Source organism: Helianthus annuus, chromosome 16 (genome assembly GCF_002127325.2).
Source record: "Helianthus annuus cultivar XRQ/B chromosome 16, HanXRQr2.0-SUNRISE, whole genome shotgun sequence".
Classification (NCBI taxonomy): Eukaryota; Viridiplantae; Streptophyta; class Magnoliopsida; order Asterales; family Asteraceae; genus Helianthus; species Helianthus annuus.
The window spans coordinates 175,476,690-175,548,778 of NC_035448.2; the positions used below are offsets into that span (position 1 = coordinate 175,476,690).

Sequence of the window (72,089 nt, forward strand, 5' to 3'; positions counted from 1 at the left end):
ACAAACAAGGATCCTATTTCAAGAATAATTGATCTAAGCAATACTCCAAGCATGACAACCAGAATGTGCATGCTGTGGAACAAGCGGAAGATGATGAGGTTTTTCCTCCTATTTCTGAATATTGTTTTTCTGCTGATAATAGTGAACTAATCCTTGCTATGCAGAATTTAGGTGACAAGGCTAGGTGGCCAAGGAAGAATGACAAACCGCCTGCTACCAAAGACAAATCGAAATGGTGTGGTTACTGTTAGGGCTGGATTTTTACAATACATGATCCTCACATATGATCCTAACCAGTGATCCTTGTTTCTTTGACAGATAATGATCCTCAGCAGAGTTCCAGGATCAGGATCACGGACCATCATAGGATCCTCATGCTAACAGTTGCTTTCGTTGAATTTAATGTTGTTTTGCAGGACATCTAGCAGGATCCGCTCTTAAGCATCACAATTAAGGGACACGTCTTTACAACTATGGCATGTGCTTAATCGGAGATGGACGTTGTGAAGGATATGGAAACATGGCATGATTTAAGGGCGATAATTTAGGCTAGATTTACTTTTATTTCTAAAGGGGTAATGAGCTGATTATTAGTCTTTTTACCTAAAATAGGTCACCTACACTTGTATATATAACACTCTTCCTCATTCGGAAGAACAGACAAGACAACTCTCACACGCTTAGACACTCGAAACCATAGTGATCCTTGTACTCAGCTCATTATCATCCAAAGTTGTAACTATTTTTCTTATATTGAAGTTTGGTGATCGGTAGTTGCCATCACCCGAGGTTTTTTATGCCGGAGATCATACATTGATCAAGGGCTTTTTCCTCGTATAAATCATTGTGTCTTTGCATATTTCACATTGAAGTGATCCTATACTTTTTCTACAAACCAAGCATCATTCCCCATTTACATAAAGTTTGGTTGCATTATCCTTGTGTGATTTTTGACCAAAACAGTTTGGCGCCCACCGTGGGGCAATTGGTGCTTCATTCATAAGAAAACCTTTTGTTCGAAATCATTTCAAAGAATTACATGGCTTCATCATTGAAAAACATGTCCACGGCAATGTCTGCAGTCACCTCGTCTCAGAACACTATGCCTCCTCCACCGGCAGGATCCCAGAAGAATGCTGAGAAGAGACAAACTCCTACTAATTCTAAAACTCCATCTCCTTCTGCTATGAATTCTTATATTCCCAGTACTAGTGACGTATTTACTTTGATTTTGCAGATGAAGGATCGTATGCAGCGGCAAGATGAAACTAATGAAAGGATCCTCAGGGAAATTGGAGATCTCAAAAGACAAAAGAAAACGGCAGAGGATCATTCCCCACTGATGCCCAAATCCTTGAGCTTTGATACTCCAATGATCACTTCTCAGCCATCGGGAATTCCAGACGTGCAAATTATGGGAGAATCAAGAGGATTGCACCACAGATCGACAGCAATGACTCAGGCATTAGGCTCACACTTTCAGCCGGCAGGATCCTACCCCCAGCATATGGGATCCTTCATGAATTCGGGAGCCTATAAGGGAGCACAGCAGTTTCAAGGATCCTACTTTGTTCCAGGATCATCCTAGGGTCAAGGATCCTCCTTTGTTCCAGGATCATCCCAGGTTCAAGGATCCTCCTTCGTTCCAGGATCATCCCAGATACCAGGATCCTTCCAGATACCAGGATCCTTCCAGATGCCAGGATCCCTAAAAAGTTTGCAAACAGGAAGTCTAGAAGTCCATCAAGGGGACTTCATTCCAATGCAGACCATTGCTTCCACTGGTCCCTCCGTTATCCCAGAATCCCAGCAATATGGATTCACTAACTTGAACTCAATGGGAGGTAACACTTTAAATAATTATCTTACCACTAACCACGGATTCATGCAGGATACAGGCGTCAATCATGCTATGGCCAGGGAATTGCAGAAGCTAAAAGATATGATCTCAAGTGTTCCAGGGGTAGTCAAGCCTATCCCAGAGATTGCAGATGGAAGCCACAAGGTATCTCGTTTTGCACCACCAATTTGTGATGCAGAGGTACCCAAAAGGTTCCATATCCCTACTATGAAGCTGTATGATGGTACAACGGATCCAGAGGAGCACATAGCACAATACAGGGAGAGGATGGAGATCAATCCTATCCCAGAAAAGTTGAAGGAAGCATGCCTATGTAAAGGATTTGGATCCACTCTTACTGGATCAGCTCTTAAGTGGCTGCTAAGTCTTCCCCCTTACTCTATTACTTTATTTGCTAATTTAGTTAATTTATTCAATAACCAATTCTCTTGTAGTAGAAAATTTGAAAGATTAACCAGTGATTTATATAGGGTAACTCAGGGTCATAATGAATCGTTAAGGGATTATATAACTAAATTTAGTAAAGAATCCTTGGACATTCCCAACTTGGATATGGCTACGGCTGTTGAAGCCTTCAAAATGGGACTGCTTAAGGATTCACTATTCTATGATGATCTTGTTATGACACCATGCAGGAATCTAGATGAAGTAAGAACTCGGGCACTCAGGTTCATCCGGCTAGAGGATGACAAGAGGATCCAGGAGAGACAAGTAGGATCCTCAAAACAGGAGAAGCAAGGATCCTCCTTCAAGAACAACAAATTCAAATCCTACCATAGAAATGAGAACCAGAATGTGCATGCTGTTGACCAAGAAGAGGATGATGAAGATTATCCTCCAATCTCAGAATATTGTTTTTCCGTTGATAATCATGAACTAATCCTTGCAATGCAGAATCTAGGTGAAAAAGCTAGGTGGCCCAGGAAGAATGATAAACCATCCGGGACTAAAGACAAGTCAAAATGGTGTGCTTACCATGAGGATTTCGGGCATCTGACTGAAGAATGCATAGCTTTAAGAAAAGAGATTGGATATTTGTTAAGCAAGGGGCACCTAAAAGAATTGTTGGGAAGAAAAAAGCAAAGGACTCAGGATCCTGAAAGGATCCCTGAAAAGGCTCCAGCACCTCCGGCAAATGCACAAGTGATCAACTTTATTTCCGGAGGATCAGACATCTGTGGTACATCCTTCTCGGCGGCCAAAAGGCATGCAAAGGAGTCAAAAATGGATAATGGAGAACGACCTATTAGAACATCAAGTGTCTCAGAGGGGAAGATAATAACGTTTGATGAGGATGATCGCATTAACATTCAGGATCCTCATCATGATAGTTTAGTTATTACTCTCTTTATCTCTAACCATTTTGTCCACAGGATCCTTATCGATGGAGGAAGCTCAGTGAACATTATCCAGCTTGATGTTCTGAAGAAAATGGGTATCCGAGAATCAGACATCACACCAAGATCCTCCGTGCTTGTAGGATTCAGTGGAGAAACGAAGAAAACTCTGGGGGACATCAAACTCCCAATCTACGTGGAAGGATTACATAATTATCAGAAATTTTGTGTTATTGACTGTTTGTCTTGTTGCAATGTTATCCTTGGCAGACCTTGGATACATGATATGAAAGCAGTCCCATCCACCTACCATCAATGTGTGAAGCTCCCTAGCCCATGGGGAATAATCAAGATCGACAGTGATCAGCAGGAGGCTAAGGATTGTTATACCTCATCCATGAAGCCAACCTCGAAGCCAAGGGAGCAATAGCAATTACAGTATCCTCCGAGGAATGTCTTGGAGGCAACGGAACAAGATGTGGACGAAATCCTCTTGGATCCTAGTGATCCTGAATCAAAAATCTATATCGGATCAGGGATCCTTGCCAAGATGAAAGAAGACTTAATATCCTTCCTCAAAAGAAGAAAATCTACCTTTGCTTGGAAACATGAAGATATGACATGTATATCTAAGGATATTATTACTCACAAACTTGGCATTGACAGGTCTATCAAACCAATCCATCAAAAAAGGAGGAAGTTTGCACCAGAAAGGAATGCCATTATCCAAGAAGAAGTAGAAAGACTACTTCGAGCAGGTATGATCAGAGAGGTAATGTATCCAAAATGGTTAGCCAATGTGGTCGTTGTCCAAAAGAAAAACGGAAAGTGGAGGGTATGTGTCGATTTCACTGATCTGAATAAGGCATGTCCCAAGGATCCTTTCCCATTACCCCACATTGACTCCATGGTGGATGCAACAGCGGGGCATGAACTGTTGACCTTTATGGATGCATCATCTGGATTCCAACAAATTCAGATGGAACCATCTGACCAAGAGGATACAGCCTTTATGACCCCAACCGGTTTATATTGTTATATTGCCATGCCTTTTGGACTAAGAAATGCAGGTACAACATATCAAAGGCTGGTGAATATGATGTTCAAAGATCAAATTGGGAAAACTATGGAGGTGTACATAGACGATATGGTAGTCAAGTCAAAGAAAGCTGAGGATCACCTAAGGGATTTGGGAGAAGCATTTGATATCCTTGATAATTATAACATGAAGCTCAATCCTTCAAAATGCCACTTTGGTGTTAAGGCAGGAAAATTCCTAGGATATATGGTGACTCAGAGGGGCATTGAAGCAAGTCCGGAGCAAATTAAAGCACTGGTGAACATCAAGTCCCCTGCCAACGCTAAGGATGTGCAAAGGCTAACAGGCAGGATAGCAGTTCTGAACAGGTTCATATCAAAATCCTCAGAAAAATGTAAAGAATTTTACGATATCCTAAGGAAGAACAAGAAGTTTGAATGGACTGAGAAACACGAGAATGCTTTACAAGCCCTTAAAGAATATATGTCCTCAGCACCAGCATTAACAAAGCCTGAAAAAGGAGATGTGTTATCCTTATATTTGGCGGTATCCTCAACCGCTGTAAGTGCTGTCCTTGTTAAGGATCATGAAGGTACACAATATCCTATCTACTATGTAAGTAAGAGTTTACTTGATGCCGAATCCAGGTACTCACACCTCGAAAAACTTATCCTTGCATTAATCATGGCATCAACGAAGTTAAGGCATTATTTTGAAACCCATACTATTGTTGTTAGAACTAACTTTCCAATTAAGAATGTCCTCAGGAAACCAGAGATGTCAGGAAGAATAGCTAAGTGGGCAGTAAAGCTTAGTGCCCATGATATAAGATATGAGCCAAGAACAGCCATTAAATCCCAAGCATTAGCTGACTTTGTGGCTGATTTCAGTAGTGATCTACAAAAAGAAGCAGAATTGGAAGTCCAGCAGCTGGATGAAACCAAGGATCCTTGGATACTACACACCGATGGATCCTCAAATGTCAAGGGCACAGGGCTCGGGATACTACTAAAATCGCCACAGGGGGACATAATACCCCACTCCATAGCCTGTGAGTTCCAAGCAACTAACAATGAGGCTGAATATGAAGCCTTAATTGCTGGCTTACAAATTGCTAAGGATATGGGGGTAAAGTATCTTAAAGTATATGTAGACTCATTATTGATCACCAATCACTTTAATGGATCCTATGTTGTTAAAGGTGAAAAACTAACCAAATATTTAGAGATAGTCAAGGAATTGGCACTCTCTTTTGTCTCTTTCAGCTTAACACAGGTACCAAGGGAGGATAACACGGAACCTGATGCATTGGCCAACTTAGGATCATTCTTAAAAATTCCAGAAGACATAAGTATCCCTATCATCCATATCCTGGCTCCTGCTATTGAAAATCAAGTGGCCATGGAAATAGAAGAGGATACTGCAGTAATCCCTAGTGAAGAAGCTCAATCTTATGCAGGATCATGGGTCTCACCAATCATGAGATACTTGCAACACGGGGAGATTCCGATGGGAGAAAATCCTAGAGCTTTCAGGATTAAGGTATCTCAATTTACAATCTTAAATAATGTACTATATAAACGATCCCTCGCAGGACCATATTTAAGATGTATTGAGGATCCTGAAATTGAAGAAGTGTTGAGAGACTTCCACGAAGGAGATTGTGGAAACCACACTGGGGCAGGGCATTGTTCTCAAGGATCCTTAGAACAGGATACTACTGGCCAACCATGAAAAGGGATGCTGTAGAATATGCTAGGAAATGTGATCCTTGTCAAAGACACAGCAATATCCTTCATCAACCAGTTGAATTGCTACACCCCATACCATCCTCTTGGCCATTCATGAGATGGGGAATGGATATAGTTGGCAAGCTCCCTAAAGCACCTGGTGGAAAAGTATTCATGCTTGCCATGACTGACTACTTCTCTAAGTGGATAGAAGCTGAAGCTTTTGCTCAAGTCAGAGAAAAAGAAGTTATATCCTTTATCAAAAGAAACATTATAACTAGATTTGGCATCCCCTCTGAAATTGTATGTGATAATGGTTCCCAATTCATTGGAAGCAGAACCTCTAACTTTTGTGACAGTTGGGGAATTAAGATGATAACTTCAACACCAGTTCATCCGCAAGCCAATGGCCAAGCAGAATCATCCAACAAGATCATTATCAACAATCTGAAGAAGAAGCTAGGATCCAAGAAGGGAAAGTGGGCAGAGGAGTTACCTTATGTGCTATGGGCTGATAGAACAACTCCCAAGAATGCCACTGATCAAACACCTTTTTCTTTAGTATTTGGGGCAGAAGCAGTGATCCCAACAGAGATGGTGATCCCAACTGCTAGAACAAGTGCTCGTGATCCTGAAGAGAATGTTACAATCCTGGCTCAGGATTTGGATGCTATTGAGGAAATCAGGGATCTGGCTAGGATAAGGATGGCAAGCTACCAACAAAGAATGGCTAGTGCCTACAACAAAAATGTTAGATAAGGAAGTTCCAAGTCGGAGATATGGTGTTGAGAAAAACATTCCAAAACACTATTAATCCTGCTGACAGGAAGTTAGCACCAAAGTGGGAAGGCCCTTACTTAATTGAAGCTGAAGCAGGAAAGGGGGCATACAGATTGCTAACTATGGAAGGAAACTTATTACCAAGAGCCTGGAATGCTGTTCACTTAAAGAGATACTTTATGTGAACATGATCCTTCAAGCATGTGATCCTTACATTGAAGTATCCTCAATGGATCCCGGTGATGTCAGTGATCCTTACTCTGGTAATGTCCTTATCTTAAAACATTTACATTTCCTTACTTTTTACCAAAGGATAAGGATCCTGTATCCTTCATCCTCTTCTCACGAACCATTTGAGTTATGATAGTTCAGGTATCTACAGCATATCGTCAAAGATCTTCAAAAGCAACGCAGATCCTTGGGCTTGTCCCTAGTTATCCTTGGGATTATCCCCAGTTTCCGCCAGCAGCGCACGATGATCCTGGTATAGTTCACGTCTTTGGGACCAGTACCCACTTCCGGGGCTGACAACCTCATCGTACTGGCTATATCTAGGATCCTACGTATAATGGTAGACGTACCATACATCCGTTCCTAAGGTTTCTAACGTTTTCACGTTAGCTAAGGTTTTGACATTTTCATGTCACTAAGTTTGGATAGTCGCCAGTAAGGGCCATACTCCAGTTTACATACGATCCTTTGGGCTTGTCCCCAGTTATCCTTTGGGCTTGTCCCCAGTGATCCTCCGGGATCATCCCCAGTTATCCTTTGGGCTTGTCCCCAGTGATCCTCCGGGATCATCCTCAGTTATCCTTTGGGCATGTCCCCAGTTACTAATTTATCTTTTACATTGGCTTAGTCCCAAGTTATGTTTCACTTTTCAGGTTTTTGAAGTTAAAACACATAAGGATCCTTAATCCTTATTATCCATTAAAATCTTATCTACGATTTTCTTGATTGAAGGTTAGGATCCTAACTTGGATCCTCAGGTATGATCCTTGACTATTTTGATTATACTAACCAACCCTTACACTTTGACAACTGAACCTATGATCCTTGAACTAAAGTACTTTGAAAAATATCAGTGTCAGGATATATGATCTAGGATCATATCCTAAATTTGTTAAACATGGTTTGCCTAACTATTGTTACAAATATATTTCTAAAACAATTGGAAAGTAAAAGGATAAATAAAGGATAACAACACGAGATAAGTGATGTGTGTAAAATGCAACATATAAAACACATCAATTAAGGCATAAAACTAACCCTTTTTAAGTACTAATGTTGGAAAAAGAGTGTTTTTGTCTTCCTTTTGTATTTTCAGGATGAAATGAGCTCAAAATCACAAAAGAAGCAAAAAGACCCCTAATTCTATCATAATTACAAGAAAAGGAACAAAAGCAAACTGCCCGGACCCTCAACGGCACCTCCCAAGACAAAGAGAAGAGAACAGATGTCTGAACACGCCCCGTGTCCAGTGAACACGGGGGCGTGCCCAGGAAGCAGCAGAAAAGACAAACCAGTAGAAGCTTCCATTGCTCACCACGGGGCCGTGCCCAGCGGACACGGGGGCGTGTTGAAAGTACAGCAGGCGCATTAATTGTAATTCGCAATTACAATTAATGAAGAGAGAGAATGTCAGACGGGCACGGGGCCGTGTTCAGCGAACACGGGGCCGTGTCCAGCGTTCTGTTCAGCCTATAAATAGAGGAGCTTGGCTTCATTCTCTCTCATCCCTTGGCACACCACCTCTCTCACACTTCATCCACCACCCACCACCACCATAACACCATCATCCACCACCATCATCCATTGTCCATTATAGAGTGTGTGAGTCGTCTCGGGATCCAAGATTGATCGTAAGAGTTCTTGACAATCAAGGCCATGTTTGCCTAAGTCTCTTACATCACTTGGTGAAGACAAGTGTTTAGTATAATACTTTTTATTTTTAATCTTTTGCACTTTTTATTTGGTTTTGTATTAATGACTTTAATAACTAGTTACTTATGTTGAAGGTGATCTTTCCTTATCGTTTGTCCGTGGTGTCTTGGCATTATTTTACTGTCTATATAAAATAAAAGATTTTCACCATTCATATCTCCACGGTCTATATGGAGGTATGTTGGCTACCTGGTCGGGGGTTAAGGGAACGGTTTGGTAAAGGTCTTGCCCTTGTTCAGCGTTTAGAGGTCCTGCTTGGGACCTGGGTCAAATTTAGTAGGATCTCCTTCAATGCCCATAGGTATTGGATGGCGGGGATCCAAACTCTTTGACCCCCTCATAAGCTAACTACTATTAATACTATAACCCGGCTATTTAGGACTGTATCCCTGCTGACTCAGACTACTTAGCCGAGGGTAACGTCACCGCCAAAAGCGGGGCCTACCATAATTTGCATTAATAACTTAATTCATTATCTTTCAATAATCCAACCCTTTAGGATTGTATCCTTGCTGACTCAAACTACTGGGTTGAGGGTAACGTCACCTCCGAAAAAGGGGCCTACTACAATAACTAAGATAATCTCTTAAACAAGTGCAAAAGTGCGAAAATAATCAAAGGTTATACTAATACACGTGTCGGATCCAAGTGATTCATCTTGTCTATCTGTTTTTATTTTATTTTATTTTTCAGCATTTAGTTAGTTTTTATTTTTCTTAGTTTAAAACATCTTTCTAACTTTTTGATTTGATTAGACGTTGAGGATAAACCGGTATTAAAAGCTCTTGTGTCCTTGGACGACCTCGGTATCTTACCAACACTATACTACGTCCACGATGGGTGCACTTGCCCATATGTGTGTTTAGTGTTAGTAAATATCGTGTTTTATAAATTTAAAACTTGGCTAAAAGTGTAAAAAGGGCTTAAATATATATCTAAAATTATATTACACTACACGCACATCAAGTTTTTGGCGCCGTTGCCGGGGACACAAGGATTTTAAGAAAGCTTAAAATCGACGGCCTAATCAGTTTTTCAAAACGCGCGCATTTTTCTGCATTTTAGTTTAGTTTTTGCATTTACAGTAGCTTGAACACGGGGCCGTGCTCGCTGAACACGCCCCCGTGCTGCATATTTTAGAGTAGATACCCAGATACAGAGTCTGACCACGGGGCCGTGTTCACTCAACACGCCCCCGTGCTCAAAGTGACCAGTTAATTTAATTAAAACGCCCAGATACAGTCCCTGAACACGGGGCCGTGTTCACCCAACACGGGGCCGTGTCCAGCTTCTGTTTCCGTCTTATTTTTGTTTTCTGGTCCCGAGACTCAGTTGTAGTCTGTTGAGTGATTCCTATGGATCAATACTCAAGAGATTACAACTACACCTATGATGAGGATGATTATAGGGGTAATTATTGCACTAATTGTCGTAATGCACACTCGGTTCAATATAATACTTCATATCAACCATCCAATTCATACAACCATTATGAGGAGCCCAGGTACGAGCCATCGACTTCATACACATCCTATGAAGACCAAAGGTATGAACCTCCTCCCTCATACTCGTATTTTGATGAACCAAGGTATGAGCCTTCATACTCATACTTTGAAGATTCAACATATGAGCCACCACCTTCATACACTTATTATGAGGAACCATGGCGTGAACAACCCACCTCATATGAGTACTATGAAGAACAAAGTTTCGACCCTTATCCATCATATACTTACAATGAAGAACAATGGTATGAACCATCTACTTCATATGAGTACTATGAGGAACCAAGGATCGAACAACCGGATTCAAGCTTAGAGGATCCAAATTCTTTCAATCTCACCGAAGTAACCAATAGGATATTAGAACACATTAAAACTATCGAACGTTGCATAAAAGAATCTCGCGCAAGGGAAGAGGAATCCCGCACGAGAGAAGAGTTAAAAAGTAATAATAACGTAGAGATAGTTGAAAATGTAAAAATGGAAGAACAAGAAAGTGAAAAACAGACACATGAGTTAAACAACGAAAATGGTGAGTCCGATAATGTTAAAATTCAAGAAGAGTCTAATTTAGAGGAAATTATTCTCTTGTCACCTACTTTCGAAAACAATTGTTTAATAACCCCTCATGCTAAGTTTTTAAAAGAGTTAAACACTAGTGCTAAAATTGAAGAAATGGAAAGTGTTAAGTTAACTAATGATCAAACCTCGCTAATAAAAGAAGATCCTTTTGAAATTAACATCACACCGGTTCCATGTTTCTTTCAAAATTCGTTTATTAGTAATGTCACTATTGATAAAGATCTTTGTGTTAACATAATGCCCAACTACATTTTTGAAAAGTTAAGTATTAGTGATTTTACTCCACTTCAAATACCCATTTTTCTATCCGACCGAAAAGTAATGAAATCAATCGGTGTAGTCGAAGATATTTTGGTTCGAACAAATCAAATGGTAATCCCAACCGACTTCGTCATCTTAGATGATGCCCCCCTAGTCTTGGGAAAACCTTTTGTACAAACTCACAAAGCTTTGAAAAACCGGAAATTCAACAATCTAACTCTTCAATTAGGGGCATTCAAAAGGAGCATAGATCTTGAGCGCTCAATGAAATATCCTTTTGGCAACAATGACCCCCTAATTGAAGATGAAGCTGAACCACCTGATACAAACCACGAGGAAGACCACTTTGTCGACGAAGAGGTAGCCATAGAACAAACTTTTAAAGTTCTTGATCTAGATGAACCACAAAATAAGGTGTCTCCTAAAGACCCACCCATCGAGCTCAAAGAACTCCCTAAAGGTTTGGAATATGCTTTTCTAGGCAAAGATGGTAGTTTACCTGTAATTATTTCGTCTAAATTAACTAGCGTAGAAAAAGAAAAATTAGTTAACCTACTTAAAAAACACAAAAATGCGATCGCTTGGAAGCTTGTAGATATTAAGGGAATAAGTCCTTCCATGTGCACGCACAAAATTTTAATGAATGATGACTACAAAACAGTAATTCAACCACAACGAAGAGTGAACCCCAATGTTCAAGAAGTGGTTAAAAATGAAGTCATCAAACTACTCGACGCCGGACTAATCTACCCTATCTCCGATAGCCCGTGGGTAAGTCCCGTCCAAGTAGTCCCAAAGAAAGGAGGTATGACGGTAATAACTAACGAGAAAAATGAATTAATACCCACAAGAACCGTCACAGGATGGAGAGTCTGTATAGACTATAGGAGATTAAATGAAGCAACAAGGAAAGACCACTTTCCTTTGCCCTTCATTGATCAAATGTTAGAAAGATTATCCGGTCATAAATTTTATTGTTTCTTAGATGGTTTTTCAGGTTACTTTCAAATACCGATAGCACCAGAAGACCAAGAGAAAACAACTTTCACATGCCCCTACGGAACTTTTGCATATCGACGCATGCCATTCGGTCTATGTAATGCGCCTGCAACATTCCAACGTTGTATGGTCGCCATTTTCCATGATATGATTGAAAAAACCATGGAAGTCTTCATGGATGACTTTTCCATCTTTGGAGACTCATATGATCAATGCCTCGATAATCTTGAACGAATGCTATCCCGATGTGAGGAAACTAACCTCGCCCTTAATTGGGAAAAATGCCATTTCATGGTAACAGAGGGAATAGTACTCGGACATAAAATCTCAAGCGAAGGAATGGAAGTTGATCGAGCAAAAATCGAGACCATATCTCGATTACCTCCTCCATCCTCCGTGCGAGCAATCAGAAGTTTCCTAGGGCATGCCGGATTCTATAGAAGGTTTATCAAAGACTTTTCGAAAATTTCAAGACCTCTAACAAAATTGCTTGAAAAAGATGCACCCTTCATCTTTGACAAGGAATGCAATCAAGCATTTCTGACCCTCAAGGAAATGCTAGTCAATGCACCTATCATGATAGCGCCAGATTGGAAATTTCCTTTCGAAATCATGTGCGATGCAAGCGACTTTGCTGTTGGAGCAGTCTTGGGACAAAGAAAAGAAAAACATTTCCACCCAATCTATTATGCTAGTAAAACTCTAAATGATGCACAAGAAAATTATACAACTACAGAGAAAGAGTTACTAGCGGTGGTCTTTGCTTTTGATAAATTTCGTTCTTATCTTGTTCTTTCTAAAACAATAGTTTATACAGACCATGCAGCCATCAGGTACCTCTTCAAGAAGCAAGACGCAAAACCCCGTTTGATAAGGTGGATTCTACTCCTCCAGGAATTCGACATCGAAATCAAGGACAAAAGAGGAGCAGAAAACACTGCTGCAGATCACCTCTCACGCTTAGAAGACCCAGCTTTGGAGACAACCAGGGACGAGCAAATCAACGAAAAATTTCCCACGGAGTCCCTGGAAATGATGGAAAGCAGACAAGAACCATGGTATGCCGACTACGCTAATTTCTTAGCCAGCGGTATAGTCACCAAAGGATGGCCACATCATCAAAGAAAAAAATTCTTTGCTGATGTAAAGCATTACTTTTGGGAAGACCCCTATCTTTTCAAAATGTGTGCTGATCAACTCATCCGAAGGTGTGTCCATGGTAATGAAGCACAAAGAATACTCCGTCATTGTCATGAAGGTCCATACGGAGGACATCATGGTGCCTCAAGTACCGCAAGAAAGGTATTTGATTCTGGATTTTACTGGCCAACCATTTACAAGGATGCACAAAACCTTGTAAAGACATGTGATGCCTGCCAAAGATCGGGTAATATTTCTTCCAAAAACGAAATGCCTCAAAATGGCATTCTCGTTTGTGAAATCTTTGATGTGTGGGGACTCGATTTCATGGGACCTTTCCCGCCTTCAAAAGGAAACAAATATATACTTGTGGCGGTCGATTACTTGTCTAAATGGGCAGAGGCCGAAGCTCTTCCAACAAATGATGGAAGAGTAGTAGTAAAATTCCTAAAAAAATTGTTCTCACGTTTCGGCACACCAAGGGCATTAATAAGTGATAGAGGTACCCATTTTTGTAATCATCAACTCGACAAAATCTTAACAAGATATGGGGTCTATCACCGGGTCTCAACAGCATATCATCCTCAAACAAACGGGCAAGCCGAAGTGACTAATCGAGGTTTAAAACGAATACTTGAGAAAACCGTAGGGATAAATAAAAAAGAATGGGCTGACAAACTAGATGACGCTTTATGGGCTTTTCGAACCGCTTATAAAACCACTATAGGCACAACCCCATATAAACTCGTCTATGGAAAGAGTTGTCACTTGCCAGTAGAAATTGCTCACAAAGCCTACTGGGCAATTAAAAACGTAAACTTAGATTTGGAAGTTGCCGGTAAGAATCGATTTTGTCAAATAAACGAATTAGAAGAACTTAGGAATTATGCATATTCTAACTCCGAAATTTATAAAGAAAGAATGAAAAATTTGCATGATAAATATATTAAATCTAATGAATTTCGGGTTGGAGACCAAGTTCTATTGTTCAATTCGCGACTTCGGTTGTTTCCTGGTAAGTTAAAATCTAGGTGGTCGGGACCTTTTTCAGTCACCCATGTTTTTCCACACGGTGCAGTAGAAATTAAAACTCGAAATGGGACACCATTTAAAGTCAATGGCCAACGGCTGAAACTCTACAGAGGATCCATTGAGGATGAGGAAGAGGAAATCGCACTTCAAACGGTCAACGAATAAACTCATACCAGACATGTCACAGGTAAGTATACATTCGGAACTGGTAAAAAAATCATCTAACCATTATTCGGAGATAAGGGGCATGCACACAAGCACATAAAAAAAAAAAAAAAAAAAAATTTTCAAAAAATTTTCAAAAAATTTCACCCGGCACGGGGCCGTGTTCGCTGAACACGGGGCCGTGTCGAGGCGACTGTCGGGATAAAACCCATTTGTTCTATCAGTTACACCATTCCACACGCCCCGTTTCGCCGAAAACTCTCTGGTTAGAGGCGATTTTCTGCCAATTTCGAACGTTACCACCAAGCCTAACAACGTCAAGGTATGATTCTATCCTTCTTAGTAGTTAGATTAGTTACTTGCATGTAGTTAAAACATCAAAAATTGGGGGAAATCTAGGGTTCTTCATGTTCATCCGGATCGAACTCAAAAATTTTTGATGAAAATTGTTAGTAGTAGTTTAGAGTAGAGTAATAGGAAGTAAATAGCCATGTATTGTTGATAGATTTGTCCGATTTCCAACTAAAAACACAAACCCTTGTTCTTGAACCGAAAAACACAAAATCGAAGGGGTAAATGGTTTGATTTTGGAAAAATGACACTTAGGGTTTCATTTTCGGGGGAAACCGCTGCTATTAGGCTAAAAATTTTCAGGTTTTCGAAACCGGGACGAAAAGATGAAAATTAGGTGTTACAGACGACTGAACACGGGGCCGTGTTCGCTGAACACGGGGCCGTGTCCAGCCCACTGTCTGCAGTTTTCAACCCGAATTTCCATGTTTCGCACTAACTTTTGTTGTATTCTTTTCAGATGTCCAAATTCACACGGTTCAATGCCAGCGAACTTGATGCAAGGGCTCGCTATGAGGTCCTACAAACAAGGCCCGAAGAATATCCAAGGCGGGCATGCACCGATCTGCTGACAATGGTAAACCAACTGGACCGCTTCAACAATATAGTGACGGGTCCGCTGCACGTTGCATTGACTACCCGACTTCGGTCGGTCCACCAATGCACATTGGAGTTCTATAGTACGTTTATCTTCAACTCGAGACGCGACCCGTTTGATCACGATGCGGTCGAGTTTCGATGTGGGGGTACGACCTATAGAACCTCCATGGCGCAGTTCGGATCAATCATTGGGCTGTACAAAGATGAAGAAGCAGGGAACGAAGAGAATACCGGGGGGTTGCGAGATTTGGACGCAAGTGAACGTCAAGCAGCATGGGCACAAATCGGTGAAGGGATCTATAACTCCAGCAGCACAAAGAGTACCAAACTGAGGGACCCGCTATACCGTTACATTCACAGGCTCCTCACGTACTCGTTGAACCAACGCCATGACAGTAGTGGCGTTGTTGGGGTTAGAGATTTGGTTGTCCTCCACTGCATCCATAACCGGAAGCCTCTCGATGTTTCTTACCTCCTACTGCGGAACATGCACTTAAACCGCCTTGCCACTGCTCCTACACCAATCTTCTTCGGGGGATGGGTGTACCGTCTTTTCAAGCACTTCGCGAACATCCCGAAGTCCTTCGAAAGGAGCCCATGGTCGGGACGGGTTGATTACCATATCTGCCGGGCCATGAACTTGCTCTATGAAGCGGAGGACGGGACGGTGAGCTTTCAAAGGACGCAAGGCTACGCATGGAACCCGCAAGAGGCTCTAGTTCTTCACGCACCACCTCCACATTTCCAATACCCTCCCCAAGGCGATCCGGGTCAATCCTCCTCTCAAGGAGGCGGTTTTCCTAATTTCCAAAGTTTGCATGATCTTTTGCAGGAAAACCTCATGTGCACTCGGAACACCTACAACCTTGCCAACAACACACATCTCCGGGTGGGAGCTATCGAACGCAGCGTCAACGACATACAAGATGACATCGGTAGCATCCGGGAGTACATGGCGAGGCAGGGAGGCGGAGGTGAAGACAGTGATGAAGATATGGAGTAGGAGGCCGGGAGGAGCAAAGGGCTAGCTGGTTATGAGCCCACAGGTTTGATCACCCTTTCCTATCGAACAATTCATGGCCTGCGTGCCATTTGTCAAGACAATTTACTTTCCTTAACTCTTTTCTTTTTATTTTTACTTTGTTTTTACTTTGTGTTGGATAATGTTTAACTATGGTAAGATTAGGATGTTTGGTGCTTGGTTGGATGGTATTGAATGCTTGAACAGGTGCAATGCAAGGGTTAGAATGCTAAACATTAGCATTCGCAGCCCTAGGAGGAAGAAACCGGGAGAAAACCATATTTTTCTGGCTAACAGACTGTCCACACGGGGACGTGTTCAGCCGACACGCCCCCGTGTCCATCTCCCAGATCTGCTGTTTGGCTACTGACCTGCAGATTTTTGTCCAACACGTGGCCGTGTTCACCCAACACGCCCCCGTGTTCACCCTCTGTAAGTTCTTCGTTACTGGCAGTTCTCCACGGGGCCGTGTTCAATGAACACGGGGCCGTGTCCAGAGTGCCAGTAACACAAATCTTTGTTTTGAAACACACTTCTACATATTTTAATCAACCAAAAACTCTATTTTTGGACACATTGAGGACAATGTGTAATTTAAGTGTGGGGGGGATGCTAAAACCTTGGAATTTTGCAAAATCCTAAAACAAGCCTTACACAAAACTCTATTGGAACCGCTAAACACCCCAAATTTTTTCAAAAACTTTTTCATTTTTTTTATTTATTTACTTGTCTTAGTTTAAGTTGGGAATAACAAGTTATAAAAGGGTTATATTTTTACAAACTTACAACCGATAGCGTCGTAATAAAAAGAACTAACATAAGAAAATTATGAAACGGTATAACAAGTCTAGCTAAAATTCGATTATATATGCTTGTTCACATTAAAAACCCATTCCCACAAAAAGTGAGTTTTGAGCCTTTATTGAGCATAAAAATACACATATTTTAGATTAAATGCTCATTTTTCGTTTCTTGTGTGAATAGCCGCTCGGTTTTTACAAATCTAGAACTTGCCACGACGATACATTCCCGGTCCTTACCAACTTAAACCCAAGTAAGTAAATGATGGAGGCATTAGGACTAACTATTTTTCTTTCAAAACCATTATTTTTCATTTTTTTTTACCTACCCAAAATCCCCCTAGAAAACCCCTTTGAGCCTAAACCTTTCATTTCATTACCCCCAAAACAATTTTTTTTTACCCACCAAAAACCTTTTTCATTTTTTCACCTTTATTTTAGTAACATACTCGGTTTTTCATAAACATACCCTTTACGTGACGAAAAAAAAAAAAAAAAAAAAAAATGTTGAAGTCAAAAACAAACATAAGCTACAAAAAGCTTGTTTGGAGAAATACTTCAAAAATAAATATCACCAAAAATAAGGTATTTTACGAAAACCGACACTTGTTACGATTTTCGCCCTTTTTACTAACCACTAACCAACCACCCACCTTTAAACCCAAGCCTTCACCCCAAAAGACCTCTTGATATTTACAAAGGTAAAAGTTAAAAAGGAGGAGGATTGATCGCTTGGCAAGCATATGGAAAATGTAAATCCGTGCCGCTCTCGAGCGATTCACTTAAATAAACACCTTCGGCCGAGTGATTGAGTGATCTCCCGTGAGGTATGTGAACTTGTATATAAATGGAATTTTAATAAGGCATGCTATGCCAAATTAAGTAGTTTATCTTATGAAAAGTTCAAAATAAACCATGACGAATAAGATTGTAAATAAAATAAAAATAGAACCTATACAAACCTTGGATTCCCGACACTCTAGGACAAGTTAAAAAACTTCTCTTCTACCTATTCCATTTGGGAGTGTAAGCCACATTAAAAGAGTTTTGCTTGAGGACAAGCAAAAGTTCAAGTGTGGGGGTATTTGATGTGTGTAAAATGCAACATATAAAACACATCAATTAAGGCATAAAACTAACCCTTTTTAAGTACTAATGTTGGAAAAAGAGTGTTTTTGTCTTCCTTTTGTATTTTCAGGATGAAATGAGCTCAAAATCACAAAAGAAGCAAAAAGACCCCTAATTCTATCATAATTACAAGAAAAGGAACAAAAGCAAACTGCCCGGACCCTCAACGGCACCTCCCAAGACAAAGAGAAGAGAACAGATGTCTGAACACGCCCCGTGTCCAGTGAACACGGGGGCGTGCCCAGGAAGCAGCAGAAAAGACAAACCAGTAGAAGCTTCCATTGCTCACCACGGGGCCGTGCCCAGCGGACACGGGGGCGTGTTGAAAGTACAGCAGGCGCATTAATTGTAATTCGCAATTACAATTAATGAAGAGAGAGAATGTCAGACGGGCACGGGGCCGTGTTCAGCGAACACGGGGCCGTGTCCAGCGTTCTGTTCAGCCTATAAATAGAGGAGCTTGGCTTCATTCTCTCTCATCCCTTGGCACACCACCTCTCTCACACTTCATCCACCACCCACCACCACCATAACACCATCATCCACCACCATCATCCATTGTCCATTATAGAGTGTGTGAGTCGTCTCGGGATCCAAGATTGATCGTAAGAGTTCTTGACAATCAAGGCCATGTTTGCCTAAGTCTCTTACATCACTTGGTGAAGACAAGTGTTTAGTATAATACTTTTTATTTTTAATCTTTTGCACTTTTTATTTGGTTTTGTATTAATGACTTTAATAACTAGTTACTTATGTTGAAGGTGATCTTTCCTTATCGTTTGTCCGTGGTGTCTTGGCATTATTTTACTGTCTATATAAAATAAAAGATTTTCACCATTCATATCTCCACGGTCTATATGGAGGTATGTTGGCTACCTGGTCGGGGGTTAAGGGAACGGTTTGGTAAAGGTCTTGCCCTTGTTCAGCGTTTAGAGGTCCTGCTTGGGACCTGGGTCAAATTTAGTAGGATCTCCTTCAATGCCCATAGGTATTGGATGGCGGGGATCCAAACTCTTTGACCCCCTCATAAGCTAACTACTATTAATACTATAACCCGGCTATTTAGGACTGTATCCCTGCTGACTCAGACTACTTAGCCGAGGGTAACGTCACCGCCAAAAGCGGGGCCTACCATAATTTGCATTAATAACTTAATTCATTATCTTTCAATAATCCAACCCTTTAGGATTGTATCCTTGCTGACTCAAACTACTGGGTTGAGGGTAACGTCACCTCCGAAAAAGGGGCCTACTACAATAACTAAGATAATCTCTTAAACAAGTGCAAAAGTGCGAAAATAATCAAAGGTTATACTAATACACGTGTCGGATCCAAGTGATTCATCTTGTCTATCTGTTTTTATTTTATTTTATTTTTCAGCATTTAGTTAGTTTTTATTTTTCTTAGTTTAAAACATCTTTCTAACTTTTTGATTTGATTAGACGTTGAGGATAAACCGGTATTAAAAGCTCTTGTGTCCTTGGACGACCTCGGTATCTTACCAACACTATACTACGTCCACGATGGGTGCACTTGCCCATATGTGTGTTTAGTGTTAGTAAATATCGTGTTTTATAAATTTAAAACTTGGCTAAAAGTGTAAAAAGGGCTTAAATATATATCTAAAATTATATTACACTACACGCACATCAATAAGCCAGAAAGATTAAGGTTATATTATTAACAAAAGGATCTTTAACCCTTTCAAAAAGTTGTCAAAATTGCCAACCCACATTTCTACCAGCAAAACGTGGCCCGTCCACATGGGTTGGCAAAGGGTGTCCATTGTCTACGCGGTCTTAGCATGTGCAGGAAATTAAAAGCGGCAGGATCACAAAGGCTTCATCCCCCAAACAGAGGATCCCTCCACCTTTTGTAATCCTACCTATTGTCCAAAGGATCCATGATCCTTAACCCTAAAAACTATTGTTCAAAGATTACAAACCATAATTGTTTCAAACCACAAACAAACCACTATCAAACTCAAAAAAAAAATTGGGCTCCGGCCTAGTCTCGAAATATCCATCATCGCCCAATCCAGCACCAGCTTCTCCACCCTGATCCTTGTCAGCATCACCGCCCTCCAGCATTGGGATCTCCTCTGCTTCGTCCTCATCCTCCAGCTCTGCCAATCTTGTCTTCCAACCCTCCACGTCCCATGAGCTTTTGTCAAAGGCAGGATCCTGAGCCTCCGCAGCCATTTGTAGTTGTATCTTGTACATAGCAGTTGCGGCAGAGACCTTGGCATCCTGGATGATCTCCTGTTTCTCGCCATCCATGTCAATCAGCCTTTGAGCAGCCTCATCCTTTGTAGCCCGGAGTTCCTTCTCAAGATCGGCTATCTTGAGATCCTTTAACACGCCCATTTGTTGGAGGTCGGCGATCTGGCTCTCCTGATCCTCGACATGGCCAAGGTAGGTCTCAATCTCAGCAAGTTTCTGCAAAAGAGAAAAAAAGGTGATCCTCAAAGAAGCAGGATATACAAGCAGGATATTCGAGAAGGATAACCAACAGGGGCAATGATCCTTACCTCATTGACATAGTCGAGGAACTGTTGGCGGATCAGGGGAAATCCTTGGAGATCCTCAGAGGTCTTCCTCTTCTTCCCCTTACCTCTAACAGGTGCTTTAGGAGCCGAAGCAGAGGGACTGGCAACAGAAGCCTTCTTTCTTGAAGACTTGACATTGGCAAGTTCATCAATCCCGAACTTGGAGGCAGACTTGGCAGACTTAGCAGGTTTCCCAGCGCCTACACAATCAAAACAAGATAAGTTCCCTTACTAATTAAACAGTCCCACATATAACTTACTTTCTAATAAGGATACTTACTTGACATAGTGGCAGATGCGGAGGATACTTCTTGTGAATCTTGGACGGTGACTTGAAAACTTCTGATTTCAGGATCAAGCTTCTTGAATGCTAGAACCCTCTCTCTGGCAGCAGGGGTTAACTTGAGATGAGCAACGGATATAGCTACACAAGAAACGAAAAAAGACGTTAGTGATCCTCATCATATGAGACAAGTCTGATAGTGATCCTTCCAGGATCCTCTATCCTACCATGAGTGGCCCACTCCTTGGGCAGATCCTTCCCATCAGGGATGGTATCCCTTCTAACAAAGAAAAAGCGACGCTTCCAGTTTGTATCATTTTTGGTAACCTTTAAAACAGGGTGATCCTCCCCGGCCTTCCGTTTCAGCAAATATCGATGAGAACCAAACGTGGTAAGATCATAAAGCGCGGCCAGCTCTGCCATCCCTAAATCAATCCCCTCCTGCTCGATGATCCTCTCGAAGGTATACAAGACCCTCCAGATCATCGGCATAGCTTGGATATAAGATATTCCGGTCAAAGAAAAGAAAGATTGGGTGAAGGCCGGAAAAGGATACGAATATCCTATGGTAAACGGAGTTGCAGGAAAGATCACCCAGGCGTCTGAAACAAAGTCGCTCAAAGCAGTGGATGTGAAGGATTTGAAAACAGCATCCGCCGGAAAGCAATGACGAATCCTATCTACATGAGCATCGGTAAAGCAACATCTCTCCGTAGGAGAGTCCTTAATGATCCCTTCGCTTTTCAGGGGACTGCTCTTCTCGTGATCCTTATGGGGAGAGTTTCGAAGCAACATACTTGTAGCGGAGCAGAAACAGAGCAAAAGCAGAAAAAACAGAGCAGGAAAAGGAAGAAAGAAAGGAAGAGAATACCTGATCAATCTTCGGTGGAGGTTATAAAGGGAGTATATCCTGAATTTAAATGCAAATCGATCCTTACCCTATCTCCTATTTATAATCATGATTTGCAGGGATGTCACTTCAATGACGTAATGATCGCAACGGCTAGTCCGATTATAACGGCTAGTTACCCGAGTTGTCCGTTGAAGATAAGATCAGAACAAAATATAACTCATTTATTTACAAAATCACTCCTTATATTTTGGGGGCAATTGTTAGGGCTGGATTTTTACAATACATGATCCTCACATATGATCCTAACCAGTGATCCTTGTTTCTTTGACAGATAATGATCCTCAGCAGAGTTCCAGGATCAGGATCACGGACCATCATAGGATCCTCATGCTAACAGTTGCTTTCGTTGAATTTAATGTTGTTTTGCAGGACATCTAGCAGGATCCGCTCTTAAGCATCACAATTAAGGGACACGTCTTTACAACTATGGCATGTGCTTAATCGGAGATGGACGTTGTGAAGGATATGGAAACATGGCATGATTTAAGGGCGATAATTTAGGCTAGATTTACTTTTATTTCTAAAGGGGTAATGAGCTGATTATTAGTCTTTTTACCTAAAATAGGTCACCTACACTTGTATATATAACACTCTTCCTCATTCGGAAGAACAGACAAGATAACTCTCACACGCTTAGACACTCGAAACCATAGTGATCCTTGTACTCAGCTCATTATCATCCAAAGTTGTAACTATTTTTCTTATATTGAAGTTTGGTGATCGGTAGTTGCCATCACCCGAGGTTTTTTATGCCGGAGATCATACATTGATCAAGGGCTTTTTCCTCGTATAAATCATTGTGTCTTTGCATATTTCACATTGAAGTGATCCTATACTTTTTCTACAAACCAAGCATCATTCCCCATTTACATAAAGTTTGGTTGCATTATCCTTGTGTGATTTTTGACCAAAACAGTTACCAAGAGGATTTTGGTCATCTCACAGATGAGTGGATAACATTAAGGAAGGAGATAGGTTATCTTTTGAGCAAAGAATACTTGAAGGAATTGCTTGGAAGGAAAGAGTCAAGGATCCAGGATTCTGAGAAAGTTCCTGGAAAAGCTCCTCCTCCACCAGCTGATGCTCAAATCATCCATTTCATCTCCGGAGGTTCTCAGTAACTAAGAGACATGCAAAGGAAACAAAGATAGAGAATGGGGACAGACATGTTCGAACTTCCATTCTTACCTAGGAAAAAGTCATATCCTTTGATGGGGATGACCGTGTGGACATACAGGATCCTCATCATGACAGTTTGGTTATTGCATTATTTATATCTAACCATTTTGTTCGCAGGATTCTCATTGATGGGAGAAGCTCAGTGAACATAATCCACTTGGATGTCCTCAAAAGAATGAACATCTTTGAATCTGATATTGTCCCAAGATCATCTGTCCTTGTGGGATTCAGTGGAGAGACAAAGAATACATTGGGGGACATCAAACTTCCTATTTATATAGAGGGAGTGAATTTTGTTCAAAAATTCTATGTTATTGATTGCTTATCTTGCTGTATTGTTATCTTTGTCAGGCCATGGATACACGATATGAAGGCAGTCCCCCTCAACATATCATCAATTTGTCATGCTCCCAACTCTATGGGATGTGGTGAAGATAGAAAGTGATCAGCAGGAGGCAAAGAACTGTTACACTTCTTCAATGAAGCCAGCCTCCAAGGAGCAAGACGTCATGGAGGCAAGAGAGCAAGACGTCAAGGATATTCTGTTGAACCCAGAGGATCCTGAATCCAAAATTTTTATAGGATTCGGGATCCTAGACAATATTGAGTAGGATTCAGTATCTTTCTTGAAAAGAAGAAAATCTACCTTTGCTTGGAAACATGAAGACATGATAGGTATATCTAAGGATGTTATTACTCACAAACTTGGTATTGACAGGTCCTTCAAGCCAGTACACCAAAAAAGGAGAAAATTTGCACTTGAAAGGAATGCCAATATCCAAGAAGAAGTAGACAAATTGCTCAAGGAAGATAAGACATATTGAGGAAGAATAAGAAGTTTGAGTGGACTGATAAGCATGAAGCTGCACTCAAGGCTCTTAAGGATTATCTATCCTCAGCACCAACCCTAATGAAACCAGAAAATGGAGAATCATTATCCTTATACTTAGCTATTTCAGCTAAAGCAGTAAGTGCGATCCTAGTTAAGGATCATGAAGGCTCTCAACATCTGGTATACTATGTAAGAAAAATTCTACTTGATGCTGAGGCCATGTATTCTCATTTAGAGAAATTAATTCTTGATTTAATTATGGCTTCCCGCTAAACATAGACATTATTTCGAAACTCACACCATTATTGTGAAAACTAACCTTCCTATCAAGAATGTTCTTAGGAAACTTCAAATGTCAGGTAGAATGGCAAAGTGGGCAATCAATCTTATTGCATATGACATTAAGTATGAACCCAGGACTGCCATCAAGTCCCAAGCTTTAGCTGACTTTGTGGCTGATTTCAGTAGTGATCTACAAAGGGAAGTTGAATTAGAAGTTCAACAACTTGAGAAGACCAAGGATCCTTAGACACTCTTCACGGGTGGAGCTTCAAATGTTAAAGGAACTAGCCAAAGCACACTACTAAAATCGCCACAGGGGGACATTATACCCCAATCCATTGCATGTGAATTCCAAACCACTAATAATGAGGCAGAGTATGAGGCCTTGATAGAAGGTTTGCAATTAGCTAAGAATATGAGGATCAGGTATCTTCAAGTATATGTAGATTCTCTACTAATTACTAATCATTATAACGGTTGTTACACTGTCAAAGGTGAAAAGCTAATCAAGTACTTAGAAATAGTAAGGAAACTGGCAGATTCTTTTGCTTTTTTCAGTCTATCACAGGTTCCCAGGGAAGAAAATGCAGAAGCCGATTCCTTAGCTAACCTTGGATCATCACTGAAGATTCCAGAGGATGTGAAAATACTCATCATCCATGTTTTAACTCCTGCAATTGAGGATCACGTAGCCATGAAGATAGTGGAAGATTCTGCAATTGTACCCAATGATGGTGCACAGTCAAATTCAGGATCCTGGATCCTTCCAATCCTGAGATATATACAACATGGGGAGATTCCTACAGGAGAAAATCCTTGAGCTTTCAAAGTTAAGGTATCTCGATTTACAATACTAAATAACACGTTATATAAACGATCTCTTGCAGGTCCATATCTAAGGTGCATCGAGGATCCAGAAATTCAAGAAGTCTTAAAGGTTTTCACGAAGGAGACTGTGAAAATCACACTGGGGCAGAGCACTATTTTCAAGGATCCTCATAACATGATATTTTTGGCCCACAATGAAGAAGTATGTTATGGAATACACAAAGAAATGTGATGCTTGTCAAAGACACATAATCAAGCTTCCCAAGGCACCAGGAGGGAAAATATTTATGGTAGCTATGACAAACTACTTCTCTAAGTGGATAGAAGCAGAAGCAGAAGCTTTTGCTCAAGTCAGAGAAAAGGAAGTTATATCCTTCATTAAGCGAAACATTATTACTAGATTTGGAGTTCCTTCTGAAATTATTTGCTATAATGGATCCCAATTTATTAGGAGTAGAATTACTAACTTTTGTGATAGATGGCCAGTTATCAACAAAGAATGGCTGGAGCATACAACAAGAATGTCAGGATCAGAAGATTTCAAGTTGGTGATCTTGTGCTAAGAAAAGCATTCTGGAACACTACGAATTCAGCTGATGGCAAATTAGCACCAAAATGGAAGGTCCCTACTTAATTGAAGTTGAAGCAGGAAAAGGGGCATATCGTTTGCTAACAATGGATGGTGATCTCCTACCAAGAGCTTGGAATGTTGTTCATATCAAAAAAATACTTTAAGTAAGAAGGATCAGGGATCCTCAGCGATACCAGTATTCTGATTAAGGATCCGGGATTCTCAAAGGATATATGATTCTATCTTTGGTAACACATTACTTTCATTTTCATTCATTTTATACTTATTACTTATCATAAATCAAAGATGTTAAACATTTAACATCTATTTTCATAAAGTTTAAGCTTTTGCAGAGTTGTTATCATTTTACAGAAGATCAAAGTGGTTGGCCAACTCTCCAAAGTTTTTTGGGCTTGTCCCCAGCTAAGGTATCTATTACCTTCTACGAATCAGGTTCATACACCTTCGCCAGTTGCGCACAATTATCCTGGTGCAGTTAAAGGCAATGGGACCAGTACCCGCTTTAGGGGCTGACAATTTCATTATACTAGTTGTATTTAGGATCCTAAGTATAATGGTATAAATACCATACATCCATTCCTAAGGTTTCTAACGTTGTCACGTTAGCTAAGATTTCGGCATTTTCATGTCGCTCACGTTTGGATAGTCGCCAGTTTGGGCCATACTCCAGTTTACACAAGTTTATTTGGGCTTGTCCCTAGTTTATTTGGGCTTATCCCTAGTTTGTTGGGCTTGTCCCCAGTTTATTTGGGCTCGTCCCCAGTTATTATGGGTTCATTCCCAATTATTTGGCTTGGTCCCAAGTTTGTTTTTCTTACAGGATCTTGGAGCTTTAAAGTTATACAAGTTCTGACAAAAAGGATCCTGGATCCTCGAAACTTTACTTTTCACAGTTTGTTTATTCAGTATTAATTTACAAGGATATAAAATCCTAACTTAGATTATCTGGTATGTTATATTCTAACTTTTTCTAAGCTGTAAGTCCTCTCTTATCCTTTTTGGTTAAGGATCATTGATCCACATTTGTCCGAACACTTCAAGTTTTCTGTTAAAAGTTTAACATTATCATCAGATTTCCAATAATTTTCCAGTTGTTTGGCGATGATATCTTTGAAAATAGAAAGCATACACAAAAAATAAAGAGGGAAGAAACAACAACAGATGTAGCTAAAAAAAAGTTTAATGTTATTACCCATTCATTATGAATCAAAATCATCTGGCCTGGATTTCACCAGCAAAACCGTGGACCATCCACCCAGGCCGGACGAGGCTATCTAATAGTTAAAGTGTCTATGCAGAAATTAAAGTGCATGAAGGTTAATAGGGAACGGTGTAGAAGGATTCATCCTCCACAAACAGAAGGATCTTATGATCTTTAAAGGCACTTGAGGAGTTATCTCTAACTCTATATTTTGCAATGATGATTATAGCAGATCTTATCAGTGACGACAGGCAGTGTAACAACTAGTTACCAGCAGCAATGGCTAGTCCGCTTCAAACGGAAATATGACAGCTGTGAATCCTTATCACAACTGCCATATTGGGGGCAATTGTTAGGGCATGAATTTTATGCTAAGGATTATATATCCTGAGACTGGGCGTGGTCACGGATCCTTAACGGATGATGCAGGGAGTCTGAGGATCCAGGATCCTTACTATTGTTTATGTTTTTAACATTTGTCACGTTTTTAACGTTTATATGCAGATAATGGACGTAGTGGACTAAATCGCAGCTAAAATCTCGGGAATATTCGTTCAAGATGCCCCACATGTGCTATTTCCACTAACGGTTATGAGAGTGGACATGATCTTCCTAGAAAATAGGACTTTTTGTTAGCTTATTTATTTGAGGAGGTATTGAGCTGATGGAACACATCTGTTTTTCGAAACACCACCTCTGCTACTCGTTCTCAAACACACACACACACTAGAATTCATTGTAACATGCTCAATATCTTCCAAAGTTGTAGTCTTTTTATGCAATATAGTTGGTGATTGGTAGTTTCCATCACCCGAGGTTTTTTATGCCGGAGATCATTCATTGATCAAGGGCTTTTTCCTCGTATAATCTCGGTGTTCATCGTTGACTTTATTTTCTATTCGTTCATACATTTATCCAATTAACCAAGCATCTAACCTCACAAAAATCAGATTTGGTTACATTATCCTTGTGTGATTTTTGACCAAAACAGTAGTGGATATAAGCTGTTTCGTCGGCTAGACATTTCCGGAGATGTGATACGTGGAATGTGCTATGAATTCCACTCAGTTCCTCGGGTAGTTCGAGACGGTATGCGACCTTACCAATCCGTTCAACGATTCTAAGTGGCCCAATAAACCTTGGGCTTAATTTCCCCCGTTTTCTGAACCGAATAATCCCCTTCCACGGAGATACCTTTAGCATGACTTTATCACCAACTTGAAACTCAATCGGCCTCCTTCTTTTGTCTGCGTACGATTTTTGTCAATCCTAGGCCGCTTTCAAATGGGCTCGGACCAAATCAATTTTCTCATTTGTGATTCGGACTACATCCTTATGTGCAAGCTCGTGTGGACCAACATCATCCCAACACACCGGGGTTCGGCATCTTCTAGCGTAAAGCATCTCGTACGAAGCCATACCGATGCTTGCATCGTAACTATTATTATATGAAAACTCGACTAGTGGTAGATAGACATCCCAACTTCCCACGAAGTCGATAATACATGCCCGCCACATATCTTCCAACATCTGTATTGTCCTTTCGCTTTGTCCATCCGTTTGTGGATGATACGTTGTGCTAATGAACAATTTAGTCCCCATTCACTCTTGGAATTCGTGCCAAAAGTTCGAAGTAAACCGAGTATCCCTATCGGACACGATGGATATCGGTACTCCGTGGCGTGCCACTATTTCATTGGTATACACCTCTAACATCTTTTCGGACGTATAAGTCTCACAAATCGGAATGAAGTGAGCACTTTTTGTCAATCTATCCACAACTACCCATATAACATCGTATCCGCGGTTGGTTTTGGGCAGTTTGGTCAACATGTCCATTGTGATTTGTTCCCATTTCCAAACTGGGATGTCCAACGGTTGTAACTTACCGTATGGTTTTTGGTGCTCTGCTTTGACTTGTAAACAGGTCAAGCATTTCTCTACATATTTTACAACATCTCTTTTCATTCCGGGCCACCAATAGTTTTTCTTTAAATCGCTATACATCTTGGTTGCCCCCGGATGGATAGAATAACGGGATTTATGAGCTTCATCAAGCAGGAGCGTCTTGACTCCACACGAATTTGGGACCCATATCCTTCCGAAACAAGTCTTTAACCCGTTGTTACCATCCACCAATTCTTTCAACTGGCCCACCATTCTTTCTTTCTTCAAATTTTCCTCTTTCATTGCTTCAACTTGAGATTTTTGGATTTGTTCAAGTAGACCCGATGTCACCATTAATTGCATCGATCGTACTCAGATTGGAGTATAGTCCACTTTTCGGCTCAACGCATCCGCACCACATTAGCTTTCCTGGGATGGTAATGTATATCACAATCGAAATCTATGACTGTTTCTAACCACCGCCTTTGTCTCATGTTTAATTCCTTCTGGTCGAAGAAATATTTCAAACTTTTATGGTCGGTAAAGATAGTGCATTTTACCCCATATAAATAATGCCTCCATATCTTTAAGGAAAATACCACCGCCGCCAACTCGAGGTCGTGTGTAGGGTAATTCTTTTCATGAGTCTTTAGTTGTCTCGAGGCACAGGCTATAACCTTGCCCCATTGAATCAGAACGCACCCAAGTCCAGAATGTGACGCGTCCGAGTAAACCACCATATTATCAACTCCATCCGGTAATGTCAATACCGGAGCGTGGGTCAATTTTTCTTTAAGCGTTTGGAAAGCTTTTTCTTGATCTTCGCCCCAAATAAACTTTTCGTCTTTACGAGTTAGTTTGGTCAACGGTGTGGTAATCTTGGAGAAATATTGTATGAATCTCCTATAATATCCCGCAAGTCCCAAAAAGCTTCTGATTTCTGAAGGATTCTTCGGAGGACTCCATCTCGCCACTGCTTCTATTTTTGACGGGTCTACCAACACTCCGTCCGCACTAATAATGTGCCTGAGAAATTGTACTTCTCGTAACCAGAAAGCGCATTTCGAGAGTTTTGCATACAATTTCTCTCTTCTGAGCGTCTCCAACACTTCACGTAAATGGCTTGCGTGTTCTGCTTCATTCTTTGAATATATCAAGATGTCGTCGATGAATACTATCGCTGACTTTTCCAACATCGGCTTGCAAACCCGGTTCATGAGGTCCATGAAAGCCGCGGGCGCATTGGTCAATCCAAAAGACATCACGAGAAATTCATAATGTCCGTACCGTGTACGAAAGGCCATCTTTGGTATATCCTCTTCCTTGACTTTCAACTGATGATACCCCGATCTAAGGTCAATCTTGGAGAACCAACTTGCACCTTGCAGTTGGTCAAATAGGTCATCAATTCTTAGGAGCGGGTATCGATTTTTCAACATGAGTTTATTTAACTCCCGGTAATCGATACACATTCGCATGCTTCCATCCTTCTTCTTCACAAATAGCACCGGTGCGCCCCACAGAGACACACTCGGCCTAATAAACCCCTTGTCGAGCAGGTCTTGAATCTGAGACATCAATTGTTGTAGCTCCGATGGTGCGAGCCGATACGGCGCCTTGGCCACAGGTTTCGCGCCCGGAATCAATTCGATTCCGAACTCTACCTCCCATCCAGGCGGTATTCCCAGTAAATCTTCTGGAAATACATCAGCATACTTACGTACCACCGGTACGTCTTCAATCTTTGGCGATCCCTTGTCTGGTTCGTTTGCGTATATCATGAATGCTCTACATCCACGTTTCATGAGTTTGTGAGCTTTTATCATTGAGCACATTATGGGGTTACCCCCTTTTTCGCATAGATGGTAACGTGTTTTCCACTTGGAGACCTTAGTTTTATCTCTTTGCGGAAACACACGACCATCGCGTGATGTTGGGATAACCAATCCATCCCGACCACTATTTGAAATTCTCATATCGACATCGGGATCAGGTCTGTTGAGTATTCTTCACCATCGAAACTCATCTTACAAATCTTGACATATGTCACAAACAATAAAACTTTTGTTGTCCCCTATTTCTACTTCTAGAGGCATAGGTAATTTTGTCAATACAAATGAAGGATGTCGAATAATTCCATGTGAAATAAAGGATTTATTCACACCCGTATCAAATAACACATGTGCGGGAATCGAATTTATGGCGAATATACCTGAGACCACATCGGGTTCCATCTTTTCCTCGGCCGCGGTTAACTGGAATGATCTGGCCTTTACTTTTGGAGTTTCTACTTACGAATCCTTTCCATCCTTCTTTCCAACTAACTCTGGGCACTCTGATTTCTTGTGACCCGGCTGGTAGCACTTATAACAGACCGACACATTTCCCGGGCATAACGCAGCCGTATGCCCTGTCTTCCCGCATATGGGGCACGACTTATCTTTAAACCGACACTCACCCTTGTGCCCTTTACCACAGACCTTACAACTCGGCGACCCGCATTTCCCATCATGTTTCTTAGACGACTCTGTTGTACGTGCCTTCTTCGTAAGGCTTGGATTAACAACTTGTGCCCTTCGTTCACCTCTCTCAATTTGCTTGTTTAGCTCTATCTCTCTTTCTCGAGCAGTGTTAATGATTTCAGTGAGAGTCTCGTATTTTGAGGGAGTCATAAACTCCTGATACTCTGCACTTAGCATATTATAGTAATAATATACTTTCTGTTCTTTAGACTTCACCAACTCGACACAAAATCTCAGTTTGTCGAGAAAGATCCCCGTGATCTTATCAATAGATTCGCCTTTCTGCCTTAGCTGAATAAATTCCTCCTTGATTCGGTTGATAACTGCCTTGGGACTGTGGTGTTTAAGAAACGGTACCTTAAACTCGTCCCATGTCATTGCCCTTGCCGCTTCGCTTCCGATCTCCTTTTTCTTGTTATCCCACCAATCCTTTGCTTGACCTCTCAGTTAACCCGTACCATAAGCTATGAAGTCGTTTGTGTCGCAGTGGGTTCTCTCAAACACCCCTTCAATATCGCTTAACGATCGTTGGCATATTATCGGATCCACCTCTCCATTATAAAGTGATGGTTTACATGCCATGAATTCCTTGTATGAGCAGCCCTTGCGCTCTCCAGATTTTTCCTTTGCTGTGTTGGTACTATCTTCCAACTTCTTGATCCTCTCTTCGACTACCGCAAGTACCGTGTTTTGGATCTTATATATAAGACCGGATAGGCTATTTTCGATTGCCTTTCCTACCTCCTCGGCAAGAAAGAAACATAACACAAGAGATTACAGAGAAATAAAATTGGGATTAATGGTTTCGAGCTTTTGACATTGGTCGTTAAAGGTGTTTTAGGTGAGGTACAAACAAGAATCTCCTAAATAATATAATGTGAATTAATAAATAGTGCCTCCATGAAAATAATTTAGTTGTTATTACATATTCCATCTATTTTAGAATGTAGCTTCAAGTTAGAAAGGATATAAACTTGCATTCAATGAACTGGTAAAAACAACAATTTTCATATATGTCACCTGCATGAATTTACGTTTTTTATTCCATTAGCAATGCATCCAATAGGTGTGTTTTCATTAAACAGGTTTGGAAGAATGTGAGCAGCATTTGTTGCAGAGCATCAGCCTTTCTTTGACCTTTCATAGAGTAATTGGCAATTCTTGTAATTGTGTCTATGTAATTGAGACTAAGAGGTGATATTTTCCTTCTATTAAAAGTTACAAATTAAGGAGAACGTCCGTTTCAAAAGGCATACACTGGGCTGTTTGAGCCGATATGGATGTGGTTTCATTTTTATGATTCATAAAGATAATTTATATCTCACATATTGCATGCTGAACTTTACAAGTTGTTTTTTAGAACTCTATTGGATTGTTTGTATCTAATATGGCATGCCTACTAACATACTGTAACACTCGTCTTATTTATTTACTATTTTCTTATAAAATACACACTTTTAAAATCAAAATGCATAATTAACAAAAACTTAGTTAATAAACTAAGATGTACATCATTATAATGTTTAAACATAAACAACTAGCTAGTTTAGAATATTCAACTTTTAGTAGTGTTTACAAAATGACATTGTCTAAACATGATTAGATTAGTGCGGAAGCTTCAAACTTGTGTTCGGTTCTTGATTTCTTACTTGATCGACATCCGAAATGAGATTAGCATTACCTAAGGTCAAAACCACATCAATTATTAGTTTTGACAATGTTATAATAAACATAGACAAGTTCCAATATCATACGCATAACAAAAAAATAAAAATCTTGATTTATGGTCTATCGCGCCACGCATCAAGTAACCCCGCCGCGTGGCGCGGGGGAGCACGTTTTCCAGCAGTTCCAGTTCCTGGACCTGCATATTTGCCCAGCTCCGAAATTTGTAAAAATTCTAACTTTAAACTAGCATAACTTTTTACTCGTTTGTCCGTTTTAGTCGATTCTTTTTCCTATGAGTCCATAATAAAATTTCGGATCCAACCATCTAATTTTCACATAACGAAACCCACTTTATGAACGAATGGTTCACAAAATCCTTGTTTCGATTATTCGACCCATTAACTATGTGTGCATATTGTTCATCAATATATTCTTTGGCATTCTAGACTTATTCACCCATTCCCCGGGCTTGAAATTATTGGCGTATCCGTACCATGATATGGCTTTACGCTTGCATTAGAATTTCATGCTTGTTTTCTAAAAATTCAAGCATGCGACTTGTGCAACTCTTGCAACTAGTTTCTACCGTTTGACCCGATATCACGGATTCATAAACTTAGCTTAGTATAATCATTCATTGGTATATCACTATTTAGCATTAGCACGATATGAGACTTTCAAGTCTCTACACACAAGACCGTTTTAAGGACTTAGTTTTGACCCGTTTGGTTGTCGAGTGAAAATCCTCACTTTACGGACAAGCCAAACTATTTCTAACCGATAATTTGACCCGTTTAAGTGTCGAGTGAGCTTCGCCACTTCAATGACACACCAAACGCATACACTACACTATGACATTATTAACAAGCTAAATTCAAACGTTTATGCATAATGTAACGGAACCAAAGTCGCGTACCTCTAAAGCACTCCTTTCAAGCGCGTTTCCCCTCCGGCTTGTCCACTCGACGATCCGGATTCTTTGCCTAAAGAGTTCAATTCACAATCAATTTATAACCCTTTTCATAAACTTTAACGCATAATTTGCTATAAAAATCAAACATGCGTTTTCATCCGGTTTTTAACATTTTATTCCTCACTTAGGCATTTTAACGATCACCTAACGGGTTTAATTTTTACATAACTAGAATCAGGTTCACAACTTGTTATTTTCGCCAATTATAATCACGTATTTCAATTCCATCATGTCAAGCATGTATACAATCACCAAAATCATCATATAGAAATCAAACAATACTACTTTTGATAATCATAATTCTTGTGTTCATCATATTTGTAAAACCCATTTAACCTATGAATGGGTTATCATAATTTTCATAATTTAAAAAATGATTCTTGCAAATGATCAACTAGGATTCATTCTTAAACTTGTTTTCATCACAAGTTTCATCTAAACATCACATAATCAAGCTAAATTTCGATTTTTACAATTTACCTAGAATTTGAGATGAATCAAAACACCAAAATTTTGCATACCTTATGATCCCTTCAACTTGGTGATCACTAATTTGTGCTTGAAAATCGATTTGGAACTGATTTGAACCTCCAATTTGATCAATTTGGCACAAGCTAGAGTTTGGTGGGAGAGTCCTTGTTCGCCCCTGTGTTTATGATCGACCAGACACACACTAAGTGTGTGTTTGGTGTAGATTATTTTGTTTTAATAATTCAAGTTTCCAATTTAACAACTTAAGTCCCTCAACTATTGTTTAATTTATGTTTTAGGTGTTTTAATCCAATTATATGTTACCATAAGACTCGTAACTAACTGGGTTATTTATTCCTAGTTAGTTTGTTCTTGTTTATTTTAATACTTTATAATTCTATTATAAAGTTTTATATTTTTGGGGTGTTACACATACAATATCTCACACTTTAGATCCTATTTATACACATGTGGTTAATAACTATTTTCTAATTATTATATGATTTTGATGGTATTTCTTTTTATATCAGTCCATCACATCTTTGTTTTCTAGGAGACGTCCTTGGACATTGCAGTTCCACTTTGTTTTATTCTCACTTGCAGTCCCACATTTCAACTATTCTTCCTCCACTGGTCTTGAGTTAAAAAAACTTAACCGAGTTAAGTTTTTAACCGAATTACAAAATGATGTTTAAGGGCTTTGGATCAGAACGTGGATACGCGTCTATTGTTGTAAAACTTAACTCGAAACGGTGCTCCTTGTTTTTGTTACTTGGAAGTTTAAACATCCGAATTGAAGCATTGTTTTCGTCGTATGGAGCACCGTTGTGAGGTAAGTTTTATATTAATCAACTCCTATCCTCATTCTTGTCTAACTTAAAACGCCAGTTTGTAATTCGTAAAAAAACTAAACTCCGTTAAATTTTTTTTGTAATGGTTCATTAAGTTGTTTCATATGAGAAATACTATCTGAACTTAGGTATTCCCCCCCCCCCCACACAAACATTGAAAGCAAGCGTTCATTAATTACTTGAATAGTTCATTTTAGGTGCCTGTATTGCTTGCCGAGAATGTTACAAATGGTTTCTCTCTATCTTAGATTTAAAATGTTCAACTCGTGTAGTAACACACGAGTTGAACAATGTAAATTATATAATTCAAAATTTTAAAAGTAACCAAAATATAAATGAAACTCTATGTTAAGGAGAAATTTAAATTATGTTTATAATTCGCAAACATATATTTAATTCCTTATAATTGAAAATGTAAATTATATAATTCAAAATTTTAAAAGTAACCGAAATATAAATGAAAGTGTTACATTTTGCGTGGTAAAGCATATCTTCACACACTACCCCAAAAGTATACTTTTTAAATTGACTTTTAAAGATAGACACAAAAACTGCATAAACTTGAACATTGTGTTGGGAACGATAAAAACACGTATTAACCTATTATACAGAATAAGTTTCTTTATTAATTTTCTTTAAAAAATCTAATACATCATAACACCAACTAATGATATATAAAATATATTACAAACAATAACTTTGTTGAATGTCTTGTAAAAATAAACACTAAAATTTTAACATGACACTAACCACATAGACTAAAATACCTATACAAGCAATAAATATATACGTGTAAGCAAATGCTTCTCATCTATTTATATTTTCCTCTTTCATAGATGTTGATTCCGTTATATAATATTAATTAATAGCGATGACCTTCCAGATGCGTTAATTATATAATGACAATAATGGAAAATAATGATATAAGGTTATATAGGGATGACATTAGGTAATTAAAAATTTATTTATGTCAGAAAATATACATTTTAATAAATTAATAATTATTGATCAAACATAAAATTGATATTTATATTTTTTAATAAATATAAGAATGTAATAGTTTGTAGTTAAGAAATATCAAATATCAAAATCTATATCAACAAGTCGACAATATTACTTAGTTCACAAATTTAAATTTATTTGAGTTTGTATAAAATATCTAACAATGGTAGATATATAATAATAATAATTAGATATTATAATTATAAATGTAATATTTTTAGTTCTAAAAAATATTAAGGAAAGCTATATTCAAGATTATCTTAATATTTTAAAATATACATGTGCTACCATATATAAAAATTTCAATCTCATTTAAATGGTTTGAATGAAAATCAAGATATGTATGGGATGTAACAAAAAGCTGTCACGTGTCCAATTTTAAAAATACTAATAGTTATACAAGAAAAAAGGGGTGCCTTGTTCCCACACCTCCTATATCTTATTTTCACATATACGGCCCGTATAGAATGTTTTTGAATAGGAAAATGCGCAGAGAATGTTTTTTTTTTTAATTTTACTATATATGGCCCGTATATAGTTATACGAGTCGCATACAAGTGTATACGATTTATAAAAACTATACGGCTCAATGGATTTATTTCTGAGGTTTTTGATGTTTACCAAATGTATACGGGCCGTATAACTGTATACGGGCCGTATAGATGGATGTTTTTCAATTATCACAATTTTTCCCGTAAAAACACCATCATTCTAGGGTTTCTAAACTCTTCATCACCTTTAAACAACGTTGATCGGAACACGCCGCTTAAATCGGAGCACAAGTAGAGTAACGCTACCGATCAGTCCGTTGATCAAGTAACTAGCAGAAGAACCCGACACAAACAAGTTCTCCACAGTTTGTTATTCATATCTCTATTCGGTCATCTTTCCAAACTACAACACACGATAACTTTAAACTTTATAGTGTGTGATTTGACCAGGAAATGATTGGAGGTGATTGCTACTTTTAATAAGCTGTCATAGTTGTCAAATTCGATTTCAACAAATCTTTTCCTTTTCCTTCAATTTCTAGAACATTCTCCATAACATGAAGAGGTGTTGGGTTCTTCTACTAGTGCTATTTTAATGAAGTATTGAAGACTGAATGTGCAAACCCAACCGTTTTTTACTACGGAAACGGTGGCTATGCGAAATACAAACCGCAACCGTTTTTTACTACGGAAACGGTGGCTATGCGAAATACAAACCGCAATCTTTTTTAACTATGGGAAACACAAGTTTTCTTTTTGAGCTTGATGGATGTCCGTTATCTCAGTTGGGGCGGGCATTGTTTAAATCTGAATATAATTAGATGTTACGTGTAACTTCATTAAACCAAAAACAAAGCCTATTTCGAAACACATGTGTTCGTATCAGCGTTGTTTATCACCTTGTGTGAGCATTGGAAACCCGACAAACAGTCTTGACAACTGTGACAGCTTATCTATCTGTGTGTGTCACATCCATCCTGTTATAGCAATCGATATAATTAATTTTACAAATTTTTTTCAAATTAGCGTTGTTAACTACCAAAAGAATGCATACACAAATAGTTCTAGTGGACGAAGCAAAGAGACCGTTGTGTATATGGAACACGTTTTTTCTAATTAGCGTTGTTAACTACCTAGAAATTGATATGGTGAGTTGGTAATCAAAATCAAGATGTCAGACACGTGCCTTTCGAGATCCAAGAGGAAATAATCAAACGGCTTCCAGTAAAATCGCTGATTCGATTCCGATCAGACTCCAAATCATGGAAAGCTGCTGTTGTTATTGTACCTATCTCGATTGTTCAGTACTTTCGTGATAATAAAACAAGAAATAATCAAACGGCTTCCAGTAAAATCACTGATTCGATTCCGATCAGTCTCCAAATCATGGAAAGTTGTTGTTGTTATTGTGCCTATCTCGGTTGTTCAGTACTTTCGTGATAATAAAAACAAGCAGACATTGATTTTGCCAAGATTGAAGGAAAGAATCTGGCCATAAGCGTTGTGGATTCTCAGCGTTATTCGAATGTAAGTGGATCGGGTTCTGCTAGTTATTCGGAATGTTTCGAATCATCACAGAAGACGTGTCGAGTTCAACTCTCCTATATCAACATACTCTTCTCCAGACGCTTAGTTGTTACGAATGACAACTTGAGGGGTCTAGTTAACTTTCAGATTCAGATTCAGGAAGCAGATGATTTAAGCGCAGGAATCAATGCAAAACCCTCACCCTCAAAATCAACCAGAAACCAAAGGAAAAGGGGCAGATAATGGCTGATGGTTCTTCATTGAGGAAACCAAACGTAGACGGAAATGATAGGCCTGGTAACCGTAAGAGAAAAAACCCTAGTGCATATTCAATCTTCATTGCTTCATTAAAATTACAACACACGATAAAATGCTTGGAACTCACCTGATAACAAATAATCAGTTCAAACTTTCAACAATCGACATCTGGAAATGATTGGAGGTGATTGCTACTTTTAATAAGCTGTCATAGTTGTCAAATTCGATTTCAACAAGTCTTTTCCTTTGTGTGTTGACGAAGCTGACAAACACATTGGTATTTTCTCAAAATGTGCAAACTTGAAGAATCTCACATTAAAGGAGTTTGCAACCACAGGATCAGATGGTTTGAGTATCTTTCATCCTCGTTTGGCTAATCTCACACAATGATGAACAGATGATGTCAGATAATACTTCATTTGTCGAGAAACCATAATGTCAAGAAACTAACATCTTTTAATACTTCATTGCGTATGTGCTTGTGCTGTAGAAACCGATGATGAATTTGTGTATCTAAATCAGGTTCTTTGCCTTAGATCGGTCATTCCTTGTAATACATGAACGTTGTATTCTTGTTTTTCAGAAGAGTTTGTATTGAACCAATATTTCAAACATTCTAAACCCTACCTGGAAACAAACCAACAAAATCCTGATAGTCTTCTAGCAGAACCCGACACGTCTTCTATCATGTGATGGACACAGGTGCAAGAGAATGGCGAGTTATTTTCAGTTATTTCTGTTGATCCACAAATTCTATTGTTTAAATTAGAATCAGGTTCTCAAAACAACGATCGTTCTAATAGATTAAAGAGAATAAACCAATTTTTACCATTTTTTACCCATAGTATACGGGCCGTATAACAATATACGACCCGTATACATCGTTCGTATACATAGTATACGATCGGTAAAAATATTTTTTACCAATCGTATACGGCCGTATAAACCGTATACGACCCGTATACATATGGTAAAAAATGGTAAAAACCTCTATAATCTTTATATAGTGTGTGATTTGACCGGTTGTATTAAGTTATCTCTGTTGAATTTGATTTCAACAAATCTTTTCCTTTTCCTTCAATTTCTAGAACATTCTCCGTAACATGAAGAGAAATCAATTGTATTTTTTAGTTGCTTCTCTTGTTAAGTTTCTGAACCAACCGAAATCCACAAATTCCAACAGTTACTTCATTTTTACTGTCCGGTTTCCAAACTCTTTCACTCAAAGTTAATATTCACTACGGTGGATGCAAGCATAAAGTTAGAAAAATACTCAAGAAGATTGAAGAGTACACAACTGAAGGTTCAGTGCACGAAAAGTTTCTTACGAACGATATGTATCAGGAAGCTCAGTATCAACAACTTGTGAGTGGGAATATGGCTATGAAGAATAGTATGGATAAACAATCACCGGTACGGATTTTGGTGTTTTGGTAGGTTGAAAGAGGTGAATGGTCCTTGTTTTTCCATGTATCAACAATCATCGGACGATATGTATCAACAACTTGTGAGTGGGATCGTTGTAATCATCACAGAAGACGTGTCGGGTTCTTCTGCTAGTAGTATGAGTCTGAGTCAATTGTGGTTCGTGAACGTATTGTTGAAATCGTCCATCACTTAAGACCTTGAAAGATTTGTTGAAATCGAAGAAAAGAGTAACTAGCAGAAGACGTGTCGGGTTCTTCCAACAAATTGTGTATGTGCTTGTGCTGTAGAAACCGGCGATGAACTTGTGCTGTAGAACGTTGTATTCTTGTCTTTCAGTTATTTAGTTCGTATTGAACCAAGAATCGTTCTAATCATCACAGAAGACGAGTCGGGTTCTTCTGCTAGTGATTCGGAATGTTTCGAATCATCACAGAAGACGTGTCGGGTTCTTCTGCTAGTAGTATCAGTCTGAGTCTATTGTGGTTCGTGAATGTTTCGAATCATCACAGAAGACGTGTCGAGTTCTGCTAGTAGTATGAGTCTGAGTCCATGCGACGGACACAATTCTTGCAAGTTAAATCCACAATCAACGTATACAGATGCAAGAGAATGGCGAGTTCTTTTCAGTTATTCTGTTGATCCACAAATTCCATTGTTTAAATCAGAATCAGGTTCTCAAGACAAGGATCGTTCTAATAGAATAAAGAGAATAAACCAATTTTATCATTTTTTACCCATAATATACGGGCCGTATAACAATATACGGCCCGTATACAATCATCGTATACATAGTATACGATCGGTAGAAATATTTTTTTACCAATCGTATACGGCTGTATAAATAGTATACGACCCGTATACGCATGGTAAAAAATGGTAAAAACCTCTTTAATCTATTAGAACGATCCAATAAACGAATAACAAAGCCTATTTTCAAAACACAGGTTCATACAGTGCTGTAATAGGTTGTGGTTTAGCCAAAATGACATCTAGCATTACTAACGGTTCAAGTAAGTATCTAAAATTTTGAAAATTCAGGTTTACCTTGTTAGTTTCTCAAACACTAATAAACATTTGCTTCCTGAATCTGAATCAGAATGTTAACTCTTTCACTCATAAACATCTGCTTCCTAAATCTGAATCAAAATGTTAACTCTTTCCTTTTCATGAGGTAAAACCGGTTTCAACATCGAGGGTTGTATCAGAATCAGGCGTTGGAAGGATTGTAGTAGTAGGACATTGGTACCACTGTGAAAGTTGCATCAGGAAGCTCAACTTTAACAGACCGGTTATTCGACCGAGTAATCAATTGTATTTTTTTAGTTGATTCTCTTGTTAAGTTTTTCTGACCCAACCAAAATCCACAAATTCAAGTCAAGGATCGTTCTAATAGATTAATGAGAATAAACCCTCGTTTCTTCATCTTCATCTTCGTCTTCAAGAACAATGATGAACAGATGATTTTTTTTCACAGAACGTGGTTGATTGCGGTGGTTTGGGTCTAGGTTGTTAGAGAGAGAAAAAGAGGTGAGATAGTCTGATACAATAAGGATGTTGGGAATTAAACGCATGTACGTGACAAAACAAGGATCGTTCTAATAGATTAAAAAGAATAAAGCAAGGATGTTGTGAATTCGCATAAACATATATTCGTTTCATAACCTCCTCCTATAAATCAACCACAACTGACAAAGAGCCTGTATTAGAAACCATCCTATGTCTTTTACCAACCGAAGAGGCAGCAAGGACAGATAATACTTCATTTGTCGAGAAACCATACTGTCAATAAACTACCATCTTTTACTCATAAACCCTTGAATCCCAACGCTTCTCTAAAAGAGCCTGTATTAGAAACCATCCTATGTCTTTTACCAACCGAAGAGGCAGCAAGGACAGATAATACTTTATTTGTAACCGTAAGGATAATGCAAATTTGTACGTAAAGATCTCTACACAAACTGTGTATGTGCTTGTGCTGTAGAAACCGGTGATGAATTTGTGTATCTAAATTAGGTTTTCTGCCTTAGATCGGTCATTCCTTGTGATACATGAACGTTGTATTCTTGTCTTTCAGAAGAGTTGGTATTGAACCAAGAATACTTCAAACATTCTAAACCCTACTTGGAAACAAACCAACAAAATCCTTATACTCTTCTAGCAGAACCCGACACGTCTTCTATGATGATTCGAAACATTCACGAACCACAATGGACTCAGACCCATACTACTCACCCTCCCCTGAGGAAAAGTTTTCCCGACGACTCAAGACAAAGCAGTTGGTTTGGGTTCATATCAGCGTTGTTTATCACCCTGTGTAAGCATTGGAAGCCCGACCACTAGCAGAATCATTGCACTACATCCCCGTTGAAAATAAGTGATTAAAACGCTTCTCCTTACAACTCTCATCAAATGCCTCACCCTTCCTTTTTATTACAGTCATACGACACGTTTTTTTGTTTTTCAACCTTTGTTACTTGTTAAAGTTTTATTTTTTTCTACTTTTAGAAATATTTGACCACCTAACGACTGTAAAATGTCTCGTGTGATTGACACCTTAAATCCATTAAATACTTTGGGTAAAATCTAATTTTCTTTTCATACGGGTCGTATACAGTTATACGGCCCGTATACGTTATTCGTATCCATTGTATACGACCAGGCAAATTCTTTACACATGGTGTATACGGGTCGTATACAGTTATACGGCCCGTATGGAATGAAAAAAACTGACAAAGTCTGAAGGCACAGACTTTGTTAGTTTTATTTTATTATATACGGGCCGTATAACTGTATACGGCCCCCGTATACACCATGTGTAAATAAGTTTTTGCCATGTATTAATATTAGGACCCTAAAAAAATTAAAACTTGTCTTTATTAATTTAGAGATATGTTGCTTCTTGACAAACTAAAGCTTATTTACAACATAATGTTTATTTAAAGGGAAATTAGTCTCTAATAATCTATAGGAGACGTCATTGACAGTTCTACTATTTTTTTTATTTCAACTTGCAGTCTCACCTTTTAACAATTTTTTCTCCACCAGTTCTAAGTTAAAAAAACTTAACTGAGTTAAGTTTTTAACCGAATTACAAAATGATGTTTTAGGGCTTTGGATCAGAACAAGGATACACATCTATTGATGTAAAATTTACTTCCAAACGGTACTCCTGATGTTTTTAATTGGAAGTTTAAACATCTGAAATGAAGCACCGTCTTCGTGGTTTGAAGCACCCGTTTCTAGGTAAGTTTTACATCAATCAACTCGTATTCTTGTTCTAATCAAAAGCCCTAATATGTTAGTTTATAATTTGGAAAAAAAAAACTGATCTCCGTTAAGTTTTTTTAGCTGATGACCGATGGAGGAAAAATAGTTGAAAGGTGGGACTGACAATAAGACTGTTAATGACAATGACATTTATTAGGGATTATTAGAGACCAATATCTTTTATTTAAATTACATTAAATTGTCAGCATTTAAAGAAATTTTGTGGGCGTTGACCATTGACGAATGGCTGCATCATGGGGCAACTTTTGACTTTGATATACAGTTGAGAAAAAATCATTGTCTAATATAATTTTAAAGTAATGAGACCATTACCTATATCTTAAAGAAAAAGTTTGGTGGAGGATCTTTGTCTTTTAACTCCTCAATTTTTATAAAAGTATACACTTAGCCTCTATACATTTATCTTTTTTAAATTTTTATATATTACAATTTTAATCCTTATACTTTTACTTTTTAACCATTATTCTTTTAATTCTTTCAATTCACACTCTCAAACTAGGTAACTTAAGTATTCACTTTTAACTTTTGTTAATTGACAACTTTGATCTGCCATTTTTTTCTACTTAATAACTTAACGTCTCATTTTATTTGACTTGCTTTTACGACTTTAGACCATAACGTCACACATTAAAATAATTTTCTTTACTTATGTCTAACCATATTAATGTCTAAACTAATTTTACGATTTTACACGGTTATCTAAAATATTGTTACAACTTTACACTGCAATGAGCGAGCCATATATATATATATATATATATATAGTGGAGGGTTCAAATGAGAAGAATTTTTTATAAGAAGAAAAAAGAAGAAATTTCAACCAATAAGAATGCTTCATTTTACTTCATTTAATATTTGCATTTAATTTTAATATAAGGGTATATTGGTAAACTTACATAAATCATTAATTTGTATTATTCCCCTTTAATAACTAGCTAAATTAAATTTGTAACTCCTATTCAAAATATATATTTTTTCCAAATTAAAAAAAAACAACTTAATTTAAAGTGTAGAATAAATTACTAGTTGTGTAGGATAAATTACGAGTTGTATGGAATATTTCGAGGTGTGTAGGATAAATTTCGACCGTGTAGGATAAAATTCTATAATGTGTAGGGTATATGTAGGAAAATTTTTATATGTGTAGGTTTTGTAGATTATATGTAGGATATTTAATGATTACTTGACTAATTAATGAAAGAGAGAAAAATTAATGATATAAGTTATAAATGAAATGACATTTTACTTATATGCCCTTTCTTCTTTTTATTCTCACATTAAATTTCTTCTCAAATGAACCTTCCCCTATATATATATATATATATATATATATATATATATATATATATATATATATATATATATATATATATATATATATATATATATATATATATATATATATATATATATATATATATATATATATATATAGGGCTCGGCTATATAAGAAACTCTATCTTTTTAAGAAAACTATGCAAACCCATTGTCATCCATTGATTAGCTTTCATCTAACTTGATCAATGGCTCTCATCATTTTGGTAAGAATTAGAATTAAAAGAAATCTTATAATACACATTAATGATGCTGGAAGGGCATTTTCGGTAGAAGAAAAGCACTTTTTGGCATTGGAAATGACAAAACCCAGTAGTATCATCATCTCTCTCCTCTTTCTTCTACTCAAATCTTACAATACACTATTATCTCTCTCCGCTTTCTTCATCATGTGAAAGAGAAAAGCTTCATGGTCTTCAATGGTGATCTTCATTTGAAGATAATTTCAGCATCATGTGGTCTGAAAAAATCACAAAGACACACGCACGAGTGTGTGTGTGTGAGAAGAACGATGACAAGATGAATGTTTTTAGAGAGAGAAAGTTTCGATCTTCAAGTTCAGATCTACATCGTGTGAAAGAGAAAATGTTTGAAGATTGTTGTTTTAGAGAGAGAACGATGGCAAGATGAAGGTTTTTAGAGAGATGAATTTTTTGTTTTAGAGAGAGAAACAACAATCTTCATCATGTTCATCTATAACACCAAGAACACACATACAAGTGTGTGAGAGAGAAGAAGTTTGAAGTATGTTGTTTTAGAGAGAGAATAAGACACACGCACGAGTGTGTGTGTGTGTGAGAAGAAGGTTTGAAGATCTTCTTCGTGTTCATCGGACGGTTATAGATCCGGTAAGTGTTCTTGAAATATCATTTCACACTTGATTTTGTGTTGAAATGGTTATTAATATGTTTTTGTGTGCTGAAAGTGTTTTAGTAATGGTTGTTAATATGATTTTATATTTTAAATAAATCAAAAACTTTAGGATGAGATTTTGAACGGGTTTTTTTTGTTGGTTTGGTTGCTTGTTAGGGGCTTTTGATCTTAACAGTAGTTGTTTTTTGTTGGTTTGGTTTGCTTGTTTGGGTTTTAGATCAGAACAGTAAGTGTTTTTTTGTTTGGTTGCTTGATTCACAGACTCAGACCCATAACATGTGTTAAGCCCCCTGTTAGAATGTTATATAACGTGTGTTGATTTACAGAAACAAACCCATATAGATATTCAATTGACAAGCTGGATGGATGTAGGCGAAGTTAATGCGTGTTCTAGTAATGGTTAATGTTCATGTATTTTAAATAAATCCAAAACTTTAGGATGAGATTTTAAACGGGTTTTTTGTTGGTTTGGTTGCTTGTTTGGGGCTTTTGATCTTAAAAATAATTGTTTTTTTGTTGGGTTGCTTGATTTACAGAGACATACCCATAACATGTGTTAAGCACCTGTTAGAATGATATGTAACGTGTGTTGTTATACAGAAACAGATCCATAAAAGATATTCAATTGACCAGCTGGATGGATGTAGGCGACGTTAATGCGAGGAAATTGAATAAGTCGCATCCTTTGGAAAAGAAGTCTTCGTTCATTTAAAACATGTATGGGTGGTTCATGCTGTAGCAGAACACCATGATGTAACACGACTTGTATTCATGTATATGAAAGTGGTTTGCAAAACACCACGATGTGCATATACTGATCGTAACACGTGTACAAGTTAATATGGAACATACAAGTAAATATTGTAACACCGTATACCTGGGATAACATTTTGGAATGTATACCATGTGTTAAGCCCCTGTTATAATCTTTTTGTAACCTGACATGTATTCATGTATAAGCTAGTGGTTTACAAAATACCATGATGTGTATATACTGATCTAACATGTGTTACAATTTGTCTGTTCGGAACATATAATTGCTTAACATGTGACAAGGGTAAAAACAGTCGACGGGGGCGATGAGTTTAATGGTGAGCTTAGTTAATATCGTAATCTTGTTGTAACCCCACTTGTACAATATGGTAATGTTGTTGTAACCTCACTTGTATACATATGATAACATGTAAGCATCCATTATAACCCGACTTGTATTCATGTATATGAAAGTGGTTTGCAAAACACCATGATGTGCATATACTGATCGTAACACGTGTACAAGTTAATATGGAACATACAAGTAAATATTGTAACACCGTATACCTGGGATAACATGTGTTAAGCCTCTGTTATAATCTTGGTTTAACCCAATATGGTGTCATGTATAAGCTAGTGGTTTCCAAAACACCATGATTTGTATATACATATTGTAACATGTGTAACATGTGTTAAGCCTCTATTATAACGTGTGTTAAGACTTCTAGAATGGATGCATAAACTCCAATAGTAACTTAATAACAACATAGTATACCTGATATAACGTGTGTTAAGCCTCTTTTATAACGAGTGTTAAGACTTCCAGAATGTGTTAAGTCCATATCGTTTTAACATCGTGTACTAGACAAAACAATAAGAGTCTCACATTACATATTACTAGTAAACGAAAATACATAGCACTAAGAAAATGATGTACTGGTAATTTTGGAATATATAATATGAAACGGGTCATTTTTTTTGCACATTTTGGAATGTATAACATGTGTTAAGCCTCTGTTATAATCTTTTTGTAACCTGACATGTATTCATGTATAAGCTAGTGGTTTACAAAACACCATGATGTGTATATACTGATCTAACATGTGTTACAATTTATCTGTTCGGAACATGTAATTTCTTAACATGTGACAAGGGTGAAAACAGTCGACGGGGGCGATGAGTTTAATGGTGAGCTTAGTTAATATCGTAATCTTTTTGTAACCCCACTTGTATACATATAATAACATGTAAGCATCCATTATAACCCGACTTGTATTCATGTATATGAAAGTGGTTTGCAAAACACCATGATGTGGGTGTGCGTATGCCAGGGAAGTTATAAAAATGTGTTTTCATGTCACACGTAACACGTGTTACGTTGTACATAGGTTTCATGTCACATATAACACATGCATGTCCGAGAAGTTCAACCTATAACACGTGTTAGTTGTGTTGTGCTGTAACATAAACATGGTCATGATCCTTGAGCATCTGATCCACGTTTGATGAAACCAAACAGTCCCGAGAGTTGGATCTTATATCCCTTGAATCCAGACATAAATATTAACAAATTCCTAGCCAGAAGTTCAGACTATAACACGTGTTACATTGGTTGTGTTGTAAGACAAACTTGGCTTAGCTGTGAAACAGGAGCTCAGACTATAACACGTGTTACGTTGGTTGAGCTGTAAGACAAACTTGACTTATCGTTTTTAAAAACAGATGTGCCGATTATTAGACGTCTAAAAATAAAAAAATCGGGCATATGTTAAACACGTCATAACTATAATAATTTAAACTGTATGGCTATGTCTAATAGGATAAAATGTAACATGTATTAGGGTATGACGATGTTCAAAATTGCAATCAGGTCCACATTGTTTGAGAATTAAGCAAACCAACAAAAAACAATTACTGTTCAGAGATCAAAAGCCTTAAACAAGCAACCAAACCAAACACAAACTTTTTAACACAAAAATAAAAACCTACAAATTACATAAACATTCACCACTTTTTAGAACCATTTTAACAAAAATCATGTTCCTCTCTTAAAAAACCATTACACAAAAAACTATCAACAACTATTTTAACAAAAACATCAAGTGTGAAAATGATTTTTCAAAATAAAATACTCAAGAGATTGTTGTTTCTCTCTCTAAAGCAGCAACTTTCTCTCTCTAAAACAGTAACCGGATCTAGAACCGTGTGATGAACACGAGGAAGATCTTCCAACTTGCTTATATCTGTGTATTCTTGGTGTTCTTGATGAACATGATGAAGATTGTTGTTTCACACTCTATAAATCAGCTTTCAACAAGCATGAGCACACCCGAGATGAAGATGACGACGTGAGATGAAGATGAACACACCCGGAATCAGTATGGAACTCACTGCTAAGGAACCTGTTGGGGAAACTATGGACCGGCGACATTAACTCGAAGGTTGGTGGATTTGTCTCCATGGTCATTAATAGAGAAAGCACAATTTGGACAAGAAGATGATAATGGTTTTTCTGTTAAAGGAGATATAAAATGAAATATTGTAAAAGAAATATGGGGGTGGGTGATTTGTACAATTGAGTTGATAGGCATTAAATGATCATGTCAATTCAAATTGGGAAAATATCTTAGGTTGGGTAAATTACTAATATAACCTTGCAAGCAAAAAGGAAAAGGAGGTGACTATGGGAAACGTGGATAAATGTAGGCCACAAGTAGAGTTTGCTAAGTTTTCTAAAAAAATGGGGTTTCTTGTAGAACATTATCCTATATATATATATATATATATATATATATATATATATATATATATATATATATATATATATATATATATATAGCCGCTAAAATGAAAACCACCCCAGTTAAGAGAACCACTTTCCAAACATTGATCTTTGAAGATGGATGGATGAGATTAAAAGTTATAAAAACAATATTAATTTTTTTTTTGTCTTATTATTTTTTTAATGTTAAAATGGCAGTTTAGTAATTTGCTTGTTTTGTCTTATTGTATATATTGTTTTTTATTACTTTTTTGTCTTATTAAATTAATTGTTTTTTATTAAAATCAGATTTTTTAATTAAAAAACATTTTAAAATCTGATTTTTTTTTTTACAAAAAAAAAATTTTTGTCGGGATTTTTTTACAAAAAACGTTTTTACAAGCCGGTTTTTTTACAAGCCGTTTTTTCTGCCCCGTTTTTTACGCATCGTTTTTTACAACCCATTTTTACGCCCGGTTTTACGCGCCGTTTTTTACGCCCCCATTTTACGCGCCGTTTTGCGCCCCCGTATTTACGCATTGTTTTATCACCCGGTTTTTTTACGAGCCGTTTTATACGCGCCGTTTTTTACACCCCTTTTTAGGTGCTGGTTTTTTTACACGCCTTTTTTTTCGCCCCGTTTTTACGCGCCGTTTTTTTACACACACCTTTTTAAACTTTTTTTTTATGGTTTTAAACTTTCATTTTACAATTTTTTTTTAACAAAGAACAAAAATTTATACGAAATGTTTTTACGGTTTCAACCTTTTTTTTACACACACGTTTTTTAAATTTTTTTACGAAAACGTTTTTTACGGTTTTAAACGTTTTTTTACAAAAACGTTTTTACCAAAAATCTTTACATATTTTTTTTTCATAAACTTTTTTTACAAAAGACAAAAATTTATACAAAAACTTTTTTACGGTTTTAACTTTTTTTTATAATAACCTTTTTTTACACACACGTTTTTAAACTTTTTTACATTTTTATCAAAAAAATTTTACGGTTTAAAAGTTTTTTTTTTACAAAATAACAAAAAGAGAAGAGAGAAATGTGAAGAGAAAGAAATTGAAAAGACTTTAATGAGGAGAGAGAGAGATGATTTGATGGATTTGATTAAATGACTATATTACCCTTTTGGTTGTCATTATCTGATTAGTGGAGAGTGGTAGCGGTTCTCGCAACAGGGGGTGGTTTTTATTTTAGTGGCCCCCTATATATATATAGGGGAAGGATAAATCGAAAACCCACTTGAGTTGAGAAAACTCAGAAAACCTTTGTAAAAAAACCATGTAAACTCAAAGAAACATTTTAAAAAAAAATAAGAAATGTAATATACATATATTTAAACATTTTTAAAAAAGAAACACAAAAAAACACCAAGTAGTTTTTTTTTTTTAAAAATGTTACAAAATTTCAGGTTACATAATATATATGTCCAAAAAAAAAATGTAACATACAAATTTTCAACATTTTTTTAAAAAAAAATAGTAATCTTTTTTACATTTTTTTTCATAAATAGGTCCGTGTACATTTGTATTACATTCCCTATTTTTTTTAGAAAAAAATAAAAATGTTACATTGGGTTAATTTGGGTTTTCTCAACTCGCATGGGTTTTCGATTTATCTTTCCCCTATATATATATATATATATATATATATATATATATATATATATATATATATATATAGGGGCTCATGCGAGAACCACCCTTATTGTGAGAACCTTGAGAACCAATGTAAACACAACCTAAAATAGCTAAAAAAATCTAAAAAAACCTAACCCCCCCCCACCCAAAGCTAAATGCTAAAAACTAAAACCCTCAAAAAACCTAAAAAAACCTAAACCCCCCCCCCCCACCCCCAAGCTAAAATACTAAAAACTAAACCCCCAAAAAACCTAAAAAAAATCTAAAAAAATATCTAAAATTGTTTTTTTTTAATATTTTTTATGCTCAAATCGCTACTTTTAGTGGCCAAAAAAAAATTTTTAAAAAAAAGAATTTAAAAAAAAAAAATTTTTTGGCTTCGAAAAGTAGCGATTTTTATATAAAAAATATTAAAAAAATTGTGTGATTTTTAGCTATTTTTAGGCATTTTTGGTGTGTTCACATTGGTTCTCGCGGTTCTCACAATAAGAGGTGGTTCTCGCATGATCTTCTCCCTGTATATATATATATATAAATATAGGAGTAGGTTCATTTGTGAACCTTTTCCTATTTATGAACAAAACGAACTCATCTTGTCCATTGATCTTGTTTAATAAATATAAGGGTGGGTAGGATTGTCATTATACATTTAAACATTATTTTTTATATTAAATCTATCCTTCTTTTTTATCTCCTAAAATCAGTTATCAATTACACCAAATCCTAATTTTCAAATTCATTAATTCAAATTTTTCAAATTTTTGCTCTCGCTCGTCGAACTGGTAACATTAACTCAAAAATCAAGAAACATCATTTATTAGATTTCTTTGATATTATTATTGAAATTTCTTGTTCTTGGTAGTTGTACTTTGATTTTCTTTATTATTGTTTTTTAAGTTTGATTTTCCAATATTACGGTTGCTATCTCTTTCGTTTTTATAAATCTGATTGCAAAAGAAAGTTTCAGCAAATAATTATTGTTATTTTTTAAAAGCCATGTCTCATCTACTTGGAATTTATTCCACATACTACAACTTGTTTAAATTTTGTTGCAGTGACAACTATCAATCCATATAAATTAAAGAGTACGATTACTTTTTTTTTGGAATTTCAAGCCACATCCCATCGATTTACTTTTATTTCATTGTTTTATTTGTTTGCCGACTTTTATTTTTACTTGCTTCATATATGAATAATTCACCATAAAAGATTATTTTGTTATTCTATATATATTTAAGTAGCCATGTACACATATAAATATTGATATCATCAAATTATACAGCCGGTTACATGATTCGATAAATGTATTAAGTTTACTAATGTTTTTATTTTAATGCAAATTATCACTTATTAATTCTTTTTGTATACATCTAGTTGTTGTTCAGTGAACATTTGGTTTTTATACATATGTGTATAGTTGATGTTGACTGACTGTTTGTTTTTACACATGTGTAGAAATTGTTAAGTGACTGTTTGTTTTTTATATACATATGTATATTTGTTGTTCATTGAGCAATTGGTTTTTATACACATGTGTATAGTTGTATATATTTGTAGTTGTTGTTAAGTGATTGTTTGTTTTTTCATATACATGTGTATAGTTGTGACGCTGTACACATATAACAACAACAACAACCAAAACACGCTTTTGTACCGTGTTTAACAAAGTAAAACACGTGTAATGTCATGTTCGGGCATCACATGTTAATTTCATCATTGTACATTGTAACCACAATGCTTATATAGGTTACACTGAGTTAGATCGGATTTATGTGGTTAACGCATCACATAACTTGTCGTCAGCTATAAAAACTAAGGTGCCGCTGACGTCACGCGCTGTGTTTCGCAGTTTTAACGTACATGTCGTTTTAAAATTCACGTTTCAACGTAAATGAATCACGTATTGACTTAAACATTTTTCTCAAGTGAGTCTGGTAAAAAATAATACGTTTTATACTTATTTTGTGTACGTTCGTAAACTGTATTTGAAAGCAAGTCGGGTCAAATATAATACGTTTTCATTCAATGGCGATGTAATTTTTTTAAGTAAAGAGACGGGTCAAATATACAATATAAATACGAGTTACTTTAACTTTCGACGTCGCCGCAACGCGCGGCGGGTATCCTAGTAACTATGATATGTACATTATTTAAATTGCATACAATATATACTGATACAATCAAATAACTTCAATACTTGTACATCTTCTCATAATCCAATCTTCAACACAATGACACAAAAGATCCCATGTGTTATTACTTGCAAAGGTACTTACTTGTGCTATTTTCACATTCTTAATATTTGAAAACAATGTTAACAAGTGCTTGTAATTGTACTTGGGGTGCAGCCGCCATGGTAAGGGAGGCTGGTAGAGCAATCATGGTGGAGGAGATAATGGTGGACCCACCAAAAGCGTCAGAAGTTAGGATCAAGATGTTGTGTGCTAGTATATGACATACTGACATACTATGTTGCAAGGGATACCTATTGTATTTCCATGATTTTATTCTAACTATTTACATAAGATTTAAATTATCACACTCTAATGGTTTAATTATTTAACTAACATTGCAGCCGTTGTTTCCGCGTATCCCTGGACACGAAGGCGTTACGTATGTACGTTGTGACCAAAATCTATTCTTACTTTCTTCTTCATTTTATAGATACTCTTTGATACGTTTTTATGCTACGGTTTTCCATCAAGTTTTAGTGGTTTTCTTATTATGAATTGAGACTACTTTTGTAGCTATATCATTTTGTGTAGCTAGGTTTGTGACCTTTTTATTTAGGTTGTATTTGTGGTCGCTATGTTTGTGATCATTTTTTAACCAAGCCGTTCATTTTAATTTTAATTTTAATTTCTACTTTTTCAAAAAAAATAGGGATTGTTTTTATGACCGGTTTCATTTTGGTCGCTAAATTTGTGACTATATGGTTTTGGCTGCTAATTTGGGACTAATGGGTTTGATACCCTATTTTTGCATTTATCGGTTGTACATTACAAACGCTTTTTACGAAGTGTATTGGTGCCAAAGGTTCAGTAAAACTATCTTGATTATGTATATAACATGGTCGGGACTTGGGTGCAGGATGGTTGAGAGCATTGGAGAAGATGTGGGGATGTTGGTCAAGCCTGGCGATGTCGTGATGCCGCTCTACTTAGGTGGATGTGGCGAATGCTTGAATTGCATATCTAGAAAGACTAACATATGTCATGTTCACCCTATCAAAAGATTGTGGTAAAGATTTTGTTGTGGACTTTGACCTCTGAAATTATTTGAGTGACAATTAAAGTTATTCATCATAGGTCAACTACTTCAAGGTCTGTCAAATCTGCCAGATGTAGATGCAGGCCTAAACCTTGGTTGATTTCTTTGAAAACAAGGAAATTGTTGATTTCATGTTTCAACCTTATATTAAACAACAGATATCATCGGTGAGTTTGACATTTTCAACTAATAATCACCCTTCTTATCTGGTGATTTGCCTTTCTTTGCTTTTATCAAAGGTGCTTCGCCTTTCTTGCAAGGACAATAACTAACTACGTGTCCTTTTGTGTGACAATTGAAGCATGACCTTTTGCAAAAGCTTTCTTTTGGGGAACTTTTGGACTTGATGGTTCTGATGAGGTGGGCGATGTCTTGGAAGGACCTGCATTTGTTATTTGCCATTATTCATTTTGTTTTTAACAAATTTTTCATTAGACTATGTTTCAATCAACGTGGTTTCACTTTTCTTGTCACCCCCTTTCACAAAATTCACTTTTTTAACAAAATGTTGTCTTTTAGGTTGGGGAGTTTCATTTTTATTTTTCAGAACAGTCTCTCTTTTGGTTTCCTTCTTGACATCAACCACTTCATAATCAAACACATTTTCACTTTCAGATGAGGAATTATCAGGTACTTCGATAGTTACCGGCTCTACCACAGCTACTGCACTATACACAAAATCTGTTAAATCATCTTCATGTGGTACAAATATATAGTCCTGATGAACAGGATGAGGAACTTCATTAAATCCCACCGTTGTTCGATCATTACTCTTTTTTAAGCTACCCATCATGTGATTCATTACAAAAGATGTGTTTCTAAATTTATCTACTTTTTCTTTTAAGCTCAGCAATCTGAACTTGTACATCAGATAACTCTTTGCATTTGTCATAAAGTTCTTTAGTTTTATCTCTCAAGGTCTCATGTGCTAAATCTATCACCTGAAGCTACTATTTATTTAGTTTATCAGTTAAAGTTCTAACTTTAGGTTCACTTGATTTAATTTTATTTAGGCATTGAGACTCTTTTTTCTTTATGAAAAAGTTTGATTCTTTTATACCATTTAGTTCATTTATCAGACTTTGGTTGTAAGTGGATGCTGGGATTGAACCCTACCAGAGGAACAAATAATGTAAAGCCAAAACCGAATCACATCAGTGGACTAACAATAAGCAGCAGTTTACACTTTGCTTTCCCCTTGACAGTGGTATTCTAACAGCTGATGGATCTTAAGTGCTGCTCAACTACAACAACTGATGAACCAAACACTGATGATACTCTAAAGACTGCTGAAGACAAACACTGTTGCTCTATCTACTACTGTTTCTTAAGTACTGCTGAAGACACAAGCACTGCCCACTCAAAGACTGATCACCTTTGAAGGAAGCACTGATGATCAAGTAATCAGTGCTTAGGCTACAACAGTGGAACGTGAACAGTGTTAGACTTGTTTTGTATTGTATTATCAATCAGCTGTTAGACATCAGTAGTTTTGTATAGATCAGTGTTTATAGGTTGTTAGGCTGTTAGAAGTCACTATCATGGTGACGTCAGCTAAGATGCTTCAGTGCTTTGGTTTGCCTATAAATGTAACAGTACCCTGTACTGTTACATTTGATTGACTGAGTGGTTTCTTCTTCTTCAGTCCAATCCTTTCATCTTGTGCAACCAACCTTGGGGTATCTGGCTGAGGGGGAGCATAGTATTGTAAGCATGCTTGTAATCTTTTGATTTTCATTGTAATCATTTGACTCTATGAATAAGCAATTGTTTATCAAACTATATTCTCCTTTGATTGTGTTTACAAAGTTTGTTATACAATTCCGCTGCACTTTACATAATTTTATATTCACTGTGTTCATTTTGTACAAACAAACTTAATCATGAGAGCCTCGGATCCTAACAATTGGTATCAGAGCTTGGACAGTCAAATTCGATCTAACAATCAATTTTACATAACAGTTCAGCTCACAATTCATTGATACTAAGGTTGGTTGTATTTTAGTTGAAAAACAAAGTAACGAGAAATCACATTCAAAGTGATGATTCAAACGCTCTGTAAAACAACCAAGATGTCATAAGACTCACAAATCTCATATAGCTAGTGATATCATGCACAAATCACTCATAATTCCCAGATCTGGAAACTTATCTGGTAACTATGATGTGTTCATCTTCATTCAAAATTGATTTCAACTGTTGTTATGAAATTTGTGATGTTTTCATATTTTACACTAAAGTATGCACCTCAGATCAGCAAAATCTATGTTCATTTAAACACTAGTGTTCAGCTGACATAGAAAGAGGGAAATAAAGCTTTAGTCAAAACTTCTTATGTGTTCAAAGGCAGGTTGAGAATCCTCAAAAGGACCAAATCAACTTTGTCAAAACACATTAAGAAAATAAGGTGTCAAAATAGTCCAAATCATATGTAATGTGAGATCTGGCGATAAACATGTACAAATATGGCTAGATCTCTCAAAACATTACTTCAAAGTGATTCTGGACTAAGCTTATTCAAAATAAAATCTCCCAGTGAGTATTTCTGAACATTTGAATAAAAAGGGTAAAAAGGGAAAAAGTAAATGAACAAATCTCAAAGTGTGGTTATCTCAAAACTTTTGAAATCAAAAGAAAAGAGTATAAGCATAAAACACTCTTGAGGTTAAAGTTGGGTTAAACAATGGAATCATACAACTGTGTGCATTCATCAATATAGGAATTGTTCAGGTAACAATGACATTCCCAGTGATTGATCTTAAAAGAAGAATTTACAATCAATTGACAAGAAAATGACCCCAAACAATGGTCAAAATAACTTGAGAATGATATGATCATGAACTTATTTGGAAAGCTTTCAGATCCTTTTGATGATTTTCATAACATCCTTTAATTTTTTTAAGGTGTTTCTCTCTAAATAAAACCAGATATATATCACTTTTTATAAGATATACTTTGAACTTTTACTCATTTTTGATAGTAAAAGTTCATCTCTGGTCAGGATGAAATTTCCTTATTTTTGTGTGAAATTACTATCCTTAAATCTGATCAAAAAGGAAATGGCACACATATCAAGGTCATGTTAAGCTCAAGTTTGGTTGTCACAGATCAAAAATTGATTGCAAATTGTTTTTGAACTACTGAGATAATCATGTTCTAGTTCAAGTAATTAGACACAAAATGAGTTGTTTTAGTAGAAAAAGTTTTCATCATCTGGGATGTTAAATCACTGTCTGGAATAATGGACATTTGGCAAAACCTTGAACAAAAATATCTGTAGACAACTGCTAGCAATTTAATCTTGATAATATACATCTAAAATGTATGTTGTTAAGAATAGCATCTCTGGTGCTCAACAGATGTTAGATAAAATATTGTGCTTTCACAAGACAAAATCAATTCCTACATCTGAACAAGCAGATGCTAAAATTATTTGTCAAAAGTCAAAACACTGTTGCACAAACAGATTGTTACACAAATGATCCTCATTATTGTTTTCAACCACTGTTGTTCCTTAAATGTTGTTGTGCTTCAACATCTGCCCTCTAATTTCTGTCCACTGCTGATAGTCAACCTTTGTTTCTTACAAAAACATTGATGTTTAAAATCATTGTTCCATCCACTGATACACCCACTGCTTCATTTCATTACCGTTGTAACTACTGATGATTGATCCATCAGTGGTTGTCAAAACAACTGTCCTCCATTATTTACCATTTCATCAGGGGTTGGCACGTGGTCAGTTGTTAGCCGTCAGATCATTATAACCGCTGCCACATCAGCATTCATTTTTCCCTGAATAAAACCCTGATTAAACCCAAACAGGGGCTCACACTGTCGAATTGAATTCCAAACATTCTCTTCTCAAAGCAGTTTCCCTCTCATAACTCCAAAAACCTTCTTCGATCCTCTTCATCAAAAATGACGAAACCAAAATCGAAGTCAAAATCAAAACCATCTTCTTCCTCCACCACATCAGATGCCACTCAAATGGTCGCTGAAACTACGGAGATTCGTTACAAATCTCCTCACAACTATGTGGGTATACTCACAAAACCCACAACTGACAACACCTTCGACTCCATCATCGACATCTTATCTGCATCAAAGTACAAAACTTTGATTACCGCAGACGCTCCTATTTATCTTCAAACCCAGAGAGAGTTCTGGAAGAATGCCACCCTTGAAAAACAAGGAGACATCATCACAGCCATCAACTCCTCGATACAGGGTAAGAAGGTTGAAATCTCTCCACAATCCATTTCTGAAATCTTTAAACTCGATGATTTAAAAGGAAAAACCTCATTTTCAAAAGACGAGTTGAAAAAGGATTTCATAAACAGGGGCTATGCAGAGCAACCGAAAAGGGATACCTTACAAAAAGGATATTTTCCTTCTGCACCCAGATTTTTATTTCACACACTGCTAATATGTGTTTCTAATAAAACAACGTCTTTTAATGAAATACCAACAAAAATCCAATGCCTGTGGTATGCAATTTTAAACAATAAAAACTTTAATTACTCCCAGGAAATATTTGATGATTTGGTAAAAAACGTTGATAATAAGGCATTTCTGCTCTTTCCGCGATTTCTAAGCTACTATTTTGAACAAAAATTTGTAAAGGAAGATGCAGAATTGCCCAAACAAGGTGCCTCTTTTAAAATAAACTGCTTAACACCTGAAACATTTTCTAGAATGTTGGCACCAATAAAAACAAAAGCAGAGGTGCCTGAGCAGATTTTAGCAAATGAAACTGCTCCTCAGGTATCTACTGCTGAGCCCACTGCTCCAGGTGATCAAAGCAGCACACCCACTGTTTTGAAACCCACACCTGCCACCACAAAAAGAACCAAAAAGAAAATATCCAGAAAGCCCACCAAACCCAAAACAAAGGCATCTCTGGAAGATGAGATCCCAGAGACAATGCCAGTGACAGCACAAAAGTCACAAATAACCACTGCTGCTACTTCCTCACAGCAGGTGGAAGAAAGATCTCAACCCCAGCCTCAAACTCCTCCTGCATCCTCACAAAAGGATCAGGTTGTAACCACAGGGACACCAAATTAATAAGCTCTGGATCCACTCGGATCTATCTTCCACAGTCCTGATCCCAAGGACATGTCTCTTTCAACACCCATACCCTCACCAATCATAATGCCACAATCAATAATATCCCTGTTGCATGCAGTTGATATTGCACAGACACAAACCAGATCCCTCTCTATCACCTATTACTGAGAGTATACCTCCACAAGTGACTGGGTCTGATGCTTATACCTCTGTTATCCCAGCAACAGCTGAGGAGGTTACACCCCCTAAGTTACAAGTAACTCTCGGTGGTAGTTCAAGTGGAGCAGCAACTACAACTGATGGATCAACAGATCTTCAGTTGGACAGTTGTTACATTAATAAGACTCCCTTGAAGGCAATTTCTTCCATGGCAACATCGGTAACCACCAGTGAGTTGTTTTTAACCACTGGTACCATCAAAGGTTTATCGAGTGCTGAAGAAAGAAGTCCCCAGTACCAAGAACAAGGGGCATCAATGGATGATTTTTGGGACTCAGTTCCTAAGTCACACATTGGTACAACCACTGCTGGTGGGGATTCAGATGATCCTACTAATGTAGGTGATGATTCAAAATATCAGGAATTGACGAAACGAGTTGAAAAACTTGAAGATTCAGTTGCTGAAATTAAAGATATGGTGCAAGAGATTTTAAAAGCTCAGAAAGCACAAGCTACTGCTGTTCCTGCTCAAGCACCTGCACAACATGCATTTGCTGCAAATGAGCTTTGGAATATTTTTCAACCCATGCTTGAAAAACAGCAACATATGGCTGATCAAAAGCATGCTATTCAAGTACAAATGCTGACCAACATGGTGGAATCAAGGTTTAAAGACACTCAAGCAGATATCAAGGCTATAAAGGCCAGCATACAAAAGACTTCCCATAGTGAAAAAGTTCTATCTTCCATCCTCTTCATGAATACACCCCTTGCAGATAATGCCAAAAAGGGGGAGAAAATCAAGTTGAGAAAGAAAGGAATAGAAAATGGGTTGTATATTGAACCAGAAGATACATCAGTAGTTACAAAAACAGCTGATACAAAAACTTCAAATCAAACAGCTGATACATCAGTAGTTACAAAAACTGCTGTCAGTAGCCAAACAGCTGCCACATACACACCTCCAACACACACCACTCTATCACATACCATCACAACCACTGTTCCACCACCATCTGTGTCTACAGCACAAAAACCACCATTACCATCACAAACAGCCAAACCATCATCACCCCCTGCCAAAAAGCAGAAGACAACAGATGTTATAACATCTGTTGTAATGGCAGCAGTGGTTGAAACACCAGTTGTTTCAACTACTGTTAGTCAACCACTGATCACCACTCAAACAACTGCCATCATAACCCCTGCTCAAAAGCAGAAGACATCTGCTGATACATCAGCAGTTGTAATGACAACAGCAGTTGAGACACCAGTTGTTTCAGCAGTTGTTAGTCAATCATCCACCACTGCTATCACCTTTCCTATATCACAACCAAAGCTCCTCAGTAGAAAAAGAAAGCCAATCCCTGCCAATGAGGGAACACATGATCCTAATGCTTCAAAATATCCACTGGAACTTGAAGCTCTCAAAAATGAGATGAGGCAATTCTATACAGAAGAAGATCCTTCAAAAAGAAGATTCTCCTCACTCATAGGCTACATGCCACCAGAGGATATGGATGATTACCTCAAGATTAAGGCAAGGCAAGCTAAAGTAAAAGCTAAGGTTGATAGTGAAAGTGAAGGTCTAAGCGACGAAGGGATTGCTAAAAGACTGGAGTTCTACTTCACAAAAGTAAAGCAGATAGAAGAATTTGCACAAGAGCTAATCAAAGAAAAGGCTGATCAAAAGAAATGGTTAAGGAAACAGTATCTAGCCTACATTATGAAAGAGAAATTCTATCCTGCTGAAGAACAACAGTTTGAAGAATGGCCATTAGTTGCATTAAAGCATGAAGCTGAGAGGATTGACAGAATCAAAAATGATCCTACAAAGAAGAAAAATGCTCCAAACTGGAGCAAATACAAAAAGCTCATTGCTGACCTCACTGCTGAGTACAAAGAAAAGAAAAAGGAGCTGGTGGATGCAAAAATGGATACTGCTGAAGCCATATCAAAATGGTCCAGGCAACAGACTGATGAAGCCTATAAAAGGCTAAAGAAAAGAAAGATAACTGCTTCAAGTGCTTCAAAGAAACGAGAACATATGATGAAACTTGAACAGCAGATTGAAAACCTCAGAACAATGTTCAAATCAGCATACAATTCTACTTTTGTGTCAGATCAAAAAGAAGGTAAACAGCTGACTGAGGAAGAGGTCAAAGAAAGAGAAGCAGAGTACTTCAAGAACGACATCATGAAAATGGGTCTGAAAGAAGATAGCTCAACAAAGCTTCAGAACCTTTTTGAGAAGGTGTTAAACAAACCTGCATCACCAAACACTGCAACAGACATGTCAGAAATTGAAAGGCAAGAGCTTATTGAACAAGAAACTGCAGAAGACATAGTTGCAGCAAACAAAGTCATTGAAGAAGCCTTCAAAAGAATGTCTGAGAGTTTGCAAGTGTTTACAAGGCCATCATCCCCTAACTCATCAAAGAATAAATCTCTCCCAAGAAACCCATTAGGATTTAAAATACTAAAGTGGATGTATGATCAAAAGACCCACGTATTGACCTTGGTCAGATCCGGTGGCAAAGTGAAGTACATATCAAGGAAAGAAGCACTAGGCCTTAGTGTTGAAGATTTGCAGGATCTCCTTGAACTTACACTGTGTAGGGATGAAGATGACCAGAGTGCCAAGGAATTTGAAGCTGAATTCAAGAAACAAGCTAAGGAACTCTTGATGAGAAATAAAGGTCCTGAATAATGAAGGGTTTTGGCATTATCTGTTCCAGGGGAGATTGTTGGGATTGAACCCTACCAGAGGAACAGATAATGTAAAGCCAAAACCGGATCACATCAGTGGACTAACAATAAGCAGCAGTTTACACTTTGCTTTCCCCTTGACAGTGGTATTCTAACAGCTGATGGATCATAAGTGCTGCTCAACTACAACAACTGATGAACCAAACACTGATGATACTCTAAAGACTGCTGAAGACAAACACTGTTGCTCTATCTACTGCTGTTTCTTAAGTAATGCTGAAGACACAAGCACTGCTCACTCAAAGACTGATCACATTTGAAGGAAGCACTGATGATCAAGTAATCAGTGCTTAGGCTACAACAGTGGAACGTGAACAGTGTTAGACTTGTTTTGTATTGTATTATCAATCAGCTGTTAGACATCAGTAGTTTTGTATAGATCAGTGTTTATAGGTTGTTAGGCTGTTAGAACTCACTATCATGGTGACGTCAGCTAAGATGCTTCAGTGCTTTGGTTTGCCTATAAATGTAACAGTACCTGTACTGTTACATTTGATTGACTGAGTGGTTTCTTCTTCTTCAGTCCAATCCTTTCATCTTGTGCAACCAACCTTGGGGTATCTGGCTGAGGGGGAGCATAGTATTGTAAGCATGCTTGTAATCTTTTGATTTTCATTGTAATCATTTGACTCTATGAAAAAGCAATTGTTTATCAAACTATATTCTCCTTTGATTGTGTTTACAAAGTTTGTTATACAATTCCGCTGCACTTTACATAATTTTATATTCACTGAATGTTCATTTTGTACAAACAAACTTAATCATGAGAGCCTCGGATCCTAACAGTGGACTACATGTCGACTGTACCTCTTAATTCACTGCAACTTATGCATGTAGAACTTATTGGTTTTGAACTTACATCACCAGTAGATTTTCTCAAATCGGTCATAAATGCAGCAAAATCATTATTGGCATCCTCTTCTTCAGGTTGCACCTGTACATCATCAGTCATTTCTTCTTCAGCTGGTTTTTCTTCAGGCTTTACCTGTTTAGCATCATTTTGTTCTTTGGCAGCTTGCATTTCTTCACTTGCTACATGTTCAGCTTCATTCTTCTTCTTCTCAAAAGTCTCTTCTTTGATTTTTTCATTGGCTTCCCTTCAACTTCTTGATTGTCGTTGATTACATAAACGATCTCTGCCATTAAAGCTTGTGTGATGGTTCCATCATCTTCCAGGTGAAGACTCCAATCATATGAACCATGAGGGGAAGTAGTTGACACTAGTGCACGTGATCCACTATTGTTTGAACTCTGACCAAATGAATTGTGAAAACTGGAAGCTTGTTGAGATTCTCTTGTTTTTCTTTGACATTCTCTGGAGAAATGGTCAAGATTTTGACATATGAAGCACCTGACCTTGGATTTCTCAAATCCAACCTTCTTCCCAATAAAAATTTATGTCAGTTATGTTCATGAATCGCCTAGCCCTGATAGATATCATGGCCATCTACCACTGAATATCGATCTCATTCAAGTCATCTGGATCAGTCTACTCATAATCTTCATCCAATGTTGCTGGATCGGTAATCTTTCATTGAATACAATTCTGATAAGAAGCAACAAATAAGGTACACATACCTTGTCGGGAGATGTACCCACGGACAACATATGGCTAGGGAATAACATATTTCGTGATAAAGCATAACACACACATATATCCTAACATTTCCAAACATACATTTGGGAAATAAACGTTCCCTGGGAAATAAATGTTCCCTGATGTTTACATTGGTTGTCTGGAAATGCTACGTACATTTCCGGACTAAACTTTACACATTGTGACACTTCGGATTTTCCCGGACAACCTTTCGATGTAACATGTGTGTACGTATGTTTTATCAAATGAAAAATTCATGAAACTATTCGTTGTTACATGTTATGTGTATTTATGTATGTGTGTATGTAGACATATATGTGTGTGTTATATTAGAACCGAAACCTCAACCCGACTCGAGACCCAGAATGGTCTCGAGTGAACAGTGAATTTGGGCCGGTTAGGGCCTTGTGACCGAGAACCCAACCCGGAACCCCCCCCCCTAAGCCCACTCGTGACAATATATAAACCAACCCTCCCCTCCCTTAACCATTTTTACAACACTCTCCTACTCTCCTCTCATCTCCTCTCACTAAACCCTAAAAACCCTAAGAATTCTAGCAACCAAGATCACTTCCTCACCATCTCATCTCTCTCGGGTCAAACCATAGCATCAAGGCTCGCGGATTCAAGCTCAAGATCATCTTTCGGAGCTTAGTTTATCGAATTCTTGGACCACTACTTCCAACCGGTTAGCATGAATATTTCTACAAGTTGTTTTGCTTTGCTTGTTACTAAATGATGCTTGTAGCCTCTTGTTATGTTATCCGATTAATGCATTTAGGACCTAAGGATCATAATCACGTGTGTGTTGTTTGCTATGATTAATCGGTTAGATATTGGAGTTTGATTTAAATCATTGCTAGTTGTAAGGATATGTTTCGGTTTATGTTGTTGGTATGTGTTGTATATGATGATGGTTATGAAATCCTTGTTCATGCTTGAACGGTTTGTTATCGGTTAGTAATGAGGATCTGTTTTAAGGTGTCGAATGCATAATTTAGGATGGTTGATGATTGTGGTGATGAATATTGTTTGATTATTGTTCGTGTGATTGATGAACAGTTTGAAGATGGTTTGTATATTCAAAAATATGTGTGTTTGATCCATTTTAGACAAGGGTTAGACAAGAAAACATGTTTTAGTGGCATAGTACAACCTGATTTCATGAAATTGCAATTCTATTGGCCAGTACTGTTTGCAGGTTCTAGAAACTGATTCATGTGCACGTAATCACGGTTGCGAGTCGCAACCTTTGGTTGCTACTCGAGACCACAGCAGGATTTGTCGAGACCTCCCGGTTGCGAGTCGTAATCGACGCGTATCGAGTCCGGTTGCGAGTCGTAACCACTGCTGCTTTGTCGGAACCGCTAGTTGCGAGTCGTAACCTCTGGTTGCGACTCGTAATCAAAACGTGACGGACCGAGACCTCGGTTGCGAGTCGCAACCTCGGTTGCGAGTCACTCTTGTCTCGACTGGACTGTTTTATGGTTATTGGGCTTTTGACTGTTGGGCTTACTGTTGACTGGACTGCATGTTTGTCACTGCTGATTATATGTTAGGGCCGACCCAACTGTTTGTTTGTTCGCATGTTATACGTGCTTGTTATAAGTATTGCCATACGTGTTCGCTATGTGTTTACTTGTACCCGACTTGACCCATATTTGGTAACCATGTTAGGACGTGGTGACCAACATACTTGACCGGGTAAAAATATCTACCGAGCAACCCAAGGTGAGTTCACAACTTAAAAGCATGCGCCCCGGTGGTTTGGGACACGAGACTAGAACAACCCTATCCCCTTGTAAAGGGGATACCATTTACATTCCTTCCCTGGTTACTGGGAACAAACTTACTTTACCTTCCCTTGAGTTGGGAAACCTTTTTAGTTAATTACTGTTTATACGGAATGCAACCAAACGGCACTAAACGCAACTCTATCACTCAAGTCCCTACTATATAATACCGATTAGTCGCCGGGGCCAGGCGAACGGGTTATTAGTTGATAGCGCTATTTAGGTTTTACCAACCTCACACCGTGCCATGGTATGGGATCGGTCGTGAACTAATGTACTCAGGCATCCGTCAATGATGATAGAACATTGACATCGGGGCATCCTGCGGAAACGCAAACGGTTACCTAGTGTTCGGTATTGGAAAAACAGTTTAGTCGCTAACTTTTGGGGTAGCTCCCCATGGCATGTATAAACGGATAAATTAACTGGTGAAACAAGTTTTTGGTAATTAAAACTGGACAACTAGTGAACTCACTCAGCATTATTGTTGACCCCCTTACTGCATGCTTTGCAGGTGGCCAGTGACTGGAGCAGCTGCTTGGGATGTGTAGTGGTCGTCTGCCCGTGTGTTGGGCATTTATCATGACTTACCTTATGAACATTGTTTAAAACTGTTTATTTATGCTTCCGCTACCCATTACTGTTTGAACTTGAAACCTTAAACTCTGAACTTGATATTTGCTAATCTTATGGTTAGTAAGTATTACTTTTTGTTATCAACTTAACTATTCAGTATAATTGGTGGCTGGATCCTGGTCAGTCACGCCCTCGAAGCGGGTGTTATCCGCAGGTGGATTTTGGGGGTGTGACAGATTGGTATCAGAGCCATTGGTTATAGTGAACTTGGTTTTAAAAAGGGGAAAAATCTTTTTGAGAAAAACCAGACTATAACCCGTGACTCGTGACGACACTACACTCCAAGTGCAAGGCTCGACTTATCTGACCTCGTAGCTCGGACCCGTGTATACTTGCTTATTTGCCATATGCTTTCTGCTTTACTATACGTACTAGCTTGCCTGATTAGATAGATACGCCTCCCTTCTTCTATCTCATTCTCGCTATGTTACGACACCACACTCATACTATGTTTTCTGGTTATGAAGACAATGAGTGGACGCGGACGAGGAAACGTCAACATGACTCAGGCCCAGTTCACTAACCTGCTCAACACGGTGGCTGCAGCTTTCGCAGCTCACCCTATAGGTAAGCTCGTTGTTTTAGGATGTTTAGATCCTACCGCCACATCGTCTTTTCGCCTCTAAACCTATTTCGCTTCACTCCTCACAACAGGTCAGCCTGCGCCTGTGCAACCACGTGTCTGTACCTTCAAGACCTTCATGGATTGCAAGCCTCTTCCATTCAGTGGCACTGAGGGTGCCATAGGTCTCCTGCACTGGATCGAGAAGGTCGAAGCTGTTTTCGCTGTCTGCGAGTGTCCCCCTGCTAATTGGGTGAAATTTGCTACTGGTACTCTTGAGGGAAGCACACTTTCATGGTGGAAGGCGCAAATTCAAATGCTTGGTTTGGAGACTGCAAATGCTACTGCATGGGAAGATTTTAAGGATATGATCAAGGAAGAGTACTGTCACAGGGATGACATCCACAAACTTGAGGACGAGTACTATGAACTCAAGATGGTTGGGTCAGAGATTGAGACCTACACCAAGCTGTCCAACGACTATGCTGCTCTTTGTCCAAACATGTCCCGACCTATGTACCGAAGGATCGAATTGTACATCAAGGGTTTAGTCCCGGAAATCAGGAGCCATGTAACCTCGGCTAACCTCCCTACCATACAGCCCGTGGTTCGTCTTGCCCACAAACTCACCAACCAGGCCGTGGAGGAGGGCAGGTTGCCCAAAAGGATCAGTGCCGCGGAAGGAACTTCTAGTGATGGTAAACGAAAGTGGGATGGAAATCAGGGCAAAGATGCTAACTCTACTCAGGCCCCAGCCCAACAAAGGAAAACTGACAACAACAAGGGCACTCAGCAACAGGGTGGCTACCGGGGAAGCTACCCTAAGTGCAACAAGTGTAACAGACACCACAATGGGGCATGTAACAAGGGTCAGTGTCAGCGATGCCACAAGATGGGGCACGAAGCCAAGGATTGCAGAAGTCAGTTCCCAGCAAGGCAGAATCAGCAACAACCTCAACAGCAACAACAACAGGGAAACAACCGGGCATGTTTTAAATGCGGGGCAACAGGGCACATGCGAAAGGATTGCCCTGAACTGAATCAGAATCGCAACAACAATCAGGGAGCTGGGAACAATGAGCAAAACAACAATGCTGGGAATGGTGCAAGGGGAAGAGCTTTCGTGATTGGAGCTGGTGAAGCAAGGAACGATCCCAACGTCATGGCGGGTAAGTTCCTACTTGATGATCGTTATGTTTCTGTGTTATTTGATTCCGGTGCCGATGCCAGTTATGTATCCCTTCGCATTAGTAAGAAACTTAAGCACTCGCCTGCATTATTAAGTTCTAAGCACATCATCGAGATAGCTAATGGTAAGAACATCGAGGCCACGCACGTGATCCACGACTGCACTCTAGAGTTGTCTGGCCACACGTTTAGTATCGATCTTTTCCCTGTCGAACTTGGAAGCTTCGACGTCGTCATTGGTATGGATTGGTTATCCAAACATCGCGCTGAGATCCTCTGTCAAGAGAAAGCGGTTCGTATACCTCGCCGTTCTGGCCAACCCCTCATCGTTCAAGGCAACAAAGGTGGAGAAGTCACAGGCATTATCTCGCTTTTAAAAGCCCAGAAGTGTTTACAGAAAGGGCACACCGCTATCCTAGCACTTGTCACCAATACCCACGAAAAGGAAAAGAGGATTGAAGATTTTCCTGTAGTACGTGATTATCCCGAGGTATTCCCTGAGGAACTACCTGGACTCCCTCCCCACCGTCAGGTCGAATTCCAAATCGAGCTAGCTCCCGGAGCGGCACCCATAGCTCGTGCGCCGTACCGTCTAGCCCCTGCAGAACTGAAGGAACTCTCTACGCAACTACAGGAACTATTGGATAAAGGATTTATCCGTCCTAGTTCATCACCCTGGGGAGCCCCAGTACTCTTTGTCAAGAAGAAGGATGGCACATTCCGAATGTGCATCGACTATCGTGAGTTGAACAAGGTTACCATCAAGAATCGTTACCCTCTCCCACGCATCGACGACCTATTCGATCAGCTGCAAGGATCGAGCTACTATTCTAAGATTGACCTACGGTCAGGTTATCATCAGTTGAGAGTACGTGACGAAGATATTTCCAAGACTGCATTCAGGACTCGTTATGGTCATTACGAGTTCCTCGTCATGCCTTTTGTAATGACCAACGCGCCGGCAGTGTTCATGGACCTTATGAACCGCGTATGTAAGCCTTACCTCGACAAATTCGTGATTGTGTTTATCGACGACATCCTGATTTATTCGAAAAGTCAAGAAGAGCATGAACGACACCTACGCCTTATCCTCGAACTCTTACGCAAGGAGCAACTGTACGCCAAATTCTCTAAATGTGACTTCTGGCTTCGAGAAGTCCATTTCCTCGGCCATGTAGTTAATAAGAACGGAATTCACGTCGACCCAGCTAAGATTGAATCAATAAAGAACTGGCCTACGCCTAAGACTCCCACTGAAGTTCGCCAATTCTTGGGATTAGCAGGTTACTACCGCAGATTCATTCAGGGATTCTCAAAGATTGCGCAACCCCTCACTATACTCACTCAGAAAGGCATCGCCTACAAGTGGAATGAAGCACAGGAATCTGCTTTTCAGAGGCTTAAGGATAACCTCTGTAGCGCTCCTATTCTCTCGTTGCCTGAGGGCACTGACGACTTTGTGGTTTACTGCGATGCGTCTATTCATGGGCTCGGTTGCGTGTTAATGCAACGCGAGAAAGTTATTGCCTACGCCTCTCGACAACTCAAGACGCATGAAAGAAACTACACTACGCACGATTTGGAACTGGGAGCAGTGATCTTTGCTCTGAAGATATGGAGACATTACCTGTACGGTACCAAGTGCACTATTTACACCGATCACAGGAGTCTCGAGCATATCTTTAGGCAGAAGGAATTGAACATGCGACAACGTCGGTGGGTCGAACTCTTGAATGATTACGAATGCGCCATCAAGTATCATCCGGGCAAGGCCAATGTCGTGGCAGACGCCCTCAGTCGAAAGGACACTGTACCGAAGCGCGTGCGAGCATTGCAACTTACCATCCAGTCTAACCTCCCTACCCAGATCCGAAATGCTCAAGTTGAGGCATTGAAACCGGAAAACATCAGGGCTGAGTCTCTGCGAGGGTCGAGGCAGCAACTAGAACAGAAGGAAGATGGTGCTTACTATGTAACAGGACGCATTTGGGTTCCACTCTTTGGAGATTTACGTGAACATGTGATGGATGAAGCCCACAAATCCCGCTACTCAGTACATCCTGGTTCGGACAAGATGTACCACGACTTGAAGACTACATATTGGTGGCCTGGTATGAAGGCCCACATAGCAACATACGTCAGCAAATGTTTGACTTGCGCAAAAGTCAAGACAGAATATCAGAAGCCAGCAGGTCTACTCCAACAACCAGAAATCCCGAAATGGAAATGGGAGCAAATTTCCATGGATTTTGTTACAGGGCTACCTAGGTCTCAACGCGGAAATGACACTATTTGGGTAATAGTAGATCGATTGACCAAGTCCGCGCACTTTCTGGCTATTAAGGAAACAGACAAGTTTTCTACCTTGGCGGAAATTTACTTAAAGGAAGTAGTTTCGAGGCACGGGGTGCCAACCTCAATTATTTCCGACCGAGACGCTCGCTTTACTTCGGAATTGTGGCAAGCTATGCACAAATCCTTTGGCTCACGTTTGGACATGAGCACTGCTTATCACCCGCAAACGGATGGACAGTCCGAACGCACCATCCAGACTCTAGAAGACATGCTTAGGGCGTGTGTGATCGATTTTGGCAAGAACTGGGAGAAGCATCTACCGCTAGTAGAGTTCTCCTACAACAACAGCTACCACACTAGTATTCAGGCAGCACCTTTTGAGGCATTGTACGGTCGTAAATGCCGGTCACCTCTCTGCTGGGCGGAAATCGGTGATAGTCAAATCACGGGCCCAGAGATGGTGGTAGATACAACGGAAAAGATTGCCCAGATCAGACAACGCATGGCGGCAGCTCGTGACCGTCAGAAGAGTTACGCTGATAAGCGTAGGAAACCATTGGAATTCCAGGTCGGTGACCGGGTTCTACTTAAAGTCTCACCCTGGAAGGGTGTGGTTCGCTTTGGTAAACGGGGCAAGCTTAATCCGCGATATATCGGACCATTCGAAATTACCGAGAAAATCGGTAAGGTTGCTTATAGATTGAACCTGCCTGAAGAACTGAGTGCGGTACACAACGTTTTTCACGTATCCAACCTGAAGAAGTGTCTGTCAGATGAAACACTTGTGATTCCTTTTAAGGAATTGACTATTGATGAACAGCTACACTTTACTGAGGAACCGATTGAAATCACGGATCGAGAGATCAAAATCCTCAAACGTAGCCAGATACCTCTTGTACGAGTCCGTTGGAACTCGCGACGTGGCCCAGAGTATACCTGGGAGCGGGAAGACCAGATGAAGCACAAGTATCCCCAGTTGTTCCCAAACGAAAACCCCAGCACTGAAGCTACAGCCGAATTTCGGGACGAAATTCCAAACTAACGGGGGAATGATGTGACACCCCGTTGAAACGCTTTTACTTACACTAGCTTGACAGTGGCTGCCTTAACTTTCGGGACGAAAGTTCTTAAAACTTGGGGATAATGTGACACTTCGGATTTTCCCGGACAACCTTTCGATGTAACGTGTGTGTACGTATGTTTTATCAAATGAAAAATTCATGAAACTATTCGTTGTTACATGTTATGTGTATTTATGTATGTGTGTATGTAGACATATATGTGTGTGTTATATTAGAACCGAAACCTCAACCCGACTCGAGACCCGGAATGGTCTCGAGTGAACAGTGAATTTGGGCCGGTTAGGGCCTTGTGACCGAGAACCCAACCCGGAACCCCCCCCTAAGCCCACTCGTGACAATATATAAACCAACCCTCCCCTCCCTTAACCATTTTTACAACACTCTCCTACTCTCCTCTCATCTCCTCTCACTAAACCCTAAAAACCCTAAGAATTCTAGCAACCAAGATCACTTCCTCACCATCTCATCTCTCTCGGGTCAAACCATAGCATCAAGGCTCGCGGATTCAAGCTCAAGATCATCTTTCGGAGCTTAGTTTATCGAATTCTTGGACCACTACTTCCAACCGGTTAGCATGAATATTTCTACAAGTTGTTTTGCTTTGCTTGTTACTAAATGATGCTTGTAGCCTCTTGTTATGTTATCCGATTAATGCATTTAGGACCTAAGGATCATAATCACGTGTGTGTTGTTTGCTATGATTAATCGGTTAGATATTGGAGTTTGATTTAAATCATTGCTAGTTGTAAGGATATGTTTCGGTTTATGTTGTTGGTATGTGTTGTATATGATGATGGTTATGAAATCCTTGTTCATGCTTGAACGGTTTGTTATCGGTTAGTAATGAGGATCTGTTTTAAGGTGTCGAATGCATTATTTAGGATGGTTGATGATTGTGGTGATGAATATTGTTTGATTATTGTTCGTGTGATTGATGAACAGTTTGAAGATGGTTTGTATATTCAAAAATATGTGTGTTTGATCCATTTTAGACAAG

The 72,089-nt window shown here is 38.4% G+C and overlaps 2 protein-coding genes across 2 annotated transcripts; both read right to left on the reverse strand.

Annotated features, from left to right (window-relative positions):
* Positions 1–29,218: 29,218 nt before the first annotated feature.
* On the reverse strand, positions 29,219–30,013 carry LOC110920048 (uncharacterized mitochondrial protein AtMg00860-like). Its single transcript, XM_035985668.1, has 2 exons — positions 29,417–30,013; positions 29,219–29,320 (listed from the first exon to the last, which is right to left on the reverse strand). The coding sequence occupies exons 1-2, from the start codon at positions 30,011–30,013 to the stop codon at positions 29,219–29,221; spliced, it is 699 nt and encodes a 232-aa protein (XP_035841561.1).
* Positions 30,014–31,108: 1,095 nt separating this feature from the next.
* On the reverse strand, positions 31,109–31,717 carry LOC110920047. Its single transcript, XM_022164287.1, has one exon. It carries the CDS (start codon positions 31,715–31,717, stop codon positions 31,109–31,111), a length of 609 nt encoding a protein of 202 aa, XP_022019979.1.
* Positions 31,718–72,089: the final 40,372 nt, after the last annotated feature.

What these genes read in the sequence shown, in the direction of transcription:
- LOC110920048 (XM_035985668.1), bottom strand. Translation starts at nt 30,013, where the DNA reads ATGTTGGAAAAGTCAGCGATAGTATTCATCGACGACATCTTGATATAT. An exon ending in ACCTCGAGTTGGCGGCGGTG is followed by an intron (nt 29,321 to 29,416) that starts GTATTTTCCTTA and finishes TTCGACCAGAAG; the next exon opens with GAATTAAACATGAGACAAAG.
- LOC110920047 (XM_022164287.1), bottom strand. Translation starts at nt 31,717, where the DNA reads ATGACATGGGACGAGTTTAAGGTACCGTTTCTTAAACACCACAGTCCC.